This window comes from Pseudophryne corroboree, chromosome 3 (genome assembly GCF_028390025.1).
Source record: "Pseudophryne corroboree isolate aPseCor3 chromosome 3, aPseCor3.hap2, whole genome shotgun sequence".
NCBI lineage: Eukaryota > Metazoa > Chordata > Amphibia > Anura > Myobatrachidae > Pseudophryne > Pseudophryne corroboree.
This window is the reverse complement of record NC_086446.1, coordinates 153,135,800-153,207,888: the sequence shown is the minus strand read 5'-3', so window position 1 is coordinate 153,207,888 and position 72,089 is coordinate 153,135,800. Positions and strand designations below refer to the sequence as shown.

The 72,089-nt window shown below is 44.6% G+C and overlaps 1 protein-coding gene across 1 annotated transcript; it reads left to right on the top strand.

The window, feature by feature from the left end:
* The first annotated feature begins 17,797 nt into the window (after nt 1-17,797).
* Nucleotides 17,798-60,257, top strand: LOC135054975 (E3 ubiquitin-protein ligase DTX1-like). The gene is made up of 9 exons (XM_063958492.1): nt 17,798-18,893; nt 38,675-40,448; nt 40,545-40,606; nt 46,744-46,896; nt 48,222-48,283; nt 51,372-51,473; nt 52,640-52,801; nt 55,093-55,182; nt 59,409-60,257. Exons 1-9 carry the CDS (start codon nt 18,683-18,685, stop codon nt 59,619-59,621), a joined length of 2,829 nt encoding a protein of 942 aa, XP_063814562.1. The 5' UTR covers nt 17,798-18,682; the 3' UTR covers nt 59,622-60,257.
* Nucleotides 60,258-72,089: the final 11,832 nt, after the last annotated feature.

The window sequence follows — 72,089 nt, the reverse complement described above, 5'->3', positions numbered from 1 at the left end:
CGCCAACTCGTTCCTAGTCAGGCTACGCTATGTATCACCACTTTCCATAAGAGGCACACAGCTGACAACCTCTTACGGAAACTGAGGAACATCATTGCAGATTGGCTTACCCCAATTGGACTCTCCTGGGGATTTGTGACATCGGACAACGCCACCAATATTGTGCGTGCATTACATGTGGGCAAATTCCAGCACGTCTCATGTTTTGCACATCCAATGAATTTGGTGGTGCAGAATTTTTTAAAAACGACAGGGGTGTGCAAGAGATGCTGTCAGTGGCCCGAAGAATTGCGTGCCACTTCCAGCATTCAGCCACCGCGTGCCGAAGACTGGAGCACCAGCAAACACTCCTGAACATGCCCTGCCATCAGCTGAAGCAAGAGGTTGTAACGAGGTGGAATTCAACCCTCTATATGCTTCAGAGGATGGAGGAGCAGCAAAAGACCATTCAAGCCTATACATCTGCCAACGACATAGGCAAAGGATAGGCAAATGCACCTGACTCAAGCGCAGTGGAGAATGATTTCAACGGTCTGAGTCAGCCTGAGTCAGGTCATTCCCCTCATCAGGCTTTTGCAGAAGCAGCTGGGGAGATTGAAGTAGGAGCTAAAACTGAGCGATTCCACTAGGCAAGTGGGACTTGTGGATGGAGCCCTTCATTCGCTTAACCAGGATTCACAGGTGGTCAATCTGTTGAAATCAGAGCACTACATTTTTGCCACCGTGCTCCATCTTAGGTTTAAAGCCTACATTGTATCTCTCTTTCTGGCAGACACAAGTCTGCAGATGTTCAAAGACCTACTGGTGAGACAATTGTCAAGTCAAGCGGTACGTGACCCGCCAACAGCTCCTCCTTCATTTTCGACCGCTACTGCCAGGAAAAGGATAACATTTCCAAAACCACCCGCTGGCGGTGATGCAAGGCAGTCAGGAGCGATAGTTGACATCTGGTCCGGACTGAAGGACCTGCCAATGATTACTGACATTTCGTCTACTGTCACTGCATATGATTCTGTCACCATTGAAAGAATGGTGGAGGATTATATGAGTGACCGCATCCAAGTAGGCATGTCAGACAGTCCGTACGTATACTGGCAGGAAAAAGAGTCAATTTGGAGGCCCTTGCACAAACTGGCTTTATTTTACCTAAGTTGCCCCCCCTCCAGTGTGTACTCCGAAAGTGTGTTTAGTGCAGCCAGTAACCTTGTCCGCGATCGGCGTACGAGGTTACTTCCAGAAAATGTGGAGAAGATGGGGTTCATCAAAATGAATTATTATCAATTCCTCTGTGGAGACATTTACCAGCAATTGCCACCAGAAAGTACACATGGACCTGTGATGGTGGATTCCAGTGGGGACGAATTAATACTCTGTGAGGAGGTGGATATACACAGTGAAAGGGGTGAGGAATCAGACGATGAGGAGGAGGTGGACATCTTGCCTCTGTAGAGCCAATTTGTGCAAGGAGAGATTGATTGCTTCTTTTTTGGTGGGGGCCCAAACCAACCAGTCATTTCAGCAACAGTTGTGTGGCAGACCCTGTGGCTGAAATGATGGGTTTGTTAAAGTGTGCATGTCCTGTTTAAACAACATAAGGGTGGGTGGGAGGGCCGGGTGGGAGGGCCCAAGGATAATTCCATCTTGCACCTTTTTTTTTTTTTATTTATCTTTGCATCATGTGCAGTTTGGGGACTATTTTTTAAGTGCCATCCTGTCTGGCACTGCAGTGCCACTCCTAGATGGACCAGGTGTTTGTGCCGCCCACTTGGGTCGCTTTAGCTTAGTTATCCAGCGACCTCGGTGCAAATTTTTACGACTAAAAATAATATTGTGAGGTGTTCAGAATAGACTGGAAATGAGTGGAAATTATGGTTATTGAGGTTAATAATACTATAGGATCAAAATTACCCCCAAATTCTATGATTTAAGCTGTTTTTGAGGGGTTTTTGAGAAAAAAACACCCAATCCAAAACACACCCGAATCAGACAAAAAATCTTAAGGGAGGTTTTGCCAAAACACGTCCGAATCCAAAACACGACCGCGGCGGAACCGAATCCAAAGCCAAAACACAAAACCCGTAAAATGTCCGGTGCACATCTCTAAAAATATCCCACCCAAATCTAACTCTCTCTGCACATGTTGTATCTGCCACACCTGCAGTGCACATGGTTTTGCTCAACTGCTAACAAATTTGCTGCTATGATCAGGTCTGAATTACCCCCCAACACTTTAGATTAGCTTAGTTGTTTTGATGGCTAAACCCATTGCTATTTAGAGATGAGCGGGTTCGTTTCACTGAGAACCGACCCCCCCCCCGAACTTCACTACCTGAGCCCGGATCCAAGCCTGGCTTCGGTTTTCCCACCTGACACGGAAACCAGAACGAGGCAAAATGTCATCATTCCGCTGTTGGATTCTCGCGGGTTTTGGATTCAATATAAGGAGCCGCGTGTCGCCGCCATTTTCACTCTGGTATTGGAGAGTGTAGCGAGAGGACATGTCTCCGTCCTCAGTGTCTGTGCAGAAGGGAAAGTGGGGTGGCAATTCCAGTGCTGTCTTGTGCTGCTCAGTCCAGTGTAGTGTCTTATGTTGCATCAGTCCAGTTACAGTGGTGGTGTCCTCTGCTGCCATATGTCCAGTGCTGCTGTATAAGTCCAGTCCAGTGGTGCTGTGTTGTGCTTCATCAGTCCAGTGGTAGTGTCTTGTGCTGCATCCGTCCAGTCACAGTGGTGGTGTCCTCTGCTGCCATATGTCCAGTGCTGTTGTATAAGTCCAGTCCAGTGGTGCTGTGTTGTCCTGCATCAGTCCACTAGTGGTGTCTTGTGCTGCATCAGTCCAGTCACAGTGCTGCTATATGTCTTTTCTGCTGCATAAGTCCTGCCCATTGCAGCGGTACTGTGTTGTCCTGCATCAGTCCAGTGGTGGTGTCCCCGTGTTGCTGTATAAGTCCAGTAGTACTGCCGTATATGTCCAGTGATACTGCCGTATAATTTCAGTGATACAGCCATATAATTCCAGTGGTACTGGCGTATAAATCCAGTGGTACTGGCGTATAAATCCAGTCCAGTGGTACTGACATATAAATCCAGTGATACTGCCGTATAAATCCAGTCCAGTAGTACTGCCATATAATTCCAGTTATATTGCTGTATAATTCCAGTGATACTGCAGTATAATTCCAGTGATACTGCCGTATATGTCCAGTGGTACTGCCGTATAAATCCAGTGGTACTGGCATATAAATCCAGTCCAGTGATACTGCTGTATAAATCCAGTGATGCTGCTGTATAATTCCAGTGGTACTGGCGTATAAATCCAGTCCAGTGGTACTGCCGTATAAGTCCAGTGGTACTACCGCATAAGTCTAGTGATACTGCCGTATAAATCCAGTCCAGTGGTACTGCCGCATAATTCCAGTGATACTGCCGCATAATTCCAGTGATACTGCCATATAATTCCAGTGATACTGCTGTATAATTCCAGTGGTACTGCTGTATAAATCCAGTGGTACTGCCGTATAATATTTCCAGTGGTACTGGCATATAAATCTGGTGGTACTGCCGTGTAAATCCAGTCCAGTGGTACTGCCGTATAAGTCCAGTGGTACTGCCATATAAGTCCAGTGATACTGCCGTATAAATCCAGTTCAGTGGTACTGCCGTATAAGACGAGTGGTACTGCCATATAATTCCAGCGATACTGCCGTATAATTCCAATGATACTGGCGTATAATTCCAGTGATATTGCCGTATAATTCCAGTGGTACTGCTGTAAAATCCAAAAACATTAAGATCAGTATAAAGACCCCAACATTTTTTTTAAATGGTCTGAGGAGAAACGTAAATTTGCCAATATGCCATTTAAGACATGGAGTGGCAAGGAACGGCTAAGGCCATGGCCTACGTTCATGACTAGGTTCAGCTTCACATGACGATGGAAGCCCTCATCCTCCCACTAGAAAAATGATAAAGTTAAGCTGGCAAAAGCACAGCAAAGAACTGTGCGTTCTAAGATGGTATCACAAATCCCCAAGGAGAGTCCAAGTGTGTCGGCAGTTGTGATGCCTGACCTTCCCAACACTGTACGGGAAGAGGTGACTCCTTCCACCATTTGCACACCCCCTGCAAGTGCTGGAAGTAGCACCCACAGTCCAGTTTCTGATATTCAAATTGAAGATGTCACTGTTGAAGTACACCAGGATGAGGATATGGGTGTTGCTGGCACTGAGGAGGAAGTTGACGATGAGGATCCTGATGGTGATGTGGTTTGTTTAAATCAGGCACTGGGGGAGACAGTTGTTGTCCATGGGATGAATAAGTCCATTGTGATGCCTGGGCAAAATACCAAAAAAAGCCACCTCTTCAGTGTGGAATTATTTCTTCACAAATCCGGACAACAGATGTCAAGCCGTGTGTTGCCTCTGTCAATCCATAATAAGTAGGAGTAAGGACGTTAACTGCCTAGGAACATCCCCCCTTATATGTCACCTGCTGCACACTTATCAGAAGTCATTGTCAAGTTCAGAGACTTTGGGTAAGAGCGTAAGCAGTCCACTGACACCTAAATCTCTTCTTCCTCTTGTACCCAAGCTCCTGCAAGCCACACCATCAACTCCCTCAATGTCAATTTCCTCCTCAGTCAGGAACGTCAGTAGTCCTGCAGGCCATGTCACTGGCAAGACTGAGGAATGCTCTCCTAACCGGGATTCCTTCGGAGGATCCTTCAGTGGTACGCCTGCTGTTGATGCTGCTGCTGTTGTTGCTGCTGGGAGTCGATCGTCATCCCAGAGGGGAAGTCGTAAAACCACTTGTACTACTTCAACTAAGCAACTGACTGTCCAACAGTCCTTTGCGAGGAAGATGAAATATGACAACAGTCATCCTGTTGCAAAGCGGATAACTCAGGCCTTAACAGCTATGTTGGTGTTAGACATGCATCTGGTATCTGCCTTTAGTTCAGTGGGACTTAGAGAATTTATGGAGGTACTGTGTCCCCAGTACCAAATCCCATCTAGATTCCACTTCATTAGGCAGCTGATACCGAGAATGAACACAAACGTCAGAAAAAGTGTCCTCAGTGTCCTAAAAAATGCAGTTGTACCCACTGTCTACTTAACCACGGACATGTGGACAAGAGGAACAGGGCAGACTAAGGACTATGTGACTGACAGCCCACTGGATAGATGTATTGCCTCCCGCAATAACAACAGCAGCGGCACCAGTAGCAGCATCTCGCAAATGCCAACACGTTCCTAAGCAGGCTACGGTATGTATCACCGCTTTCCATAAGAGGAACACCACTGACAACCTCTTACGGGGACATCATCGCAGAATGGCTTACCCCACTTAGACTCTCCTGGGGATTTGTGATATCGGACAATGCCACCAATATTGTGCATGCAATACATGTGGGGAAAATCCAGCACGTCCCATGTTTAGAACATACAATTAATTTGGTGGTGTATAATTTTTTTTTAAATGACAGGGGCGTGCAGGAGATGCTTTCGGTGGCCAGAAAAATTGCGGGCCACTTTCAACATTCAGCCACCTAGTGCCGAAAACTGGAGCGCCAGCAAAAACTCCTGAACCTGCCCTGCCATCACCTGAAGCAAGAGGTTGTAACGAGGTGGAATTCAACACTCTATATGCTTCAGGGGATGATGGAGCAGCAAAAGGCCATTCAAGCCTATACATCCACCTACAATATAGGCAAAGGAGGGGGAATGCATCTGACTCAAGCACAGTGGAGAATGATTTCTGTCTTGTGCAATGTTCTCTAACCCTTCGAAATTGCCACACGTGAAGTCAGTTGAGACACTGCCAGCTTGAGTCAGGTCATTCCCCTCATCAGGCTTTTGCAGAAGCAGCTGGAGAAATTGAAGGAGGAACTAAGATGAAGCGATTCTGCTAAGTATGATGGACTTGTGGATGGAGCCCTTCATTCACTTTGCCAGGATTCAAGGGTCGTCAATCTGTTGAAATCAGAGCACTACATTTTGGCCACCATGCTCGATCTTAGGTTTAAAGCCTACGCTGTATCTCTCTTTTTGGCAGACACAAGTTTGCAGAAGTTCAATGACCTGTTGGTGAGAAAATTGTCAACTCAAGCGGAACCTGACCCGTCAACAGCTCCTCCTTCATTTTCTCCTGCAACTGTAGCTGCAAGGAAAAGGATAATATTTTCTAGCCCACCCGCTGGCAGTGATGCAGGGCAGTCAGGAGCAAGTGCTGACATCTGGTCCGGTCTAAAGGACCTGCCAACGATTACTGACATATCTACTGTCACTGCATATGATTCTGTCACCATTGAAAGAATGGTGGAGTATTATATGAGTGACAGCATCCAAGTAGGCATGTCAGACAGTCCGTATGTATACTGGCAGAAAAAAGAGGCAATTTGGAGGCCCTTGCACAAGCTGGCTTTATTTTACCTAAGTAGTCCCCCCTCCAGTGTATACTCCGAAAGAGTGTTTAGTGCAGCCGGTAACCTTGTCAACGATCGGCGTAGGAGGTTACTTCCAGAAAATGTGGAGAAGATAATGTTCATCCAAATGACTTATAAATTTCTCCTGGAAGACCTATACCAGCAATTGCCTCCAGAAAGTACACAGGGACCTGTGATGGTGGATTCCAGTGGGGACAAATTAATACTCTGTGAGGAGGATGTACACAGTGAAAGGGGTGAGGAATCGGAGGATGACGATGAGGTCGACATCTTGCCTCTGTAGAGCCAGTTTGTGCAAGGAGAGATTGATTGCTTCTGTTTTGGCGGGGGCCCAAACAAACCAATCATTTCAGCCACAGACGTGTGGCAGACCCTGTCGCTGAAATGATTGGTTTGTTAAAGTGTGCATGTCCTGTTTATACAACATAAGGGTGGGTGGGAGGGCCCAAGGACAATTCCATCTTACACCTCTTTTTCTTCTTTGCATCATGTGCTGTTTGGGGACTAGTTTTTTAAAGTGCCATCCTGTCTGACACTGCCATACAAGTCCAGGGGTACTTCCATATAAGTCCAGTCCAGTGGTGCTGTCTTGTGCTGCATCAGTCCAGTGGTGGTGTCCTGTGCTGTATATTATTTACTCCAAATAAAAGGCTTATATACATTACTTATATTATTATCCAAATAATTTTTACAGGGTTTGCCCTGTGTGGTGTAGGGGTACACTCGCCTGTGCTGCATATTATTATAATAGCTCCAAATAAAGCGTTATTATTATCCAAATTAATTTTACAGGCTTTACCGTGTGTGTGTGGTTTAGGGTTACGCTCTCTTGTGCCACCTATACTGTGCGTGTATTACATCTGGGCAAATTCCAGCACATCCCGTGTTGTTTGTGCCGCACACTTTTGTCGCTTAGCTTAGTCATACAGCTACCTCATTGCACCTCTTTTTCTTCTTTGCATGATGTGCTGTTTGGGGCCTAGTTTTTTTAAGTGCCATCCTGTCTGCCACTGCATTGCCACTCCTAGATGGGCCAGGTGTTTGTGCTGCACACTTTTGTCGTTTAGCTTAGTCGTACAGCTACCTAATTGCACCTCTTTTTCTTCTTTGCATGATGTGCTGTTTGACAGTGGCAGTTCTTGCCACGGGCAAGCGGTACTTTAACCCGGGGCGCCGCCTTCCGGAGGGCACCGGCGCCATCCGGAGGGCGCCGCACCAGGGCAAGATCCGCCACTGTGCCCCCCGCAATGCCCTGCTGTGCCCCCCGCTTTGAAGGGAACCAGACACGTAGCGTCTAGTTTCCCTTCATTGAGAGGACCTTAGTTGTGCGGTGCGCGATGATGTCACAGCAAAGGTCCTCTCCATGAAGGGAAACTAGATGCTACTAGTTTCCCTTCATGTAGAGGACCTTTGCTGTGCAATGCGCGATGACGTCATCGCGCACCGCACAGCATAGTTTCCCTTCATGTAGAGGACCTTTGCTGTGCAATGCGCGATGACGTCATCGCGCACCGCACAGCATAGTTTCCCTTCATGTAGAGGACCTTTGCTGTGCAATGCGCGATGACGTCATCGCGCACCGCACAGCATAGTTTCCCTTCATGTAGAGGACCTTTGCTGTGCGATGCGCGATGACGTCATCGCGCACCGCACAGCATAGTTTCCCTTCATGTAGAGGACCTTTGCTGTGCGATGCGCGATGACGTCATCGCGCACCGCACAGCATAGTGGCACAGACACTAGGGGTCATAATTGACCTCTAGTGTCTATGCTGTTCTATGGGAGAGACGTAATAACGTCTCTCCCATAGATCGAAGAGAGGAGAGGAGAAGAGCGGCGCCGCCGGCGGAGGGGGTCTGCAGCGGTCTGGATCAGGAACGGGGATGGTAAGTATACTTTTTTTTTATTTCATTTTTTCTTTCAGCGTCGTGACCACGCCCCCATTTGAAGCCACGCCCCTATATTTTGCCCGGGGCACCACAAGGCCAAGAACCGGCCCTGCTGTTTGAGGCCTAGTTTTTTTAAGCACCATCCTGCTTGCCACTGCAGTGCCACTCCTGGATTGACCAGGTGTTTGTGCTGCACACTTGTGTCGCTTAGCTTAGCCATCCAGCGACCTTGGTGCACCTCTTTTTTGCTTTGCATTATGTGCTGTTTGGGGCCTATTTTTTTAAACCTGCCATCCTGTCTAACACTGTAGTGCCACTCCTAGATGTGCCAGGTGTTTGAGCCGCACACTTGTGTTACTTAGCTTAGTCATACAGCCACCTTGGTGCAAACTTTTGGCCTAGAATCAATATTGTGTGGTGTTCAGAATAGACTGGAAATGAGTGGAAATGAATGTTATTGAGATCTATAATACCGTAGGATCAAAATTACCCCCAAATTCTGTGATTTTAGCTGTTTTTATGTGTTTTTTTTCCAAAAAATCATCCAGATCCAAAACCAAAACACGAAAGGGTGGTTTTGAGAAAAATCAATCCAGATCCAAAACACGAGCATTGAACCAGAACCAAAATGAAAACACGAAAAGTGCCCGCCGCACATCTCTAGTGCTAATGGGTACGGACATGTGGCATGAGCGGACAAGGGGGAGAACAAGTGAATAGCTTCGGTGGGCACCCACAAAACAACTGAATTCCACCTTTAACAAACCAAAGTTATTATTCTATGATATCGTTTATTTTACATCTTTCAATAAAAACATTTTTTTACAGCTTACTATTATTCCTATTACATCTGAATATACAATTGAAAATAAGAATAACAAGTTAATGTTAAGCATTAGTCCTACTTATCACTTTAATATCATTAAATCAGAAGAGTAAAACAAAATGCAAAAGCACTTTTCATTGAAACACGCACACACAAAAAAGGAGATAAGCCATAGTACTGGGCATGTCACTGGTATTAAACATTTTTAAAATAAAAACATTATATTTTTAGTATAGGTATAGGCTTATTAAAGCAGTTATGGTGCTGTATCTGTAGTCATGGCATACTAAAAGAACTAGTTAAAAAAAAAACAAAAAAAACAAAGTGGTTTAAACCAGTCAACCCTGCTCCACTGTGTCTTTTTATGAAGTATGAATACAGAGGATATGTATAGTATGCGTAACAATGGGTGACTGTTATGTTATAAACCAACTAGAGATGTTCATCATTAATCAATGGTTTGCCACCGATGAGTGATGGTTTTACCATCATTGGCAGAGATCCGATGGTTCTTCGCCAGTTTTTTTTTGTTGGTGTGTAAGCCAGTACAGGGGGCACAGATCTTAGCCTACCCCAAATGCACCAGTAAGCCCCAACCTTTTTCTTGTTGAAGTACAGTGTAGTGCTAGCAGGGATGTCCATCGATGGTGAAAACAATGCTAAGTACCGATGGCACCATCAGTGGTTACCCGTCTAATGACAATCCCTACTACCAACGCAAGCAAAATCGCGCTGACACCGGAATCCCAAATGCTCAAAATGCTGGCCGACGGAATGCCAACACACAGGGTCTGTTCCCACTCGTGGGTGTTGATAATGTCGATATTATCTTAAACCATAAAGCTATACCTTTAAACACACTTTTATCATGGAGCCGCTACGGCCGCTAAACTTAATATTCGCTCTATATACCTTTTACGCTATTTGCGTAATGAGTCCCGTATCGTGTACGGACTCTGCGTACAAACGCCGCGCTGAAGGTACAAAGTACACGCAGCGCGTACACACTCAATTGATACACCTTAAACCTTCGTAGTAATGCAATGCAATTATATTATACTTTACACCTTATACAGCGCTGACGGTACAAAGTACCCGCAGCGCGTACACACCTTATTAATACACTTTTGAACCTTATACAGTTAGGTAATGCAATACACTTTAAACCCTAGCAGGGAAAAGAGGACACAACACCGATTTGTAGTTAAACACTGGGTTCCGACACCACAGAGCAATATATCTGAAAGGGGGTTAACAATACAATTTATACACTACAATACAACAGAGTAAATGGCTACAGTCAATGGCCCTCATTCCGAGTTGATCGCTCGTTATTTTTCATCGCATCGCAGTGAAATTTCGCTTAGTGCGCATGCGCAATAGTCGCACTGCGACTGCACCAAGTAACTTTGCTATGAAGATAGGATTTTTACTCACGGCTTTTTCTTCGCTCCGGCGATCGTAGTGTGATTGACAGGAAATGGGTGTTACTGGGCGGAAACACGGCGTTTTAGGGGCGTGTGGATGAAAACGCTACCGTTTCCGGAAAAAACGCAGGAGTGGCCGGAGAAACGGGGGAGTGTCTGAGCGAACGCTGGGTGTGTTTGTGACGTCAATCCAGGAACGACAAGCACTGAACTGATCGCACAGGCAGAGTAAGTGTGGAGCTACTCTAAAACTGCTAAGTAGTTTTTGATCGCAATAATGCGAATACATCGGTCGCAATTTTAGGATGCTAAGATACACTCCCAGTAGGCGTAGGCTTAGCGTGTGTAACTCTGCTAAATTCGCCTTGCGACCGATCAACTCGGAATGAGGGCCAATGTACATACGTGAGAATATTCGCATGCGCTTCCTGGTCCAGTCCTCCGCTAATCAGGTAGATAGCGTTAAGAGTCTTCCTGGTCCAGTCCTCTGCTAATCAGGTAGATAGCGTTAAGAGTCTTCTGACTGGCTAGGCAGCAACAGGCTTTTTATACAATACTTCCAAAAGCAATACAATGGATACTGTAATCCCTTTGTCCATTGGACACAGGGATGCATCTTTACAGTACAGGGGAGGTCATAGGTTGATTTGAAAAGGTGGGGATGTCTTTCTCAACTGCTCTTGTGGGTGGTCTCCTCTGGATTCCCGCCGCATACATAATATACAGTAAATACAGTTTATATCTATATTCTGCTTCTGCACATAACTATCCACAGGAAAATGCGATCTTCCGCAAACCAACACCGGAATGTTTCCCTTAAAATACCCTACAGCTGGATACCAGATACCACCTTATAACCTTAGTCTGTCCCCTCCTATCATGCAAAGGCGAATCCCTTAGTCCTGGAATCATTTAAACTGTCGATACTTGCTGATGTGGTGCAGGGGGACTATGTGTACAATGTGCACTATTTGGATTAAATATGTAATGTTTTGATGGCCCTCCATGCGTTCACAAACTCCGCTGTAAATACCCATACCACGCGCAGGACCGCGGGAGCGACCATACACAAATTGCGGATATGTGCACGCACGGCGGAACAAGTGCACGCGCAGTGGGCATGTGTGTGTATTTTATACGTGCTGTGTGTTCTGGAATATTTTGCGACTTTGACAGTCCTAGCAGCCGGCAATGCGTTCCCAACCCCAGCTGATATAGGAAACAATGGCCCTCATTCCGAGTCGTTCGCTCGGTATTTTTCATCGCATCGCAGTGAAATTCCGCTTAGTACGCATGCGCAATATTCGCACTGCGACTGCGCCAAGTAATTTTACAATGGAGATAGTATTTTTACTCACGGCTTTTTCATCGCTCCGGCGATCGTAGTGTGATTGACAGGAAATGGGTGTTACTGGGCGGAAACAGGCCGTTTTATGGGCGTACGGGAAAAAACGCTACCGTTTCCGGAAAAAACGCAGGAGTGGCCGGGGAAACGGGGGAGTGTCTGGGCGAACGCTGGGTGTGTTTGTGACGTCAAACCAGGAACGACAAGCACTGAACTGATCGCAGATGCCGAGTAAGTGTGGAGCTACTCTGAAACTGCTAAGTAGTTTGTAATCGCAATATTGCGAATACATCGTTCGCAATTTTAAGATGCTAAGATACACTCCCAGCGGCTTAGCGTGAGCAACTCTGCTAAAATCGCCTTGCGAGCGATCAACTCGGAATGAGGGCCAACATACACTGCAAGGCAAGACAAAAGCAAGAATACATACAAAATAATAAAGAGATGAGTGAATTGTAGTAAAGAAACGGGAGGCATTTGATATGCCGGTTGTCGGGATCCCGGCGCTCAGTATACCGATGTCGGAATCCTGACAGCCGGCATTTTGACAACTATTCTCCCTCTTGGGGGGGTCCACGACCCCCCTGGAGGGAGAATAAATAGCGTAGCGTGCCACTGTGCACGCAGCATAGCAAGCGCAGCCAGCCCGCAAGGGGCTTTTTTGCGCTGGCCTCGCTGCCGGCATGCCAGTGTTCGGGATCCCAACCCCGGTATGCTGGGTGCCGGTATCCCAACAGCTGTCATAACATACTACACACAAAGCAACAAACTATACTGTAAAGGTGCATACACATTATGCGAATAACACACAATATCGCTCATTTTCCCCCTTCTCAGTGATATGTGTAATATCGCTCAGTGTGTACAGTACAAAACGATGGCCTATATGCGGTCCCGGGGGTCGTTAATGACCCCCTACTTTGGCCATACATGCAGCTCAATTCTTATTATTATCCTTCATATGGCGCCACATGGAATCTGCAGCGCCCAATTACAGAGTAAACAAATAAGCAAAACATGAAGACAGTGACTTAGAATTCAATACAATATAGGACAAATACAGGGTATATAAACATAGCTGTGTTAGTAAACAGCACTGACATAAGTAAGTATCAGGGGTGGCAGAAAATCGAGGGATTTGGTGCCATCAAAGGGAGTATTGAAAAGAAGATAGGTTAAGTAAGAGACGTAAAAGCGCATGAGGGAAGAGGGCCCTGCTCGTGAAAGCTTACATTCTAAAGGGGAGGGGCACACAGACCAGGGTGATCTGACTATGGGCCTAATTCAGTAAGGATAGCAAATTCTGCTAATCAGCACGAATGCTGGTAGTCACCCAGCATGCTGACCGGCGCCTCCCCTCCTGCTACAAGCAGAAATTGCGATCGCCTCGCAATTTCTGTTTGTCGGCAGAAACTAAGGTTGACTCCTGCCGGCGCAGCTTAACTGCAACCGCAGGAGTGCCAGCGCCATCTTACCTGTCACGGTGGCTGCGTGTAATTGACAGGCAGAGGCGGACACATGTGCAGTAGGGCCTGCTGCGCATGCGCCCGCAGCACCCCCGCAAAAATTCTGGGCGGATCGCGATTTGCGATCCAACCTGAATTAGCCCCTATATCATCAGAAGCTGCATGTTCGGGCTGGCTGCAGCATGACGTCACTGTACGATATCGTACAGCATCTATGCACTAGGTCGGCGGGCCGGGAGGGTAGGGGAAACACTATGTAATATCACTCATGGGGGGTAATTCAGACCTGATCGTTAGGGTGCGTTTTTTTGCATCATGCGATCAGGTAGTCACTGCCTACAGGGGGAGGGGGAATTCGCTGTGCAGGTGCGCGATCACATGTGCAGGAGAGCTGCACAAACAGCAGTTTGTGCAGTCTGTGCACAGCCCAGGACTTACTCAGTAGCTGCGATGATCGAGACCGGAGCTGACGTCACCTCCCTCAAAACGCCAGTTTCCTCCTGCATTTTTCAGAACACCTCCTAGAAATGGTCAGTTACCACCCACAAACGGCCTCTTCCTGTCAATCTTCTTGCGTTCGCCGGTGCGCTCGCATTTTTTGCACAATCCCGTTGCTGCCCGGTGCTCTCTGTCACTGCGGATCGTCCGTGCACATGCATGCGCAGTTCAGACCTGATCGCCCACTGTGCGAAAACGCACCGCAACGATCAGGTCTGAATTAGCCCTATGGAGCGTATTGCAGTGTGTATGCACCTTAAGGCAAAACAGTAGCAAGAATACATAAAAAATACTAAATAAACAGATGATGAATGGAATGTAGTAAAGGAACAATAGCCCTCATTCCGAGTTGTTCGCTCGCAAGGCGATTTTAGCAGAGTTACACACGCTAAGCCGCCGCCTACTGGGAGTGAATCTTAGCTTCTTAAAATTGCGAACGATGTATTCGCAATATTGCGATTACAAACTACTTAGCAGTTTCAGAGTAGCTTCAGACTTACTCGGCATCTGCAATCAGTTCAGTGCTTGTCGTTCCTGCTTTGACGTCACAAACACACCCAGCGTTCGCCCAGACACTCCTCCGTTCCTCCAGCCACTCCCGCGTTCTTTCCGGAAACGGTAGCGTTTTTATCCACACGCCCATAAAACGCCGTGTTTCCGCACAGTAACACCCATTTCCTGTCAATCACACTACGATCGCCGAAGCGAAGAAAAAGCCGTGAGTAAAAATACTATCTTCATAGCAAAATTACTTGGCGCAGTCGCAGTGCGAACATTGCGCATGCGTACTAAGCAGAAAAACGCTGCGATGCGAAGAAAATTACCGAGCGAACGACTCGGAATGAGGGCCAGTATACATTGTTAGGCAAAACAAAAGCAAGAATACATAAAAATAATAATTAATAAATAAATAAATAAATAAATGATGAGTGGAATGTAATAAAGAAAGGTTGAGGGGTAAAAAATGTTTTATTGAAAGTAAAAATACAAAGATGAGCAGATAGACGAGCAATAACATACTATAGAATATGATGGTGCAATATAAGGAATTGCTAATAAATAAATAAAATAGCAGTAGGACAAAGCGGTATCCTATTAGCGGTCTCAAGTTATCGGCGATAAGACTCTAATGGGTCCTACACATTGGCCAATCCGCCGCCGAGCTGCCCGACGGCGGATACGGGGGGGCAGTGACGGGGGGAGTGAAGCTTCTTCACTCCCCCCGTCACACGGCACCATAGCAGTGCAGGCAAATATGGATGAGATCGTCCATATTGGCCTGCATGCACAGCCGACGGGGCACCAGCGATGAACGAGCGCGGGGCCGCGCATCGTTCATCGCTGGTGACTCCACACTCAAAGATATGAACGGTATCTCGTTCATTAATGAATTAGATCGTTTATATCTTTGAGTGATGTCGGCCAGTGTGTAGGGCCTATAACATTTATCGTGGATTTCTCTTCATCACAGAGCTTGTGCTAAGTAGTACAAAATCCCTATTTTAAGGTACAAATGTCGGGATTTGGTTCAGAACCCCTAAATGACTAATTAGGCACTCAGAAGTTTTTTATTATTTTTAATTAGCCAATAATGACATGTCATTTTTGAGGTAAAAAAAATGCAAAGTAATGGAGATTGGGGTCCAAGGTATGGGACAGGTATATTGGGGAGCTTTGTGAGTGGGACAAGTGTTTTTAGGCTTGCAGGTGGGAGTAATCAGTCTGTTTCCACTATTTTTTAATAGTCCCCTACAATGACCAAAATACATACTTATACCTATTTTTATGTTTCCCACATTTAATGAGAGCACTTATCTTGCAGAAAAAAGCTTTCCATAATAAAAAAATATATGCATATAACAGCTATTTGACCGGATTTAATGACACTAATTAGTTATATTATGGCCACTAATAGACTTCTATAATGTTTTCCGATATTAGCTTTGCATTTTTGGGGGTACAGGCCCTCATTCCGAGTTGTTTGCTCGCTAGCTGCTTTTAGTAGCATTGCACACGCTAGGCCGCCGTCCTCTGGGAGTGTATCTTAGTTTAGCAGAATTGCGAACAAAAGATTTGCAGAATTGCGAATTGAAATTTCTTAGCAGTTTCTGAGTAGCTCCAGACTTACTCCTACATTGCGATCAGTTCAGTCAGTTTTGTTCCTGGTTTGACGTCACAAACACACCCAGCGTTCGCCCAGACACTCCCCCGTTTCTTCAGACACTCCCGCGTTTTTCCCAGAAAAGCCAGCGTATTTTCGCACACTCCCAGAAAACTGCCAGTTTCCGCCCAGAAACACCCACTTCCTGTCAATCACACTACGATCACCAGAACGATGAAAAATCCTCGTTAGGCCGTGAGTAAAATACCTAACTTTTGTGTAAAATAACTAAGCGCATGCGCTCTGCTAACCTTGCGCATACGCAGTAAGCGACTAATCGCAGTATAGCGAAAGTCGGCAACTAGCGAACAACTCGGAATGACCGCCACAGTTAGATTTTCCCACTTTTTCCTATGCTTTTGCCGGCTAGAATTATTGCGCGATTGCTGTTATCGTTGATTTGGAATAGGATAGGTGCGATAAATGGGAGTGCACAAGCTCTGATAACCTGATAGGTATAGTAGTCGCGAACATGGATCACGTAATCGTGGCTATACCCCTTTCAGACTGCCTAAGGTGGGTCGCACACGGGATCCTGACACGGGAGTTCCCAGGGTGCGAACCGCCTCAGACGCCCCGCCGCCACTGTCTGCAACCTGGCATATTGCCGGGTTAGTGACGTCAGTGGTGACGCAGTGGGGGCGGCGCTTAGAGATCACATGATCTCTAAGCGCAGCCCATCCTCACAGTGTGAATGGAAAATGGCTCCCATCAACCCGGATCCCATTCACACCGCACAGCGAGCCGGGTTGAACACAAGTTCAACCCTGCTCGCTACTAGGCTCAGGAACGCGGTTATGCACGCTCATGTGCCAATAACCTGTGTTCAAATCTGGCGGTCTGAAAGGGGAATTATTGGATACCCCTCAAAGTTATAAGACAAGACAACGTAAAATATTCATATTATGCAAGTTTCAAAATAAAACAATGCAATTTGCCTGCATAAGGGGATGGTGTGTGTTTACCTTCAGACAGTTATACATTTCATTGTGGAACGATAACAACAATAGTCCATACTTTCCTACCTGACCCTCTCCATGAGGGAGAAAATGCTCTGTTCCTGGACTTTCCTGGTAATGTATGATTGCCATCACCTGTGGTGAAACACCTTTCTTATCAATTAACTAACTCACCACAGGTGATGGCAATCATACATTACCAGGAAAGTCCAGGAACAGAGCATTTTCTCACTCATGGAGTGGGTCAGGTAGGGAAGTATGCAATAGTCTTGAAATAAAAGTTATCATTTATATGAGATACATCACACTATTCAATTGAAAAGACATCACTACTAACCATTTAATACAATGATACCATTCATATTGTGTGTTTGTCTGTTTATGTGTGATTGTACAGCATACCCCTACTCCGTTTTGGTCTGATACCTACAGACACTATGATATGTGTCCCTTCAGCAATGAAAGCATTTCTCCATTAAATGAAACTTCCATCCAGATCATTGTTGTTCCACAAGAAAGACACCCTACTTGATCTGTGCTTTTTTCCCAAGGTTTCTGTACTGAGGAATGGATTTGTCGATGCAGACTCTGAATAATCACAATAACCGAAATGAGGCAAGAGACGTGAGGGGGGCTACAGGCCATTGTAGTGCTGGCCTGGGATCTCTGCTGAGAATAGGTCAGACAACCCACTAGCTCATTAAGGATTTGCAGCTCTCTCTTGAATGCTTCTAAAAATTGAATGGAGAGGGGGAAGGGTGAGTAAAGAAAGGAGAGTGCATGGGGACAGGAGGCAAAGTACAAGGGAGGCAAACAGAGGAGCTGGGAGTGTGTGTGCGTGTGTATACAGTATGTGTGTGTGTGTATACATGTGATTGTGTGTGTACAGTGTAAATGTAGCAAACTGAGAGCAGGACTTTGTGACTGCTAGACAGCAGAAGAGCCTTAAGGGAAACTGGAGTCAGACTTGGCAGGCATAAAGAAGACTTGCTTCTAGATACAGATAAGAGTAAGGTGAAAGGGGCAGGATTTGGGAGGGGTGATTGATCATTAATAGTATACAAAGGGACCCATAGGTTTGAGAGATTTGTCCCTGGGGAGGAGGAGGAGCACTTAGGGAAGTAGTTGCCAGAAGAAACAGGGAACCCCCACCTCCTTCTCTCTCCCACTCCTCCTCCCCCCTTCCTTGGAGAGGCCTCCCAGTCCCAACACAACACCCAGCTGCAAGGGACACAGAAGGCAAGGGAGTGGGACTGTTACTACTATTACTACCACTAGGAACTGAGGCAGAAGGAGGACGAGGAGGGTGTGACTAGAAAGGGAGGGTGAGTTGAAGGTGAGAGAACGTCTTGCAGAAAGAGAAAGAAATTGGTGAGAGAGAGAGAGCGAGAAAAGTAAGTGATATTAGAGAGTAACACATAGGGCACACAGGAGGCTGACACAGGGCTGATAATAAGAAGCAGGCTACAGAGACATCTGGAGGTCTGAAGATCACCCATCACTGGACTGGCAGCAATGTGCCCCTCGCCTGGGCAGTCATCTGGAAAGAGACCCTGGAGGTGCTGTTAGTGAGAACCTCAGCTGAGACTTTCAAGCCATTGTGGAATTCCCCCCTCACCCTACCACCCAGCAGCACCCCCAAGCTCCGCTGAGGGGCTCCTCGCAGATGATGCTGGACAGGGGCAAGGTGCTGGTTTGGGAGTGGCAGGATGAGGGCTCCCTCTGGAAGCCGTACAGCCCGCAGCTGGCTCATTACATCGAGCAGGTGCTCCGGGAGAACCCCCGTGCCAGCTCCGTCAGCCTGGGTGAGGCAGATACCAGCCTGACCCCGTATATCTTGGACCTGATCTCCATGAACCAGTTCCGGCTGGACACAGGTGAGTGATGGTAAATGCCCCGGCGGCCGCATGTATGCAGCGGATCGGCAGGTGCAGGTGGCGCTGCGGCGGCAGCTGTGCCGTGTGTCCGGCAGGTGCGATTGTACTAGCGACATTCTACTTATGTACATTGGTATAAGCGATCAGGATGCTGTTCCGAGGACTCTGGTTTATTAGTGGGATATAGGAGGATAAGTGGAAAGGCTAAAGGCAGCTAAAAGGTAATTGCTTAATAAAGTTATTAAATCATGGGCAGCTGTACATTAAAGAAGTAGTGATGCAAGAGAAAAAATATCTATATATAACTATCTATCTATCTATCTATCTATCTATCTATCTCAAATGGTGCATTTTTTTGAAATGTTGCTGTCCACATATTTTGGCAGAAGCTTTGCAGGCAATGCGATATAATTGTACACTATACAAGTCAGCCTAGTAGAAATATCTGATGTGACTGAGAAATTGTGTCTTTTGTTTGAGGAAACGCTGTGGGGTGATTGCTAAATGTCCGGTGAGTAGATTTTGGTAATAATAAGTTAATGCACCGAAATCACATGTGCAATATATTATAGAACAGTATCTAGTGAACACATCATGTGTTGGATGTTTTACTGGACACCCATAGCATGAAATCCCTTTCGTGATCATTTTTCAGATATTGATTGGTCTCTATAGCAATAGAATTGTGCAATGCATGGACCGTGATTTAAACTACTGTAGGACAGTGATGTGCTGGGTTTCCAATCTGCATTTTCAATGTGGCATCATTGTCTCTCACTCCTCAAATTGTACCACATGTAAATCAAAAAAGTGTGATGAAGCTCTAAATGAAGACATGAGATTAGGAACTGCTTCAGGCATCCTGAACACAAAGACCTAATTTGTTTATGTGATTGAGACTATTTCTGCAAGTAGAAGAGAGATGATGACATTAGAGCTGGTTAGCCTGTAAATCACTAACATTGCTTCAGTAAACAAAGATCTACTCTGAAAAGCTGGATATTTCACAGCTGTGTGTTAGTAGATTTGTTCTGTACCTCCCCCAATAATAAACTGCAGCAGCAGCAGATGGACAAACGTGAGAAAAAAAAGGAAAGTTCAGAAATTTCTGTACTTCCCGTTATTCAGGATCTGGCCTGTCAGATGAATTTTGCACTGTTCCCAATTAGACACGCAGACATGAATCGGAAGCAGTGATAATGGTGAAATTGTTCAGTCTAACTTATTTTTGGAGGGGTGGAAAATCTTCTCATCATGATAGAAACAATGTGACAGTGTGTACTGCTGGTTACTGGAGAAAGATTTATGCAGCCATGGGAAAAAAAAGCCGCCCTTTAAAAATACTTTTTTTGTTTTTCTGTGATTACCATAAAGTTAGCATTAGAGGTATACTACAACAACAACAACACCCTTCAGACGGGACAATAACACTAATTCATTAAGCAGACAATGGTCTTCTTTGTTTCTCATTATCTGTTGCTGTAACCTCAACTAGAGCTTAGTATTGCGCTTTCTGTGAAATGGGCCTTTTCCGTCACTAAGTGAATGTACTGTACATATGTTGCAGAAAGGGACCTCATTCTATGCTCTAGGCATGGGTCTTCAACCTGCGGCCCCCCAGCTGCTGTGGAAATATACATCCCAGCATGTCCTGCCACAGTATTGCTATTAAGGCATGCTAACACTGAGCAGAGCATGATGGGATGCAGGGCCGGTGCTAGAGTGTTTGGCGCCCCCCTGCAAATAATACATTTGCGCCCTCCCATCCGTAAAAAAAAGGGATAGTGCGCACTGCAAAAAGGGGTGTGGTCACAAAAGGAAGGAGCGTGACCACAATGATACTCACAATTCAAATTACGCAACACAGTATTACAATCTTATGCACATTAACCCAAACAAAGTGTCCCTGATTCATATTATGCCACATAATAGTGCCCCTTATTCACATTTAAAATCGATGACAGGGCCAGTTCTAGATCTTGAAGAGCTCAGGGCAACAGTTTCCTCTGGCCATGCTCAGAATACGGACAGTGTGCGCCAAAAATATAGGGCCACAGAATAGTACCAGTTCACATAACACCACATAGTAGTGTCCGTTAGTCACATTACACCACACAGTAGTGTCCGTTAGTCACATTACACTGTGTACAGTAGTACCCTTATACACCTTATGCCATACAGGAGAGCCGCTGTTACATGTTACGCCAGAGTAAAGCCCATTATACACATTATGCCAGATACAGCCCATTATACACATTATGAAGGTCATTGAGACCCCGTTGTAATAGCGGACCTCAGCGCAGTTTGCTAGTGGCAACAAACTGTGCATGCACAGTGGGCATGAGGCCACACACATTGCGGTCGCTTCCCCAATGGATGCGACCACAATATGATTCATAGACAACTGCGTAGCGGAGTTAAGGTGTTGCGGGGGTGACGCCGGTAAAAAAGGGGGCAGGCCGGGACGTCACACACAGCCGCTCCCATAAAAAATGGCTGCTGTCCAGGCTGCACTGCCAGGGCTCAACCTTAGATCAGATGCGTCCTCAATCAAATTGCGGATGCATCGAAAGGCTGCGCCACACATGCTGGGCGGCCTTGCCTTGTGCTGGGCAGCCCCCAGCATGTCCAGAGATGAACGCAGATCTAGCTGCATATGCAGCCATCTGCGTTCATCTTTGAATAACCCCTTATGCCAGATACAGCCCTCATTCCCTCCACAGTGCGGCCCAAGTACCTGCAGGAGGTCCTGGGACTGGCGCTGCTCCTCCCCTCTGCGGCACATCGCTGGGTGTGTAGGGCCCTTTAGAAACCCGGGTCCAAACAGGAAGTAAAGTGTAAGCTATTGCTTTATTGTTTTGCCTTTATGAGAACAAGTTCCACTTAATACATTCCCTCAAATCATTTCTTATTTAAAATATAGGGGCTCATTATCAATGAGTGATCAAACTCGTTGTGAAAGATAAAACTCGTTGCATATGATAAATGGTGCCTCAGCCAATCGACTCCTGTCATGTGTTCAGCTCCTGTCATGTGTTTGAAAAATGACAGTTGGGAGCTAATTGGCTGGAGCAGTGGTTCCCAAACTTTTTTTAATCACGGCACGGTATCAGAATTTTTTAAGTTAATAATTAATGCCCTCATTTATCAAGCAGTTTTTGCTCTTACATTTAGTTTATAGTGATATTTAGGAGTTTTCTTTCTTTATTATTAACCCCGTGCGCTGTTTTTCGTTGTTGTTTTTTTTTCACCCTCTGACAGAGGGTGCATGCAATCACCATTTATCATTTACTGCACGGCTTGTTTTAGCGCTCACAACGCTATTTGTACTTCACCTTCTGATGTCTTCTGTTAATTGCGCTGGCCAGCGCTATGCCCTGGGTTGCGGTCCTGAAGATTACAGCTATGCTCCCAGATTGCCCCGCGGCTGCTGGGTCTCCATAGCAACATCCTAGGAGGGGGTCAGTGAAGGGTGGAGAAAAGGTAGCGCAGCGTCCGTAAGGCAGTACTGCGCATGCGCCGGCAAAGACGCCGTGGCAAATCTTCATTCGTCAGTGCTTAAGGAGTATAAACTGCAGCACTGACAGGACATTTACCGTTAACACTTGTTGTGGAAATAGTTCATCTTAAATAGATGAGCATAAAACCATTATACCACGGCGAGTGAAAATGGTAATTAACACTACACTGCAAGACTTTTGATAAATGAGGGCAGTAGTTTCTTAATGAGGGATTTAGAAAAAATATTAAATTAAGTAATTTGTGTTTTATAGGTCATCCTTAGGTTCAGTTATGTGGTAAGGGACAGATCATTCCTGTCTATCCACATATTTCATGTTTGACAGCCACCATCAGTGGTTTTACCCATTACATTGACCATAAATAATTTGAATTGGTCCTGGATCACTAACCCGTGCCACCTCTGTAGGTGTCCTGAGGCACCTCAGGGTGCCATGGCACACAGTGAGAAACACTGCCTTACAGTATCGTACTACTGCCATGCCCAGAGGGACACTTGTATCCTGTCCCAAGACTGTAAGGGCTGTAACACACACTCCGGTTTTTCCCGGATGGCAAAAAGCCGGACAAAGTTTGTCCGGCTTTTTGCCATCCGGGAGAAACCGGCAGTGTCTGTCACACAGGACGGCTTTGAGCCGTGTGTGATGCTGTGCGCATGCGCAGCATCAGACACGGCTTCAGAAAAAACCGTTGTGTGTGAAAGCTCCCCTTCACACACATGGTTTACTTGCTCCAAAGACGGCCCGGCGGCCGCCCGGCCGCCGGGCCGGGGCCGTGCAGTGTGAAGGGACCCTAGCCCTCACACTGTTAACTACAATGCCGGCACGGGAAAAAGCCGTCCGGCTTTTTCCCGGCCGGCAAAAGCCGGGTAGTGTGTTTCAGCCCTAACATTTCATCTTATAACCTGTAAATGTCGCACTTTGGTCTTGCAGGCCCTTACTGTTGGAATCTAAACTTGTTCTATCTAGCGGATGGGTCGGGGATAGATTGTACTGTTTGGTTGTTGGTAAGTATTGGGAAAAGGCAAAAGAAAACAAAATTGCGCGAAAAAGGCTAAAAGTGCAAACACTTAAAAATGTACTGTACAGCAGAACTATGTGGATGGGTGGTATCAAATAAATATAATAAAATGTATATAGGCATTCGTCTGAGCTCAGTGCTATAAAAAGTCTGCAAAGCTGCCTTCTGTATTTTCTGCACTGGTTACAATGTAAAGGACAAATGCCTATGGCCCATTGGTAAGAATACTGTCTGTATATATTGAAATAATATCACCGACTGCCTTATTAGTAACTGTGCTCTCTCCTAGATTAACCTAACTAGCAAACCCCCCACGCCCATTAAAAATCATCTGTTTAAAGCATTAGAGAGGTTAATCTTCATCCCCATGGAGGATCTCTGATTTCACCCAAGTTGCAGATACTTTCACACACCAGGACCCCCAGTCTGGTGTTAGAACACAAACCACTCAGAGTCACTGGTGTGGAAAAATGTCCTGCAGGAGTTCTTATCTGTTGGGTGTAATATCGTATTATCCAGACTTTCTGCTGGGATTTTATATTCAGGCTCAGAGAGGATGTGTGTGTACTATGCTGCTCATTGTTACTGGAGTAAGGCTGGTGGGAGAGTGGGAGTGAGTTGCAAGATGCGCTGCCAGAGACCCCAGCAGGAAGTCCTTGTCTCTGAAGTTATCTGTCTCTCTATGTCTGGGGTCAGGTTAGGGGTCTCAGACAGAACAGCTGTGTCTTTGTTATTCACTATCCCTCATGTTCTAAGCTCCCACAGCTAAGAGCCAGCTGTGTATCGAATATATAGACCATGCTACACTACTCTACACAGGAACCTCTATTTTATACTCCGCTGCAGACCATCTATGTCACACAGGAACTCCTCTATATACATCGGACACTGGGTATGTATAACATGGCATTTGCCCTGTCCTTATTAACACCCTTTTTAAGTAGCATCATACCACACAAATCACCCTTCAGTTTAAGCCGTGGAGAGAGAGAAAGTACCTACCAACCAGCTCTTAGTTTTCATTTCTCAAACCCTCCCTTTAACTTTGCAGTTATGCTGATTGGCTCTCACATGCAAAGGCTTAATACATCTCCCCTTTAAGGGTCTGTTCATGAAGTAGTGGAAAACAGTGGAGAAGTGAGCCACTGGAGAAGTTGCCCATGGCAACCAATCAGTGTTGAGGTAACATCTATAAAATTATACGTAGCAGCTGATTGGTTGCCATGGGCAACTTCTACACTGTCTCCCTTCTCTACATTTTTCACTGCTTCATAAATAGACCCTTTAGTGAGAAATAAACCCGAGGACTTGGTGCTGCGAGGCACTAGCCACGGTACTAACTGTGATGTTGACTGTCACTGTTACCTATATTTATAGGAGGTTCTCACTTATGTAATACTGAAGAGAGTGGAAGTCTGAGAAGGTTCCATATGAAAGACAGTGTGGGTTACTCCACAAGGCCCTATTGGGGTTATGAATTTTCCATGACCTTTTGCATATTGGGTGACCGTGTCTGCATCATTGGTACAGAGGGATTCTGTGTATGGAGTCTTGACATGGGCATTGGGATACACTCAAAATAGGCATTTGTCCCACTGTAAGGATGTCCAGTGATAAGACCTGTATTTAAATAGGTAAGCAAGGACACAATGGGAACAGAGATTAAATATACCTACGTTCTTCACTTGATTTCTTTGACAATACATCACTTTCATCGTTAATTTGCTATATATATATATATATATATATATGTATATATATATATGTGTATATATATATATATATATATATATATATATATATATATATATATATATATATATATATATATATATATATGTGTGTGTATAACCATATATCAACATGGGTAGCGGTCGATTTACAGACGAACACAATACCGGAGGTCAAAATGCCGACATTCATTATGCCATGTTCAAAATGCCGACATGGTCAGAATACTGTCCTTTTAAATGTCGTCATGTCAAAATGCCGACATGCGTTTTTTTAAGGAATATTTGCCCCAAAACAGACTTGTTCATACTTTACCATCCCAGTGGACCTGGAGGGGCAATACAATAGTGTGTGGAGCGCAGCGAGGCACCGTGCCCAAAGCATGGCGAGGGGATGCAGTACACTTAGATGGTGTCCATGTCGACCTATGTTGGCATTGACACACAAAAACCACCAGAAAAACTCATGTCAGTATTTTGACATGTCGACATTTGAAATGTCGGTATTCTGACTATGTCAGCATTTTGAACAAGTCGACATAATGCATGTCAGTATTTTGACATGTCAGCATTTTGACTGTCGGTCAATGACTGTCGGTAAATCATACTGATCCCAACAACACTAGTGTGGGCTGCCGTAGTGCTTAATGCAATGCCTGTGTACACTCAAATGACACAATGTGCAGAGTGACCAAACTGAACTGGATACCTGCAGAACGCAGCTGCCCTATCAGTTAACGATTTAAGACTAGAACATTTCTCAGACATAGGCTTACATCACATTTACAAGCACACAAGAACTGTATGCAACCTACCACAGTACTTCTTTACTCTTTTGCATAATCCCAGTGAATATAATCTCCCCCCCGTGCGACAATTGGTTTTTCTCTACACATCCCCTACTCTTGGGTTCTACCGGTCACGCTGTGATTTGCACATTGTTACAGCAACGACTCTGCAGCTCAGTGATTAGAGTTAGGAATGTATGGACCCATGTTCAAGTTTTTTGCTACTTTTGTCCTCCCTGAAGTATATATCACATAGCAAAGACACTGGCATATATTTCAAGTGCAGTATGTGGTTCAAGAAGTGGCACAGCGTAATCTGCCTTGAAGTTTTTAGAGGCTCTCGGTGGTCAGTTATTGTACTGGGATGCCACACTGTTAACTGTGCGCTTCTTAGATACATGTTCTGTTTCTATAAATTATTGTTTTGCATTGCACCTGCCCCATGGGTTTTTTGGTCCCTTACAAATAAATGATGGTGATGGGGCACAGTGCCATAACTAAACATTTTGGTGCCCTGTGCCAGAAAGAGAATTGGTGCCCCCCATATTCGAAACCGGGATAATGCACACCTGCCAAAAATAAAGGGCCATGATTTAATAGGGAGATGTACTAAGCAGTGAAAAGAGTGGAGAAGTTGCCCATGGCAACCAATCAACATTGAAGTAACAATTATAATTTGCATACTATAAAATTACACAGAGCAGCTGATTGGTTGCCATGGGCAACTTCTCTACTGGCTCACTTCTACATTCTTTTCACTGCTTAATACATCTCCCCCTTAGTTGGGAAGGGGTGGGGCCACAGATTAGTACCAATTCACATTACACTGCACATTAGTGTCCGTTATTCACATTATGGGCAGGATGTACTAAAGGAAAAATGCGGTAAAACCCCCGTTTTAGGGTTTTACCGCATTTTCATGTGTACTAAGACTCGCCCACCAGGTTTTCGACGCTGAGGGTATCGCAATCTTTTTATGACAATACCCTATCTTATGGGCTTTTTTTCACACCCGCCGACCAGTGCCGCACCATACAACCCACCTCCCCCTCTCCTGTGTCCAGGCAGCCACCGATGCCGCTCCACGATTCCCCCAGCTCCTTCTCCCCTGCAGCACAGCCATTTCTGCTTCCGGCTGCAGGGGGGAGGAGGAGGAGCCCAGGGACTCCCAGCACATGTCACCTCCCAGAGCTGGGAGGTGACAGACCCCACAGAGACCCCCCCGCACATCTTCTGACAGGTATCGCGGGAGGGCCTCTGTCACCGCATTGCAATGTTTATTGCATATATTAGTATAAATGCGATTAGCATCGCTGCGGTGGGCGGTTATGTATTTTAATACATCCCGCCCTATAGCACACACCAGACAGCAGAGCCCCTTACACACATTGTGCAACAGTAGAGCCCCTTATAACAAACATTACGCCACAGTAATGCCCCTCCTCCTCAACATCTTTCCTCTGTTAATACTGTTTCTTCAAACTTTTTGTAAATTCACACTGGCGCAGTGAGTTAGTATTGGCACTTTAAAGACTGTCAATATTTGATGAGTAATGGTGCATAGTGTCTATTAAGCCAATTTGTTTCAGCATGCACGTGTTCTCTGCATAGCCAACCAGGCTTGTTCCAGCTGTTAGCAGAAGCAGGGTTGTACGCTTTAGGCTGTGGAGAAAAATGGTGTTGCGTCACATGACTTCCTGGTCTATTCATGAAGCAGTGAAAAAAGTGGAGAAGTGAGACCATGGACAAGTTGCCCATGGCAACCAATCAGCTGCTCCGTACAATTGTGTAGTGTGCAAATTATAAATGTTACTTCAATACTGATTGGTTGCCATGGACAACTTCTCCACTGGCTCACTTCTCCACACTTTTCACTGATTCATGAATAGACCCCTCGTCACTTGTACAACGCAAAGGTGTCGCATTTAGTTTGCTCCGATGAGGGCTGGAGTTGGAAAGTCTGCTGTTCGACCTTTGCATGGCTGCGCTCGGCACACTTATATTCCAGGTCCACTGGGATGGTAAAATATGAACAAGTCGGTTTCAATGAAAAACTAATGTCCAATTTTTGACCTGATGACATTTTAAATGTTGGTATTTTGACCATGTCTGGATTTTGAACTATGGGGCCCATATATCAATGAAATTAAAACTCATTGTATATGATAAATGGTGCTCCAGCCAATCAGCTGTTAACTGCCATGTGTTTGAAAAATGACGAGCTGATTGGCTGGAGCACCATTTATCATACACAACGAGTTTTAATTTGCTAAAACTCATTGATAAATGGGCCCCAATGGCAGGCATAGTGTGTGTATCACAGCTTGCATTCATTCGCTCTGCAGATGGACAGAAAAGTGGGAGCATACATATGTGCCCATGTATGTTTGCATGGTTCTGCCACTTACCCCTGGATTGGCAGTCAGGGTGGGCCTAAGGGGCCTGCTAACATTGTACAAAAACAGCTGTGGTCTGTTCACGCAATTTAATATGCAGTTAAGAAGAAGGACTCGTATACGCCTGAGAATTCCATATTAGCGAGTGTTCATTGGCACGTTTGCCGACAATAGTATACGGATTGTGATTGGCCATGTGAATGCATATGTTATGCTTTTGTTTGCATTTTCTAGCATATTTTCAGCAGGAGATGGAGCGGTCTCTGCTGTATTAGACATGTTTTTAACTCCGCCTCATAAGGGGAGATGAGTGGACAAGTTTAGAAGTTGCCCGTTGGAACCAGTCTCTAGCTAGCATTTATCAAGTACATTTTTTAAAATCATATGTTGCTATTGGAAATCTCTCCACTTGTCCACATATGCCGACTTGTTCCTTTTATATATGATCCCAGACTTTTCTGTGGCTTAGCTTCCAATATTATTCGTACACTTTACAGTACAGTTTATATACACCATATATATCTATACATCTACTATATAAAAGTGAAAATTTGTCCTTCTGTCTTTCTATACAAATCCACAGTTTTCAAGCGAAGATCGTGAAATTTTACATACAAGCGTATTAAAACACGAAGGAGGCAATTAAAACAATTTGAAATCCCTAGCACCCCCTAGGGGGAAAGACAGCAGCACAGAGTATACCAGGAGACAGCATAACTCCGGAATTACTGGAGCAATGTACTCAAAAATTGGTACACATCTGCCTTACAATCTGGCAACAAACACTGAGGGGGGAAGACACCCCTAGAACCCTTAGGGGTGAGGCAGCAGCACTGAGTATTTCAGCAGACAGCATAACTCTGGAATGCCTGCAGCAATTTGCAACAAACTTGGTACACATGACTTATAGGCTCTACACACTGGGCGATAATACTCAAAGATATGAACAATCTCATTTATTAATGAACGAGATACCGTTCATATACTTGAGTGTGTAGGCACCAGCGATGAATGATGCGCGGCCCCGCTGGTGCCCTTTCGCCTGTGCATGCAGGGCAATATGGACTATCTCGTCCATATTTGCCTGCACTTCTGTGGAGCCGGGTAACGGGGGGAGAGAAGAAACTTCACTCCCCCGTCACTAACCCCCCCCCCCCCCCCCGCCACAGCCGTGTCGGCAGTATCCGCCGTCGGGTAACTCGGCGGCGGATCGCTCAATGTGTAGGGCTCCTAACGCCCTGGAAACAAACACCGTGGGGGTTAGACACCCCTAGCACCCCTAGGAGTGGGACAGCGGCACAGAGTATTTCAGGAGACAGCATCACTCCCGAATGGCTAGGCCAATTTACAACAAACTTGGTACATATATGATGTACACTCTGGAAACAAACACTGTGGGGGTCAGACACCCCTAGCACCCCTAGGGGTGGGACACCAGCACAGAGTATGTCAGCAGACAGCATAACTGTGGAAGGCCTGGAGCAATTTTCACCAAGCTTGGTACACATCTGACTTACAATCTGGGAACAAACTCTGTGGCGGTAAGACACCCCTAGCACCCCTAGGGGTGGGACAGAAGCACAGAGTATTTCAGGAGACAGCATAACTCCAGAATGCCTAGACCAATTTACAACAAACTTGGTACACATATGTCTTACAAGCTGGGAACAAACACTGTGGGGGTAACACACCACTAGCACCCCTAGGGGTGGGCCAGCAGCACAGACTATATCAGGACATGCATTATATGTCAGTGATGACAGGTCTGCATGTGACAGGGCCAGTGACATGATGTGAGGAGGGGAATGGAGGTGGCACAAACCCACACACTGACAGTTAAATAGTGGAAGTAGCACGGTCACCCAGCAGCACAGAGTATATCAGGAGATACATAATGTGCTGTGCTATATAAGAAACTGTGGAGTGTTTGGGGGGGAGGATCTATCTAGGTACTTATCTAACATATATAACAGCGAAAATTTGTACTTCTGTCCTTCTGTCTTTCTATACAAATCCACAGTTTATTAAAACACGGCCGAGACAACTAAAAAATGTTTTAAATGTATAGTGGGAAGAGCTGGGTCCCTTGGGGGACCAAAAAGATATATATATATATATATATATATATATATATATATATATATATGGGGCATCGCAGGAGGGAGGTTGGCAGGGGACACTGCAGTGAAGGGGTTTATAGTCCTCGGGTTTGTGCTCACCGGGAAAGGGGGAGAAATATGGTGCCGGGGCATATAGTTATCACGGGGACGTTGGAAGGGGAATATTCTCCACTTGCCCTAATCTTCCTCCCGGCTCCCGCTCACCCTCCACCGCTGACGGGGGTCCCGGTGTGACAGGGGCAGCAGTGATGGACTGCCGCAGCTGCCCCTGAACCTCATCACTGCTCCAATGCCGCCGCTGACGAGTCCTGATGTCCCGGGGCAGGAGTGAAGTACTCCCGCAGCCCGTCCCTGCTTCTCCTCCCGCCGCCGCGATGACAGGGGCAGCACGGCAGCATTGATGGACTGCCGCAGCTGCCCCTGAACCTCATCACTACTCCTGCTCCAATGCCGCCGCTGGGATCCTGGGCTGGCCAGCAGTGATGGTGACAAAAGTAGGTGGACACTGTCAGCCTGTGTCCACCTACTTATTGTTCAGTTGGGGGGAGAGTTTCCCCTACACCTGAACGATTAGTTGGGAAAAATCAAACAGGTTTGATTTTCCCAACTAGTTGGACAGACCGTTTCTGGCCGTTTTTTAGCGTGTGGGAGCAAACGGCTGATAATTGTTTCCTCCCACACACTGCCAGATTATCTTTCCAACCAGCCAACTAGTTGGCTGGTTGGAAAGATATCGTCCTGATGTATGGCCAGCATAAGGCTTAGTAAATAGACCCCTTAGTTAGGTGAAGCAACACCTTGAGGGTGAAAGACAATCATGCCTCTGAGAAGCGCATCCACCTATAATGTGTTATTTGTATCCAGTAAAAAGTGTCATTGCACACTAGACCCCAGTGCTAAAGCTCATTGTATGAAAGGCATGGGTGCTCTCTGTGTTACTCCGAGCAATAAAACCATTTTCAGTTGTTAGCTACACAAATATCTGTCACTGTAGTATTCACCTCTCTCTGTCAGAGCACAGCACCCAGGTCTTTTGCTCATTAAACATTAATTAGGAGGTGGGGAAGATTGACCCCCAGGCTCTGGTCGCTGGGGGGATACAATGGAATTTAGATGGGGGGAGGGACCAGCTGGGCTGTGAATAAGAGAGAGACAGATGCCCAGAAAGAGAGAGGCTGGTTGAGGAGGGGGTTGGTTTGGTTTGTGAGTGCACAGGGGAGCAGGAGATTTATTCACAGACAATAAGAATGAGAATTAATAATGTCCTGGGAAAAGGGACTTTTCTCACAGTCCTGAAGTGCCCCTAACTGTTGCCCCCTGTCCGAGTGACACTCTCCTTTTGTGGGCGAGACGTGACATGACGTGTTCAGCTAGGCACTGTCAGATGACCGTCATATTGCCTTATATTGGGAAGAGCTAATGTACCCTTTCCTATCACCTTCACCACAATAGCTGCTTTATACTCGTATTCAACATCTGTTGTGATTAACAATTACCACGGAGAGTACATTGTATAACATTCAGTATTGTACAATTAATCGTTCTCCTCTCCTGATGAAAATGTACACATCCTCTTTTCAGCTTGGTGCCTTTCTCTTCCCCATACTATATTTTAACCCTAAAAAGTGCTTAGTGAGTGCAAGCATTACTTCCCTTTGAATAAAAACACCCAAGTATTTAAAAACATTGTCTTATTGAACAAAGCAGTCATTCCAAAATGTTCTAGATGTCATTTGAGAAATGAATATGGCAGCTCACATTGGCCCTCATTCCGAGTTGTTCGCTCATTGCCAAGTTTCGCTATAATGCGATTAGTCGCTTACTGCACATGCGCAAGATTCGCAGAGCGCATACGCTTAGTTATTTTACTCAAAAGTTAGGAATTTTACTCACGGCATAACGAGGATTTTTCATCGTTCTGGTGATCGGAGTGTGATTTGACAGGAAGTGGGTGTTTCTGGGCGGAAACTGACCGTTTTATGGGAGTGTGCGAAAAAACGCTGGCGTTTCTGGGAAAAACGCGGGAGTGTCTGAAGAAACGAGGGAGTGTCTGGGCGAACGCTGGGTGTGTTTGTGACGTCAAACCAGGAACGAAACTGACTGAACTGATTGCAATGGCTGAGTAAGTCTGGAGCTACTCAGAAACTGCTAAGAAACTTCTATTCGCAAATCTGCTAATCTTTCTTTCGCAATTCTGCTATGCTAAGATACACTCCCAGAGGGCGGCGGCATAGCGTGTGCAATGCTGCTAAAAGCAGCTAGCGAGCGAACAACTCGGAATGAGGGCCAATGTTGTTAATATTACTATGGGGTCTATTTATTAAGACTTGGATGGAGATAAAGTGGACGGAAATAAAACACCAGCCAATCGGCTCCTGTCATTTTTCAAACAGCCTGGAGCTGATTGTCTGGTACAGGTTGAGTATCCCATATCCAAATATTCCGAAATACGGAATATTCCGAAATATGGACTTTTTTGAGTGAGAGTGAGATAGTGAAACCTTTGTTTTTTGATGGCTCAATGTACACAAACTTTGTTTAATACACAAAGTTATTAAAAATATTGTATTAAATGACCTTCAGGCTGTGTGTATAAGGTGTATATGAAACATAAATGAATTCTGTGAATGTACACACACTTTGTTTAATGCACAAAGTCACAAAAAATATTGGCTAAAATGACCTTCAGGCTGTGTGTATAAGGTGTATATGAAACATAAATGCATTCTGTGCTTAGACTTGGGTCTCATCGCCATGATATCTCATTATGGTATGCAATTATTCCAAAATACGGAAAAATCCGATATCCAAAATACCTCTGGTCCCAAGCATTTTGGATAATGGATACTCAACCTGTATTTTATCTCCGTCGACTTTATCTCCATCCAAAGCTTTGTAAATAGACCCCTAAGCCAGTTAACTTTCCATAGGCTTTACCGCAGTTCTTTTATCACAGTCTTTCAGCAGTTGTAAAGTTTGGGAAAATCCGTATGTTACGCAAACATTTTTAGGACTTTGTTCAGAACCCCTGGGACATAACCCCCCCCAATAATTAGGCGGTGATTTGGCTAATAATGGCATGTCAGTTGTGGAGTGATATTCTGCAAAATGCAGAATAATGTGTTAATTGATGTGGGACAGTTATATGGGGGTACTGTACTGATTGGACAGGTGTGTTTAGGTTTTCAGATGGGCGTTACAGGGTTTTTTAGGTTTTTTCTTTTTTTAAACAAATTTTTAAAGTGGCTTAAATTTACAAAAAAAAAATTGATGGATCATTGTATGTTCCCCTAATTAATCTAGAGCATTAATTGGCTGGAAAACACTTGCTTTCTATAATTGTGGTGCACACAGGTCCCTGGTTCCAGGGGTCCCACAAAACATTCCCTGCGCCCATTTCTTCTACACTTACTTCTCCAAAGTCACCATTTATGGTGTTAGCCATTTACCTGGCTTTTTGCACATGCCCAGAAGAAACATTGCTGGGAATATGGCCACCATGCCGTTTCCCCGGAGACCTGCACATGCGCAGAAGAAACATTGCTGGGAATATGGCCACCATGCCGTTTCCCCGGAGACCTGCACATGTGCAGAAGACTCTAGTACAGAGCCAGAGCCTATTGCTTGCTAACTGCTGTTGGTTAGAATGAGAAGGGAGCTCAGGTGGATACTGCACACTGGCCCTTTCCTCTCTTAAAACGCCCCTGCCACTAACATGCACTCTTTTAGGGTACAAACGGACGTCCCCATTTTCCATTTTTAGATTTGGACTGAATGTTACTCGGGAGCACGCAGAGCCACACTAAGTGAAATGACCACGTGGTAGCTACGCTAATTCAAGCTGTAGGAAATAAAACTCTTGCTGAGGCGAATTGAATTCCCCCCCCCCCCCCTCAAAATAAAAATCCACTTGCTTTGAAAACATACTGTGTCACTTCTAACGGCACACTGTATTATGATTGGTTGGTGATGTCAGGCAAGCATTCTGCCATGCTGTAATTGGTCTTCACTGTTCTTTTGTGTCCTGTCAGCAGTTTTTTTTATTTTTTATTACATATTGGAAGGTACAGTGGAATGTGGCATAATTAACACTAGTGGATGTGTGAGCTTTCATTCTAGGGGCTTTGACGGGATGTAGTATCGAGACCAGCGGTCGTGATTCCGGCAGTCAGTATGCAGATGCCGGGATCCCGACTGCCAGAATGCAGGCAGGGGCCCAAGGTTGTCATGGTTGTCCACTACACCCATAGAGTGGGAATAGAACCTGTGTGCTCGCCTCCCTGTCTGCATTCTGGGATCCTGGCGTCTGTATGCTGGGTGGTCTTCAGTATGCCGGGTGTCGGGATCCCGGCGCACAGTATACCGGCGCCGGAATCCCGACAGCTGGCATACCAATACTTATTCTCCCTCGTGGTGGTCCACGACCCCCCTGGAGGGAGAATAAAATAGCGTGGTGCGCGCAGCGCGCCCGCAAGGGGCTCATTTCCACTCGCCACACTGTCGGTATGCCGGCGGTCGGTTTCCCGGCGCCGGTATGCTGGTCGCCGGGAGCCCGACCGCCGGCATACCATACTAAACCCGGTATGCTGACCACCAGGATTCCGACTGCCGGTCTCGCATGCCCAACCCGCTTTGACTGTAAGCAGGTGCTGACATGATTTATACAGTATATATGCTCTGTGTACAGTGCCGCGTAAATTAGTGGTACTATATAAAATAATCATAATAATAATGTTTAATAAATATGACAGCAGACATACCAAAATAACCCATCCTGTGCAAAAACCCAGCTGTTTCTTACAAAACAAATGAAATGAATAATCCTACTTTTGTGACTGTATGTCAGGTAATTGTAGCCCTGATCTTTGAATAACAATAGAGGGTTTTTTTCTTGGTCTTGGGAGAATGTCATTTTGTCTCTTCTGTCCCCTTGAAAGGAAAACCCCATAACTTCTAGAGGAAATTATGCGAGTGGCTCATTTAGTACTGCACCCACGCTAAACAAAGAGCTGCCATTTCTTTTCATAGAGGAGGTTGTCGGCTACAGTTCTCAGGCTCATTCAGAAGTTCAGTTTTTTAAAGGCAACAATACTGATTGAAGTTAGGACAGCTGTCAGTGAGCGAGTTATACGCATATCCTCCAAAAGGTTAAATGTTCACAAGACAAACTTCATTACACCCTAATTGTAAGTAACACAAGTACAGTATGTATAAAGTTGCATTTATTTAAAAAAAAAAAACATCCCAGAAACACGTAAAAAATAATATAAGTAGAAATTAGTAAAACAGACAAATGTACTAGTATTGAGCCAAATACGAACATATAGTCACACACTCACATAGAGGGGCTAATTTTGTTTGCGAATTAGAACCATAGAAAATCACAAACACACATTCAGAAAAGATAGTCCACAACAGACGCTAAGGGATAAACTTGCAAAAGCTTCTAAAACAAAGAATTGGCGTTGTTGCCCATAGCAACCAATCAGATGCTGTCTATAATTTTTTAAAAGACTATAGAGAAATGATAGACAGCATCTGATTGTTTGCTATGGGTAAGAACACCAATTTTCTGTTTTAGAAGCTTTAGTAAATTTATCCCACAGACTACCGAGAGAGTGGGATGTAGTCAGGTGACCGGCTGTTGGGATCCCGGCGGTCAGCATACCGATGCCGGGATCCCGGCCACCAGGATGCCGGCAGGGAGCCCAGAGCTATTCCCACTCTTGGGTGTCCACGACACCCATAGAGTGGGAATAGAACCTGTGGTGAGCTGAGCGCAGCGAGCCACTGAGCCCGCAGCGTGGCTTTGTTGCGCTTATCTCCCTGCCGTCACCCTCGTGGCCAGGATCGCCAGGGTGACGGCAGGGAGACAAGTGCAGTATGCTGACCAGTATGCGCAGTATGCTGACTGCCAGCATCCCAACCGACGGTCACCCAACCCCAACCCGAGAGTCACAGAGAGATCCACACATTAAAGAACAATGGGCAGATGTATTAACCTGGAGAAGGCATAAGGAAGTGATAAACCAGTGATATGTGCAAGGTGATAAACGCACCAGTCAATCAGCTCCTAACTGTTGATTTACATATTGGAGATGATTGGCTGGTTCGTTTATCACCTTGCACATATCACTGGTTTATCACTTCCTTATGCCTTCTCCAGGTTAATACATCTGCCCCAATATTAACAACGTATATTTGAAAAACCAATAATCCTAGTCTGTTATATACAGAAGGGAGTGAGATGTATGCCTATTTAAGAAAAAAAAAATACTATGATTATTCTATAAACCACAACCAACTAGAAGTCGTATGGGTCAGGAAAGAGGAGTTGTAGCATGTATTTACACAGGTACACAGTAAAAAGTGACTGATATACAGGATTTTGTGTGAAATTCAACTGAAAAATTTCACAAATTTTCCAAACAATGGGTCTGATTCAGGTCCCGATGGTATTGTGGCGCATAGTGCAAAGTACTGATGCTCGCTACTTTGCACACATGCCGGACCCTTCTGCACATGTGCAGTACGGATCTTTCATCATTAGTGATTGACAGTCTGCTGCTGTTCGGGGCGGCGACTGTTTTTCTGTCAGATGGATATTTCCTGGCCTCCTTGCAGGAACTGCGGCTGCCAGCTTGTGCGAATCCATGGGTTACGCAGCCAGCTGATGGTGTCACAGGTGATCTGATGCTATATATCCTAGGACCTAGGATGCAGCACAGATTACTAATGCTAGCAGGAGGCATCTACTTATACCAGACGCCTCCTGCTGCATTACTGTGCTAGCAGCGATGCACTCTCCAAACACGTCTGGGTTAGGCCAAGTTTACAAAAACCAAACCATTTTTTTTTAATTCACTATATTGTCAAAATTTTGGAGGAAATAAACAAGATGAAAGATAGTGTCACATGGACAGCATAAACATGCCAGACATGGATGTGGAACAGCAGGGTGTGGAATCCAGTCCAGGTATTCAGTTTGATCAAGTCTGAGCAACAGCAAATATGATTGCAGACACCTGTGAGCCTGCTGTTAAGATAGTTTCAGTCACGAGACAGTGCTCCTGATGGTGAACTAGTCATGCAGGTGATAGGCCAGGGGGGTGGCTACTGTATGGTCTCTGGAGAATTTTGCACTCTGTGTGCTAAGAACTGCTGGTAACTGCTTATGTTTAGTTGTGAATTGCCTACCTGTGGAAAATAAACCTGCATTGTGGAACTTTTACCCACTATATGTGATCCGTGTCACAATGTGTTATAAAGCATAGTATAAAAGTGTACTGTCTTGCCTTTTCTTGCATGTCAAAAGTTAGTAAATACAATATACCATATTTCTGAAAAAGTCGATCCCACATGCTGATTCTCTGACTTGAATAACTGCCTAAAACCAAACTGTTTTCCACAGCAAATTTTTTATTTTTTTGCCTTCTTGTCAACATACCACAAATATATAATAAAGACGCAGAGTTTCCATATTTACAGAGTTTATTGATGCCACAGTACTACTTTTAAAAAAAACATCTTGATTATAGCGGCTTCCTTTCTCATATCTCAAAACGGATGTAAAGAACTGTAAAATATGATTTAAATCTTGCTTGAAGTTGTAAGATTGAGAAATATGTGTCCTTGTCTACGTGCAGAATATTTGCTGCATTTTTTAATTGTGGATGCCTATTCCTTATTTCAGTCTGTAACATTAAAATTTGTAAAGGGATTTTCATTTACCACTTATACCCCTTTCACACCGCCTGAGGCATGTTGCACCTGGGAGCCTGACATGGGATCTCCGAGGGTGTGACCCGCCACATGATCTCCAAGCACCCCCCCGTACACACACAGTGAAGGGAAACTGGTTGCATCGACACGGCTACTGTTCACACCGCACAGCGAGTTCAGTTGAACATGAGTTCCATCCTGCTCGCTTCCAAGGATGAAATACTGGGTCGCTCGACCCGGTATTTTACCCCTGGCACCTTTCAGACCGTACATAAAAAAATTATGCGTGCTCATGTGTCAATGAACCGTGTTCATAGCTGGTGGTCTGAAAGGGGTTTTAAATAACAAACAGGAATATGTAAGAACTATTATGTGTTTGTCTTTATACTGTTCTGTGAATAACACCAGTTTTGTACACCACTTAATTATATAAGGCGTCATGGAACAATGAAATGCGTTGTGACCATTTCTTCTGTTTCTCCATAGGAACACTATATCCAGTCAGGAGAGTGAGCTTTCCTCTTTCCACTGCCCCTGGGCAATGTATTGCGTGGGAATGGGAAGAGCTTCCAGGGCACTGGGTCCCTTTTGAAACCCGATTATCAGTCTTGATCCAGGAGGCCTTGGAAAGACAGCAGTTGGGTGTTCGTCTTGGAGAGTCTTGCAGTGGGTCCCATGTATGCTTTCAGACTATGACCCAAATACTATTCCCCTCGCAGAAAAGGATTAGAATCCGGGCTCGGGCCCAGAAACCCTATCCCACTGTTGGCATCAAACGTCCTCCAACTGAGTTCCAGACTGCATTGGCCCAACATCTGAGTGGGAATATAAATTCCAGACATGGGTCACTTAATGCTTATGGAAGTCCTGTGACCTTCAGCCAAGGTCTAGCAGATTACAACCAGGGACTAGTGAATGCTAACCATGGACTTGTGAGATCTGACCGAGGTGTTCCTAACTACAACCAAGAATTTGTGAACTTTAACCGAGGACTAGTAAACATAAACCAAGGGCTGGTGAACCCCAACCAGGGAATAATTAACTCAAGCCATTTATTAGTGAACTCCAACCCACTAACTAGGAACTCTCAACAGAGGACAATGAACGCTAGACTTGACCCAATGAATTCCAATTATGGCTTGGCTGATGCTAGCCCCACCTTGGGAAATTCAAATAATGAAATAATGAACTCCAATCAGATATTAATGAACTTTAACTCTGGTGTTGTAAATTTCAGTACTGAACCATTGCACTCTAATGATGGACTTGTGGATTCTAATGACCTACTAGTAAATTACAACCAAGACGTAGACAATACCAGCAATGAACTAATTAACTTTGATGCAAATGTAATAAGTCCAAGTTATACCCCGTCTTACGGCAAAACCACTGCACTGAACTACAGTCCTGAGCCAGGAAATCCAAACCCAATGATTTTTGACTCCAATATTGGATTACCAAGTACTAGTCCTCAATGGGCACACATGGATTCTGACTGTAGGCTTGATAATGCTAGCCCTACATTTGTGCGTTCTATTTCTAGACAAGCAGATTCAAGAACTGGGCTGGTTAGGTCAGACTCGAATTACAAAGCCTTTAGACCTGATGTAGTAAGGTCAGAATCGAGGACTGCAGGCTGCACAACTGTTTTCAAAAGGTCCAATTCTAGATGTGAAGAATGCAGATCTGAAATATATATGTCAGATGCTAGATCTCCAGAGATTAGACCTGAAATGCTAAGATCTGATTCTAGACCTATTGAATATAAGCCTGAATTTGTCAGATCTAATTCTAGGCCTGCTGACTTCCAGCCTGGCTTGGTCAGGACTAACTCTAAACTTGGATTTGCCAGATCAGATTCTAGGTCTGCTGAATTTAGACCAGCACTGCTTAGATCTGCCTCCCGGCATGATGAAATTCAATCTGTGGTAATGAGATCCGACTGTAGAAATGTAATCTCTAGACCTGGGTTTGTTAGATCGTATTCTAGGCCTGCAGATCCTAAGCCGGAACTAGTTAGGTCTCCATCAAGATCTACTGACTCACACAATCACTTCAGGGCTGGCATAGCCGGCAGAAGTCTATCTCGTTCAGCATCACTCAGGGGAAGTAGAAGCCCCCCACCTTGCACCTGTCCACAATGCCTCCTGGTGCAGAGTGTGAAATCAGCCAGCTGGCCTGGGCGACCGTCACTGAAGACGCCAGTTAAGGGACAGTGGCATGACAGTCACCGACGTGAAAGGGGCAGAAGCATCACTAGGTAAACATTGATGTATGCTTTGGATTTTTAGTGTATGTCTGCAACATTCTACACTTATCACATGGTAATTGTTTGTAATTGTTTTGCAATTTCTAGGGTGCCTCCAGTGCCTCTCAGTAATATAGAAGGCTCAGGAATGATCTCGCCAGCTCTGGCAGGTAATAAATGTAATATTAAACACAAGTACATATGTGGGCTCATACCATCTGACGTTAATAGAAGTGTGTTTTTGTTTAAAAATTTTTTTTTAACTATAAATGAATCTGACCTTAAAATCCATTGTTTTCGATGAGTCTTAGGCTGCCCATACACCTAAAGATTTATTGTCCGATCTGGCTTGTTGAAACGAAATCTGGGAATGTATGGGAGCAATTGACAATTGACCATTTGCTCCGAAATGCAGAAAACATTACAAAATCGGTCGTTCAGACAAAATGGTTAAATCAAATGGATTTAACCAATTTGTCTGACCATCTTTGTCTGTTTTCCAGTGTTTGGGGGCAACATTACCAGATTTTTGTTCCAACCAGCCAGATCGGACAATAAATCTTTAGGTGTATGGGCAGCCTAACACTCATCGAAAACAATGGATTTTTATGTCAGATTCATTTATAGTTTAAAAAAAATAATATCCATTGGCTCTTTCTTTCACATATCTGTGTTTTCTCTGACGTCCTAGTGGATGCTGGGTACTCCGTAAGGACCATGGGGAATAGACGGGCTCCGCAGGAGACTGGGCACTCTTAAAAGAAAGATTAGGTACTATATCTGGTGTGCACTGGCTCCTCCCTCTATGCCCCTCCTCCAGACCACAGTTAGAATCTGTGCCCGGCCAGAGCTGGATGCACCTAGTGGGCTCTCCTGAGCTTACTAGAAAAGAAAGTATTTCTTAGGTTTTTTATTTTCAGTGAGATCTGCTGGCAACAGACTCACTGCTATGAGGGACTGAGGGGAGAGAAGCAAACCTACCTGCTTGCAGCTAGCTTGTGCGTCTAAGGCTACTGGACACCATTAGCTCCAGAGGGTTCGAACACAGGGCCCGACCTCGATCGTCCGTTCTCGGAGCCGCGCCGCCGTCCCCCTTGCAGAGCCAGAAGACAGAAGAAAAAGACGAAAAACGTCGGCTGAAGACTCCTGTCTTCATTAAGGTAGCGCACAGCACTGCAGCTGTGCGCCATTGCTCCCACAGCACACCACACACTCCGTCACTGGTGGGAGCAGGGCGCTGGGGGGGGCGCCCTGGGCAGCAATTAGATTACCTTTGGCAATAAAAACACACATAATACAGTCTAGCACTGTATATGTGTAAAAAACCCCGCCATTAAGTTACACAAAAGGACAGAAGCCCGCCGCTGAGTGGGCCGGGCCTTCTTCCTCAGCACACCGGCGCCATTTTCTCTTCACAGCTCAGCTGGAAGGAAGCTCCCCAGGCTCTCCCCTGCAGTATCCTGGTACAAAAAGGGTGAAAAGAGAGGGGGGGGGGGGGTACATAAATTTAGGCGCAAATTTGTATATACAGCAGCTACTGGGTAAACACTGAGTTGTAGTGTAATCCCTGGGTTATATAGCGCTGTGGTGTATGCTGGCATACTCTCTCTCTGTCTCTCCAAAGGGCCTGGTGGGGGAACTGTCTTCAAATAGAGCATCCCCTGTGTGTGTGTGGTGTGTCGGTACGCATGTGTCGACATGTCTGAGGTAAAAGGCTCCTCTAAGGAGGTGATAGAGCAGATGTGTGTGGGAGGGTGTCTCCGTCCACAACGCCGACACCTGTTTGGATATGTGTAAGTGCTACGGTAAATTTATTGCACAAAAGGTTAGGGAACAGAAAGGAAATATACCCTGGTCTGTCCCTATGTCACAGAGACCTTCAGAGTCTCCCTATGCTCACTATCTAAAATAACAAACACTGGTATCGACACGGAGTTTAACTCCACTGTCGACTACGATAATGCAAAGTTACAGCCAAGAGGGCTAAAAGATATTCAATATATGATTATTGGAATAAAAGATGATTTGCATATCACTGATGACTCATCTGTCCCTGACACGAGAGTACACATGTTAAGGGGAAGAATGCTGAGGTAAATTTCCCTCCTCTCATGAGGAAAAAGAGCGGGAATCTCCAGACAAGAGACGGCAGCTTCCCACAAGAGAATTCTCAGGCTGTATCCTTTCCCCACTAGGGCCAGGATGTGTTGAGAATCTTCCCCTAGGGTGTCCTGTTTGCACAGAAGCACTAGCTATTCTCAGGGATCCTGCAGATAGTGTGCACATTCTAGTATACTACCCAGACCGGTGATTGTGTCGGCATGGGTTTATAGCGCTGTAGCAGCGTGGACAGGTACCTTATCAGCAGAGATTGAGACCCTAGTATGCATATAAATATATTAAGATGCTGTCTTAAGTGATAGATATATAATTATAAAGCATGCCCAAGGGGACATGAGTATACTGGGTCCTAGAGTCAAAGCTATGTCGATTTCTGCTTGACGTGTCCTGTAGAATATACATTGGACAGATGATGCCGACTTAAGAGGCATATGGAAGGCTGAGGATTGTGTGGAGAGAGGTTTTCGAGCCTGGTCTCCACAGCTATAGCTGGTAATTCTGCTAGTTTGCCCTATATTCCTGCACAGCCTAGGAAAGCACGACATTATTAAATGCAGCTTTTCGAATAAAGAAACAAGGAAGTCTGAGGTGCGTCCTTTCTTGTCAGAGCCGGGGGCAGAGGAAAGAAGCTGCACAACACAGCTAGTCCCCAGGAACAGAAGTCCTCCCCGGCCTCTGCAAAAATCCACCGCATGTCGCTGGGGCTCCGCTGGCGGAGCTAGGCCCGGTGGGGACACGCCTTTGTAAGTTCAGCCACAAGTGGGGTCACTCCCTGTTAGATCCCTGGGCAATAGAAATTGTGTCGCAGGGATACAGGCTTGACTATGAGAAAATGCCCCCTCACCGACGGCCCGGTGGGCTTCCCCCCAAGAGAGGGAGCCAGTGTTAACTGCAATTCGCAAATTGTATCTTCAACAGGTGGTGGTCAAGGGTCCCCTCCTTCAACAAGAGGGTGTTATTATTCGACCATGTTGTAATCCCGAAACCAGACGGTCTGTCAGACCCATATTGAATTAAAATCCCTGAACATATACCTGAAAAGGTTCAAGTTCAAGATGGAATCGCTAAGAGTGGTCATTGCAAGCCTGAAAAGGGGGAGACTTTTTCGTGAATCGGAACATGAGGGATGCATACCTTCATGTCCCCATTTATCCACCTCATCAGGCGTACCTCAGAATTGCGGTACGGGATTGTCATTACCAATTTCAGACGTTGCCGTTTGGTCTCTCCATGGCCCCGAGAATATTCACCAAGGTAATGGCGAATATGATGGTGCTCCTGCGGAAGCAAGGTGTCACTATGATCACGTACTTGGATGATCTTCTCATAAAAGCGAGATCAAGAGAGCAGTTGCTGGACAGCGTATCACTTTCTCTGGAAGTGTAACGGCAACACGACTGGATTCTATATATTCCGAAGTCGCAGTTGGTTCCTACAGCTCATCTGCCTCGCCTAGGCATGATCCTAGACACAGACCAGAAAAGGGTTTATCTCCCGATAGAGAGAGCTCAGGAGCTCATGACACTGGTCAGGAATCTATTGAAAACCAAAACAGGTGTCAGTGCATCACTGCACTCGAGTCCTGGGAAGGATGGTGGCATCATACGAGGCCATCCCCTTCGGCTGGTTCCATGCAAGGACAATGGAACTTACTGGACAAGTGGTCCGGATCACATCTTCAGATGCATCGGTTAATCACCCAGGGTGTCTTTCCTGTGGTGGCTGCGGAGTGCTCACCTTCTCGAGGGCCGCAGATTCGGCATTCAGGACTGGGTCCTGGTGACCACGGATGCAAGCCTCCGAGGGTGGGGGGCTGTTACACAGGGAAGAAATTTCCAAGGTTTGTGGTCAAGTCAACAGACTTGCCTTCAGATCAATATCCTGGAACTAAGGGCCATATACAACGCCCTAAGTCAAGCGGAGTTCCTGCTTCGCGACCAACCGGTTCTGATCCAGTCAGACCGCAGGGGCTCATGTAAACCGCCAGGGCGGCACAAGGAGCAGGGTGGCGAGGGTAGATGCCACCAGAATTCTTCGCTGGGCGGAGAATCAAGTAAGCGCACTGTCAGCAGTGTTCATTCCGGGAGTGGACAACTAGGAAGCAGACTTCCTCAGCAGGCACGACCTCCACCCGGGAAAGTGGTGACTTCATCAGGAAGTCTTCACGCAGTTTTGCAAATTGATGGGAACTGCCTCAGGTGCACTAGATGGCGTCACACCTCAATAAAAAGTTAAAGGTTTTACGCCGGGTCAAGGGACCCTCAGGCGATAGCTGTGGTCGCACTAGTAACACCGTGGGTGTTCCAGTCGGTCTATGTATTCCCTCCTCTTCCTCTCAGACACAAGGGCTGAGAATTGTAATAAAAGGAGAAGTGTGAACAATATTCTTTGTTCCGGATTGGCCAAGAAGGACTCGGTACCCGGAACTGCAAGAAATGCTCTCAGAGGACCCATGGCCTCTGCCTCTCAGACAGGACATGTTGCAACAGGGGCCCTGTCTGTTCAAAGACTTACCGCGGCTGCGTTTGACGGCATGGCGGTTGAACGCCGGATCCTAGCGGAAAAGGGCATTCCGGATGCAGTTATTCCTACGCTGATAAAGGCTAGGAAAGACGTGACAGCAAGACTTTTTCACTGTATATGGCGAAAATAGGTTGCTTGGTGTGTGGCCGGCAAGGCCCTACAGAGGAATTCCAGCGGGGTCGATTCCTGCACTTCCTACAGTCAGGAGTGACTATGGGCCTAAAATTAGGATCCATAAAGGTCAAGATTTCGGCCCTATCCTTTTTCTCTCAAAAAGAACTGGCTTCACTGCCTGAAGTTCAGACGTTGTTACAGGGCTGCTGCATATTCAGCCTCCTTTTGTGCCACCAGTGGCACCTTGGGATCTTAATGTTGTGTTGGATTCCTAAAATCCCACTGTTTTGAGCCACTTAAGACCGTGGAGCTAAAATATCTCACGTGGAAAGTGGTCATGCTTTTGGCCTTAGCTTGGGCTAGGCGTGTGTCAGAATTGGCGGCTTTGTCATGTAAAAGCCCCTATCTGATCTTCCATATGGAAAGGGCAGAATTGAGGACTCGTCCCCCATTTCTCCCTAAGGTGGTATCATCGTTTCATTTGAACCAACCTATTGTGGTGCCTGCGGCTACTAGGGACTTGGAGGACTCCAAGTTGCTGGACGTGGTCCGGGCCCTGAAAATTTATGTTTCCAGGATGGCTAAAGTCAGAAAAACTGACTCGCTATTTATCCTGCATGCACCCAACAAGCTGGGTGCTCCTGCTTCAAAGCAGACTATTGCTCGCTGGATCTGTAGCACGATTCAGCTGGCACATTCTGCGGCTGGACTGCCGCATCCTAAATCGATGAAAGCCCATTCCACAAGGAAGGTGGGTTTTTCTTGGGCGGCTGCCCGAGGGGTCTCGGCATTACAGCTTTGCCGAGCTGCTACTTGGTCGGGTTCAAACACATTTGCAAAATTCTATACGTTTGATACCCTGGCTGAGGAGGACCTTGAGTTTGCTCATTCGGTGCTGCAGAGTCATCCGCACTCTCCCGCCCGTTTGGGAGCTTTGGTATAATCCCCATGGTCCTTACGGAGTACCCAGCATCCACTAGTCTAGGACGTCAGAGAAAATACGAATTTACTCACCGGTAATTCTATTTCTCGTAGTCCGTAGTGGATGCTGGGAGCCCGTCCCAAGTGCGGACTCTCTGCAATACATGTATATTGTTATTGCTTAACTAAAGGGTTTTGTTATGAGCCATCTGTTGAATGAGGCTCTGTTGTTGTTCATACTGTTAACTGGGTATAGTTATCACAAGTTGTACGGTGTGATTGGTGTGGCTGGTATGAGTCTTACCCTGGATTCCAAACCCTTTCCTAGTAATGTCAGCTCTTCCGGGCACTGAGGTCTGGAGGAGGGGCATAGAGGGAGGAGCCAGTGCACACCAGATAGGACCTAATCTTTCTTTTAAGAGTGCCCAGTCTCCTGCGGAGCCCGTCTATTCCCCATGGTCCTTATGGAGTACCCAGCATCCACTACGGACTACGAGAAATAGAATTACCGGTGAGTAAATTCTTATTTTTTTCTTTCATTTAACCTATATCCAGTACATACTGAGTTGCTATGAAGCCTGGTATAAATGTGTTACAATACATGTGGCAACTGTTTGTCTTCCATTAGGAATTAGTGGCCTCCTAATGAGTGCTGCAGGGCTTCCAGTCTGTCTGTCCATCTCCACTTCCCCTGTTTTCTGTCCACCACCTGTAAAGAAGAAGGACCTTCGACCAGTGCCTGGCGTCCAAGGAAGCAGTCGAAAAATCGGTAATCAGAAAGGTACTTCCACATTGTGATTTCATATGATCAGCTCCATATCTTCCTCCCCATTCTTACTGCCTCATTTCTCCATTTATTTCTTCCTCTTTTTAATTTTAACATTTAACATGTCACTCAAAGAAGAGGACTCTGGAAAATCAGAATACAGCTTGAGTCTCCCATAACCAAAATATTCCAAAATCCGTAATTTTTTGAGCGGGACTGAGATAGAAACACCTTTTGCTTTCTGATGGTTCAGTGTATACAAACTTTGCTTCGTGCACAAATCTAATTAAAATATTTGAAAAAAATGACCTTCGGGTTGTGTGTATAAGGTGACACATTAATTATGTGTTCAGACTTGGGTCCTATCCCCAGGATATCTCCATTATGGTATGCAAATATTCCAAAATATGAGAAAATCCGATATTCAAAATACTTCTGGTCCCAAGCATTTTGGATATGGGAGAGTTAACCTTCATCTGTTTATTTTAAGCAGATAATTAGACAGAATTATAGGCTCAGAAACACAAAATAAGGTATATAGCGGTAATACACTGATTCTACCTAAGATCTGTCCTGTGTAGTAACCGTTCTATCAAGAGACAGTATACGAGAGTTCATAGGAAATGAATGATAATGCAGAATATTTTTTTTTACCTCTTTAGAACAGGTAGAGAGTAGCTCAAACCATAAATTTTAGTGCAGGAAACAAATTACGAGACAAAACTTTAGCATAAAAGTTGAATTTATCGTTCTGCCTGTAATCATATGGTTTTTTTTAATGGGATTTTTATTTTATTTTTTAATCATTTAATCTTCATTTTCATTTTATTTTCTAAATTAATATTTGTAACTTAATTTAATATCAAAATAAAGCATTAGTAATATTTCAATAACCATTCCTAGACCACCATTAGAGTTAGCCTTTACTAATGTGGTGGCCAAGTCAAGATTTTAACCAGTGCCCCTTAAATTGCAGCCACTCCCATCACCAGGCCTGCTGGGCACCCCACTAGAGCAATGGGGCCCTAGGCATTTATCTGAATGGGCTACACTCTGGGCCGTCTCTAACTGTGTTCGTGCTTTCAGGCTGACTTTTGCATTGTGCATATTATTTGTCAGATCAGCAAATAAAAAATAAATGAATAAAGCAATAGTCTGTATCGCCACCTGCTGACCACTGGATGTACTGCTCAGCAGAATGTTTATTTTCCTAGGCAGTATTTTGTACTATTCACATTACCCCTTTTCAGTTGTCTGAGCTTTTATTTTTTTAACGCTGTATTTTTTTATTTTTACATTAGCTATTCTCATAGATCATTTGTTTTCATTCCTTATGATAGGTAAAAAGCCAGCGGAGATGATAAAACAATTCTTGCAAAGAGTGAAGACCCTGCCATCAGAGGTATGATTGTACCACCGCTTACTCCTAGCATGTGTGCTGCTCAGTCCTGGGTGTAGATTACAGATGCTCTTTAAGACAGAAATAGTTGCAATATTTTAATTATAAATCAGAAGCACTATTTGATTAGAGAGTTATGCAAAGTGGAGAATTCCTTTGACTTTGCATTATGGCGTATTCTTTTATATGTACTATTATAAGAATGTTGTGTTTGACGGTTTGATCCAAGTTGGTGCAAAAAAACTACTGAATCAATTTTCTCAAAAACTGCATCATTTTGTAGGGGAAACACCTTGAAATAACCTGAACTTTGTTTCCTCTTGATCCGTCAAATAAAGCGGAGCAGTAATAAAGACAAAATGTATTGGCATCATTAATGCATGCTATAGGTGCTGCACCATGTGCATGGCCAGTAAAGGGGTGGGGGCGCTTTGGTCCCACGTTCATTTGAATAGGATCGGCTACATAGCAGTCTGTGCACGGGGCACATAGTGGTATTGGTGTGAGTGGAGGATGAAGGCACTGCTGCCACCAGTCTGTATAGCACAGCTGGTCAAGTGAGCCACTCCCGCAACAGGGCCGCTACGTAAAGCCATATAACTATAACATCTCAAATGAAAAATGTTGGCAGAAGTGATTTCATCATGGGCAAGGACGCGGGCAACAGCTAGTTAATAATAAATGCAGAAAACCCCTCTTTAAAAAATGTTATTTAATTTTTGTTCGGACTATGGGGCTCATTTATCAAGAGTGATAAAATTTGTTGTGAATGATAAAACTAATTGCATATGATAAATGTGGATCCAGCCAATCCTCTCCCAACTGTCATGTGTTTGAAAAAGGACAGTTGGGAGCTGATTGGTCAGTTATCATACGCAACAAGTTTTGTCTTTCACAATTAGCTTTATCACTCGTTGAGAAATGGGCCCCTTAGAATGATAATTTATACACTGCCTTGCTGCAAGTTTCTAAATGATAACAAGAATGGATGCCAAACTTTCCCTGCAATTTACTGTACTACACGCTGTAAGCAAGATGTAGTAAATAACGTGGATACCTCATACCTCCCCTTTTTTTTTTTTTCCAGTGGGGAATACAATTTACGAAACTCTAAAAACACTAGCCTTTCGGAGATTTAGCCCAAGCTCACGCCACAGTAGCCTACAGGCCCAAGCTCACGCCACCATAGCCTACAGGCCCAAGCTCACGCCACAGTAGCCTACAGGCCCAAGCTCACGCCACCGTAGCCTACAGGCCCAAGCTCACGCCACCGTAGCCTACAGGCCCAAGCTCACGCCACCGTAGCCTACAGGCCCAAGCTCACGCCACCGTAGCCCACAGGCCCAAGCTCACGCCACCGTTACACCGCTACAGGCTGTTTAAAAAAAAAAAAAAAAAAAATTCTATGGGATACATTTATGTGACCGGCGGTCTCCTAACTGGCGGTCACAATACCAGTGCAGGCATCTTAAAATCCCGCTGGTCGGCATGCCAACCATCAGGGACTATTGGGACTATGCCCACTCGTGGATGTCCACGACACCCATAGAGTGGGAATAGAACCTGTAGCGAGTGCAGCGAACCGGCAAGGGGCTTTGTTGTGCTCACCCCTTCCCCTGCTGGCCATCTAGCAGCCGGGATCTCGCCGGCGGTATTTTGACCGGCGGTCATCTGTCTACCGGTCACACATACCCAACCCTTTCAAGACAGAGAGGGACCTTAGGATACCTCCTTGTAATCTACACATGCACATCTGCAGTGGTAGTAAAGTGATTGAATAAGCTATCCTTACTCTTCACCAGGACAGGCTCCTATCAGAGCCACTGTCCCAGCCAAAGAAGAGTGAGAAACAGCCCCAGTTGTGCATTTCCTATTAGCGAGATATGCAGCAATGATAAATTGGCCACATAGTCCTTTTCCATTAATAAATTGTATGTCTTTTAAGACTTGGTGTATATGTTTCGAGTTGTTACATTGAGGTATTTTTGCATTGTGATGTATGTTTTATGGATTATATCAGAAATGTGTATTCGGATGACATTAATCATGATATATATGTCTCAAATATTAATGTGAGCCAGTTATGACAAGCCCTATCATCTAGGTGGTGCTGCCAACATATATCACTCTTTGACCTCCCAACATTGTCCATGAGATAATCAGGACAGTACTGGAGGAGATGTATTAAAGCTAGCAGTTGATATAACCGTAATAACTAATAAATGCTTTTGATGAAAATGTATTATTTTTGTCTATATACTTAATGCCACAATATTACGTAGTGCAGTACAGAATGTAGCTGTCAGTCAGTCTCTCATATGCTATTAGAGGTTACTGGATAAGTCCCTAAGGGGTCTATTTACTAAGCCTTGGATGGAGATAAAGTCGCTGGAGATAAAGTACCAGCCAATTGGCTCCTAACTGTCATTTTTCAAACAGAGCCTGTGGCATGTCAGGAGCAGATTGGCTGGTACTTTGGGGTACATTTACTAAGCAGTAATAAAAGCGGAGAAGTGAGCCAGTGGAGAATTTGTCCATGGCAACCAATCAGCACTGAATTAACATCTATAATTTGCATACTATAAAATGATACAGAGCTGCTGATTGGTTGATGGCGAAATATCTCCACTGGCTCACTTCTCCGCTCTTATCACTGCTTAGTAAATGTACCCCTTTATCTCAAGCGACTTTATCTCCATCCAAGGCTTAGTAAATAGACCCCTAACACACAGACACACACAAAGGGTCTATTTAGTCAACAGCCACTTAACCTACCAGTGTGTGTTTGGAGTGTGGAAGGAAAATGGGTGTGGGGATTTAGCTTTCATGCAGTACTATGGACTGAAGGGGTAGGTGTACTAAGCAGTAATAAAAGTGGAGAAGTGAGCCAGTGGAGAAGTTGCCCATGGCAACCAATTAGCAATGACGTAACATTTATAATTTGTCTAGCATAAAAGTATACAGAGCAGCTGATTGGTTGCCATGGGCAACTTCTCCACTGGTCCGCTTCTCCACTATAATCACTATTATCCCTGAATTTGACTTTACTTTGCATTAACATACTGTAAATTTTTAAATCTCTTGCCTGCAGGACTGCACTTTGTGCAAGCGGACTCTGGCAGAGGGTGAAATTGGCAGGTTATACCGGTGCTCTCATACCTACCATGTTCGATGCCTGGCACCTTTGTACAAGGTATGGCCTTTTTAAACATTCATACAAACTTCCAAAATTCTCTTATCAGAGGTTGGTAAATTGCTTGCATGTTTTGGATTACAATTAGGAAGCTGACTATGATAAAACAAACTGAGGCAGTAGGTGTTGACAAGTCAGCAGAAATAGGGAATCCGTTTACAAATGCTGAAAAACTTGTACAGCATTTGGTTCTGCCTAATAGATTTAGGGGTCTATTCATGAAGCAGTGATAAGAGTGGAGAAGTGAGCCAGTGGAGAAGTTGCCCATGGCAACCAATCGGCTTTGAAGTAACATTTATAATTTGCATAATATACAATTGTACAGAGCAGGTGATTGGTTGCCATGGGCAACTTCTCCACAGGCTCACTTCTCCACTTTTTACACTGCTTCGTGAATAGACCCCTTAATGATTACAGTGAGAATATCAGTACTTTTATATTATATGATGCTTGTACTGTATACCAATTCATATGGTTGTTTGTGTGTAAGGTCTAATTCTGTTTCCTCCTCTAACTATTGAGTAATGTGTCACAAGTGTTTGTCAACATTGAGTGTAATGAGAGATAATAGGTTTGGGAAATTATTTCCACCTGTTTGTTGCCACCTATAAGTGTTTTTATTAGGAGCAAGTTATGTATATAATTAAGCATACATCATATAGTCTTAGCTGTTGTTCTACAAATCAGTATCCCTATTTCAAAATCTCGCTGGAGGGCAAACAAATGTGGCTGTCACACACATAGACTGTCAGAGTTTCAAACGAAGGAGGAGGATATAAAAGGAAGGGGACATTTTACAGTGCAGACAGAGCTAAGAGGGGGTTTCCAAAGCCCCTGTGTTCACTGTATCATGCACCATGTTACTGTGGGTTGTCAGGTAGCCAGGTGACACCAAAGAAACGGCATAGTTCTAATCATTAATAGCAAGAAGAAACAAATCAAGGAAAACCGTTACAACAAGGTTCCTCTTATGACTCACGACAGTGATGTGCAAACACACAATTTTTTTTTTTCATGTTTTCTTGGTCTGAACCTAAATACATCAAGAGGTATCAAATGTTATCAATTTTTAGAATGCTCAGCAAGAAACATTATGAGATTTATTCTGAGAGTATGTAAATAAATCTTGTATTTTAAAGCATGAATCTCGTCCACTTACTTTCTAGGATGGTACTTTGCGCTGCCCTACCTGCCAAACTTTGTTTGGGGCGAAGATAGGGTCGCAACCTCCTGGGAAGATGTCGTTTCACATCATTCCTCATTCCCTGCCTGGGTACCCAGACTGTGAAACCATACGCATTATTTATCACATCAGTCCTGGAGTGCAGGTGAGACGGTGAAACACAGAAAGCTTACGGTTTGGACCAAGTAGGTCAGTTGAAGTAGAAGCAAATCCAGATTGGTGTGTTAATTTGCTCCTGGGCAAAACCATGTTGTTGTGCAGCCAGTGGGGAGTTAAATGTATGGACAAATTTAGAGGGTGAGTGGGCATGTTCTTGATTAACTCTACATTATAGTATAAAAATAATCAGTATTTTCTCTATCTGCAAATAAAATAACACTTGCACCCTTTCATCAGAACATGGTTTGTCCAGGTGCAAGTGCGTAATAAGTCTGAGAGAGACCCTGAGGTATATGTAACAGGGTCTGAGGTGCGGGATGTCGGCCGAGGATGGAGGTATTTTTAAAGCGGCGATCGTTTACAGGGCAAAACCAACCTGGCCTTGTAAATGATTGCCGCTTTAAATCACACACCTCCGGCAAACTCAGACCCTATTCTATTTACCCCCTGTGTCTTTTTGGCGTGGAGCATAGGGGGAAAATGTACCCTTTTTAAAGAGTGCATAAGTTGACCATAGCAACCAGTAACCTTCTGCCTGTCAATTTATAGAAAGTACTTGATAAATGCGAACTAGAATTTGATCGGTTGCCATGGGCTACTTCTCCACATCTCCATTCTTTAGAGAGTTTTAATACATTTACCACATAAAGAGGTTGAGAACAAACACATCGGGGTAAATGTAATAGCCTTCGAGCTGCCGGAGCTGCAGGACTTTGTGCATGTCTGCCAGTATTTTTAAAGTGGCAATCCTTTACATGGCAAGCCAGGTTAGTTTTGTCTTGTAAATGATTGGCGATATTAAAATTACAGCCAAACGCTTACAAAGCTGGGGAATGGGGGTGGGGGGAGCGCAACAAGCCCCTTGCGGGCTCAGTGGCGAGCTGCATTCGCCACAGGTTCTATTCCCACTCTATGGGTGTCATGGACACCCACCAGTGGCAATAGTCCCTGTTGGTCGGGATAGTGAGGGGGCGGGATATAGGTGGAAGTATTGTGACCGGAGGTCTCCTGACCACTGGTCACGTAACTACATCCCCACAGAGGGAATTACATCTTCAGATCACTTTCCTTCTTCCCCTAAAACAATGTAAGGAAATGTAGTTGTGCGACTGAAAATCAGTAGCGTAGTCACTGATATTGGACAATATGAGGATTCAGTGTAAGTAAATCACTCCGCTCTTTTGAGTCATGAGAGTTAAATGTGAAGTGAAGGGGGGGGTGATGTATCAAACCTTAGAGAGAGATAAAGTGGAGGTGTTGCCCATAGTAACAAATCAGATTTTAGCTATAATTTATCTAATACTGTCTATAAAATAACAATTAGCTCTCTCTAAGGTCTGATACATCTCCCCTAGGGTCCCCTAACCAATCTTTCCTCTGGGGCTGACATTGCACTGTTCCTCCACTAGACCAAGAGGTAATATGGCGGCATCTCTTCATAGGAGGGATATGCCAGGCACTGTCCACATTCACCTCCACCGAAATAGCAAACTATTACTCTCATATGGGTCTATTCATGAAGCAGTGAAAAGAGTGGAGAAGTGAGCCTGTGGAGAAGTTGCCCATGGCAACTAATCAGCTGCTCCGTACAATTGTTTAGTATGCAAGTTATAAATGTTACTTCAATGCTGATTGGTTGTCATGGGCATCTTTTCCGCTGGCTCACTTCTCCACACTTTTCACATCTTCTTGAGTAGACCCATAATCCAGCTACATGTGGGTAATGATTGGGTCTACTTTGCTAGTCTGATTTACATTAATACACTGTTTTATAACCACTTTGTCATCACCTCATCCACCAATACATTCTTTGGTTCCTGGCTGCATTATTAATCGGCTTTTATATCAGGCCTTTTATTAGGGAGGTTTAATGTGAGACAAGAGTTTTGGACAAATGTTTGCAACCAACCCATGGAAACTGGAGCTGTAGAGTAATTTCTGTAATGACATATATGTATATCTATAGCTAAGAATATGAAAACAACTGAGGGGAAAAGTGGATGGTGGGCAAAAAACATGCCATCTAGAACGCCAGAATTAATGGTCCTGCTTTAGCCTGTGTTGCCTTTCATCTGTGTGAGCCTTGTGTGCCTGCGCTGTAATGTAGAAGCCCAATACTTGATATTATAGATAAGGAGAGACAGGGGTGAGGCATCTTACCTAGTCCCATTGCTCGGTGCTAAGTAGCTCTGATGTCCCTTACCCCACATGTATCATCACTTGCCAGGATGCTATGGTGGACTGTGTCGCTTACCTTATTCTCTTCACCCTCCTTAGGGTCCAGGACAGCCCCACCCAGGAATGAAGTACACCGCTCCTGACTTCCCTCTCCACTGTTACCTCCCTAACACAAAGAAAGGCAGAGAGGTAAGTTTGCTTCCTTCTGTTTGGCTCCCATCCTGGTTTTGGAAAATGAGCACACCCAAAATAATGTAGGGTTGCTAACCTCCCAGTAATATGCAGTTCCAGACTAGACTTGAGGTACACTTACAGGTAGGTACTAGTCTCCCATACTGTACTAGTAATAATTTACACAACAAGGGGAGATATATCAAATCTTGTACAGGACAACTGGAGAAGTTAACTATTACAACTAGATTAGTTTCTACTACAAAATATGTAGAACGTGATTTGTTGCTATGCGTTACTTCTCCACTTGTTTTCTTTTTGTTACATCACCCCTTGTGAAAATTATTACTAGTATGGGAGAAATGTTTGCACATACTTTTGTAGAATAAAGCGTCACATAACTGTCAGCACATATAGGCACAGCTCATTGGCATATATTTGAGTGCAGGGTGTGCAGTCCAGGGGAACTCACACTACACACCCTGCCCCCATATAATTACATTTAACCCTCCAGAGTTCTGCAGTGGCCGGAGCTGGTGATCTAAATCACTAGGTAAAATGGCGCAGCGGGCATTATCACGGCGTTTCGCGTAGGTGTAGTAGATATGTCTCGGGAAAATGACGCAGTGGCCATTTTCCTGCTGAATCGCTCATGCACAGTAGATAAGTCCTGGGAATAAGAAGCGGTGGCCATTTTCCCAGAGACCTGCACAAGTGCAGTGGTCTCTGGCACAAAGCCAGAGTCTACAGCTCTGTGGATGCAGACAGAAAGGAGGGGGCCAGCCAGGCGTCTGCACACGGACCTCATTCTCTCTTAGGGGGTCATTCTGAGTTGATCGTAGCTGTGCTAAATCTAGCACAGCTGCGATCAATCACACTGACATGCAGGGGGACGTCCAGCACAGGGCTAGTCCACCCCGCATGTCAGTGCCCCCCCCCCCCCCCCCCCACTAGCAGAAGTGCAAAGGCAACGCACAGCGGCGATGCCTTTGCACTTCAAGGGTAGCTCCCGGCCAGCGCAGCTTTAGCGTGCTGGTCAGAAGTTACTCATCGCTCCCCAGCCCGCAGCGGCTGCGTGTGACGTCACGCAGCCGCTGCGGCCCGCCCTCCGTTTGGCAGCCAAACGCCGCCGTACCGCCCCCACCCGCCCAGCGACCGCCTCTGCCTGATTGACAGGCCTTCGGTCATCTGGCATACGCTGGCGCACTATGGCGCTGGCACATGCGCAGTAGGGACCCGTTCGCTCGGCTGTGATAAAAAGCAGCGAACGGACGGTTCAGAATGACCCCCTTAATCCATCCCTGGCAAAGCTATCATATAAAACAGTTGTACTTTTTTTTTTTTTTGAGCATCCGTTTAAACATTCACAAATCATGTACATCTCCATACATTCAGTCCTCACCTAAACCCTCCCATCTATCTTTTGGATACCGGCCATACAAATGCTGGGTGCTAGTACTACCTGAATACACCATTCACTAGTGTAGTCTTAGGGACAGGGACATATTGAGTGGAGGGGGCCCGTGTGCAGTCTCCATCGGCGCCCCCTCCGCTCTAGCACTGTGCCAGAGTCTAGTACGGGTGTTCAGGTCTCCGGGAAAATGGTGCAGTGGAGATTTCCCCGGTGATGTTCTTACTGTGCATGCGCAAAATGCACATCCCTTTTGTTTTTATTCAGCTTTCATTGCATCACAATACAAGGCAAAACTGTAGCCCATAAATTTACCTAAAAATTGAACTAAAATAATAAAACAATTGCTCTTAGTGATGGGCAACAGGCTGCCCTCCAAGCCTTCAGTAGCAGCCTCCAGCGTTTTCCTCCTTTTGTTTTCTTATTTAATTGTTATAACTCGTAATGCTTGTTTCAAAGGCCTACTGATATGTAATTACAGATAGGCGTCTCTTTTATTGATTAAATGTATCGGTTTTATCAAGCTTTGGAGAGTGATAAATTGCATGGTGATAAAGTACTAACTTTTTTTTTTTTAAATAAACTTTATTTAATGTTATCAAATGAAAACAGGGGTGAGGAGGGACAACAGGGAAGAAGGTAGTATAGCTAGCATTTCCACAAAATAAAATACATTATTGTCACATTCCGTCTAACATGGGGATGGGCAAAATACGGCCCGCGGGCCGGATACGGCTCAAAAAGCGATCCTGCCAGGCCCGCTGCCCCCCACAAGTGCACAATGTCAAGTGGCCTGACTAGCTGAGCTGCTCATCATTGTGCTACAGCAGCTCTAACTTCCAAGCCGCATTGGGTGCTGCTGAGTCTGAGGAAAGCCCGGGTCATGCGTGCAGCGCGCCGGGATTTCTTGTGAACTCAGGCACCAGCACTGGCGAATTTAGGGGGAAGGGGGGGGGGGGGGGGGGGGGCGATGAGTGCGAACTCCACCCCTCCCCCCGCCTTAACACACTGTGACAGCTACGCCTACTTACCAATGCTGCCACTCCGGCCAGTCATCACTGTAAGGCTGCTGCGATCTCTGATTGGCTGTGAACAGCCTCCGTCTGAGTTGTGTCAGGCTGCTTCCTATTTGCGTTCCAGGCCTCTGTGTGGGCCAGGTGCAGTGTGAGTGGCTGCAGCATGGTGGAAGCATGAGCTGTGCTTGGAGACAATAGCAGAGACCAGCTGCTCTCCCTGGCTAGGCTGTCCCTAAGTATCGGGTGATGAACAAATCAAAAGACGCTGTGGGTGCCAGGTGAGTTATTTCCTGGTATTGGCACTGACCCGCTTCTTTACTGTGCAGCGATGCTCTTAGTTGCTCACACCCCCAGTAATATGCGCACGTAACATATATATGTATATGTGTGCCATTTGTTCTTGTTCAGGAGTCCTGTTAAAATCAGACTCGTCCTGGAGGTGACATCGGGAAGCTGGAGTAACCGGGGTAACACGGGGCTTTCTGTTATGTGTTTTATTTTATTTTTTTATTAAAGTACTCTCCTACTGTCTACAGCCAACGGTTTTATACTGTTATATATATATATATATATATATATATATATATATATATATATATATATATATATATATATACATACATACATACATACATACATACATACATACATACATACATACACACACACACACACACACACACACACACACACACACACACACACACACACACACACCTAAAGAAAAATGGGAGGTGGCAGTGGGACCTGCCTGGCGAGGGGGGGTGGGGCAGGGTGCACAGTATGGGGTGGGTAGGGAGCTGACAACTGTGCCAACGGAGAAAGGAATAGGGGGAAATAGCTACTGTACCCAGGGAGAGGGAGGGAGGGGAACTGGTAACACTGGGGCAGATGTATTAACCTGGAGAAGGCATAAGGAAGTGATAAACCAGTGATATGTGCAAGGTGATAAAGGCACCAGCCAATCAGCTCCAATATGTAAATTAACTGTTAGGATCTGATTGGCTGGTGTGTTTATCACCTTGCACATATCACTGGTTTATCACTTCCTTATGCTTTCTCCAGGTTAATACATTTGTCCCTATGTCCAGGGGAAATCGGGGGAACTTGTAACTGTGTCCAGGGAAGGTATTGTTAACAGCATTATACTGGATGCTGTTTGTTTGTTTTCAGCACTGTTTTATTATTATTATTACTGGCTTATAGAGGTTTCTGTACCTGAATAAAGGCACTTTGTTTGTTTGTTTATTTTAGACATTTGTATTTTTGCCTGTCCCCATTATTATATGAATAATTAAAAATGTATTGTATATTGGGGGAGGGGACAAATACAAAGGGAGGGGGGTACATATTCAAAGTAGGGTGGGGCGACCCTCGAATATTTAACGGAGAGTGTTAGGTGGCCCCCCAGCTGAAATAATTGCCCACCCCTGATCTAGCATATAGTTATGTTACCATTACGAAGTGGTCTCTTAGCATATTATTAACAGTTTTCTTTAAATATAAGGATACACTATTTCTATATTGTCCCAAGAAAACCCATAGATTTGTTTACCGGATTAACCTGATGCAGTGTAACTTCTAAAGGATATACACCCTCCAACCCATGGTTACACTTCTTAGCCAGTGTTTTAATATTGTAATTATTCTTAGTCATGCCAGGGTATAAAGTGGTTCAATATTCTTATGTAATATGAAGTCATACTCAAAAACAAACATAAGTGCACTGACCGTAGAATTTTTGTTAATAGTTCCCCGAAATGGAAACCTAAAATACAATACATAATTCTAAAGAGAATTGTTTTGTTTCCTCTTAGGCTCTTCTTCTCCTAATTAAAGCCTGGGAACGTCGCTTACTCTTTCCTGTCCACCCCTCACGTGCTCCTGGTGTTCCAGATTCTGTCTCCATATCCCGGATCCCACACAAGACAGAATTTGGTTCCAACGTTACTGGAAAAGGATTCCCGGATTCCCGCTATCTGGACAGTGTCTTGCGGCAGTTACGAGACTGGGGCTTGACTGGGGACTGATCTACTGGATCCAATGCCAGTGACAAACCAGCATAGTTTGCTAAAATTTTTCACCATGGTTACATTAACCAGACATTCCTCAAGTATACCGTTCTCTGCTTTTAGTGCAGAAAAGAGTATTTACATTTTGTATATATATATATTTCTGTGTTTGTACATGTTTTTTTTCCTCTTAGAGTGTGGGTTCTTTGCAGGTTCTGCTCTATTTAATAATTCAGTTTGCTATGGGCAATTGCCTTTTAGTCCGTTTTTTTTCTTCCATTTAATTTTTTTTTTTGCTCTTTAAAGTTTCTATTCCTGAAAGGTGATCACTTTACTTATTTTAAAGTTGAGGCCTCTTAGTGCCTCTTTTTGGGGCAGATGTACTGAGCCTTGGAGAGTGATAAATTGAAGAGCGATAAACAACCAACCAATCTGCTCCTGTCATATTTCAAATGCATCCTGTAACATGGCAGTTAGGAGCTGATTGGCTGGTACTTTCTCTCTCCATCACTCTCCAAGGTTTCAGCGCCTTCGGTTGGGATTGTTATATCTTCAATAAAACAGTGGGTACGTTGCAGTATGGCTGGACACAGATGTATCTAACAATAGATACAAATACAAATGAAAATTAAAGATATTGCCGGGACAACCGAATTCTCTGACTTCCCCTTTTCATTTTAAATGTTATAATGAAAGTGTATCTCATGCATGGTGGTGTTTTTGCCCATGTAAACCTATTTGTACAAATCCTACTTAAATAAGAAAGATTGATTTAACTTAACACTGTTCAAACGTGATGTAGTGCCTACATTGGCCATCCTTGCGGTCAAGATGCCGGTGCCTGGTATCCCGACCACTGGGATGCTTAACGTATGTATGCCAGGGAGGGTTAAGGTTAGGCTGCAGAAGCAGGGTTAGGGTTGGGCTGCATGAGGAACGTATGGTTTAGGCTTGAGGAAGGGTTGGGTTTAGGCTTGAGGAAGGGTTAGGTTTAGGCTGTGAGGAGGGAGGATTAGGGTTAAGAGGAGGGCTAGGATTAGGGTTCCATTCCATTTATGGTTTGTTTCAAGTGCTGTGTCCAATATTGTTTGTGCTCCAGATGGCACCATATAGCTGTGTATATAGCATTCCATATGATGGCTATGTACCTCTATGTGGTAACAGAATTTGGAGTTGCTATGGACAGCTGGATACTTTCTGTCTAATCCCATTATTATGGGGTGGTCGTTGAAGACCCAGCTCTACCATGGAGCTCTTCATTAATCACTGCTAAAATAAATCCATTACTAATAATGGTGATCTGCAACAAAATGGCAACAACACATGTGATCTACTTTTGCAGAGGTACAGTGTGTATTGGCATGGCACAAGTCCCCCTATCAGACAGTAACTCCTAAAATATAAAAGTGTGTTTTTGTTTGTTACAAAATAATAACACCGGTCATTAAGTGGTTAAATGAGCAAGGCTTAAAGGGAAAGTGTCAAACAAGAGTTCGGCAAACATTGAAATGCATAGTTGAAAAGTTGTGTGCAAACTTTTTTTTTTTTTTTTTTTATATCGTGTATTTTTCTCTGCGAGGCATTTTGTTTGCAGGGAGCTTAAAGCGCACCACTGCTAGCCATCAGTGACATCACAGATGAGGCAGCCATTTTAATGGAGTTGCATACTTGTGAACACTGGTTTAAGTTCACAAAATGGCATGTGGGTGACATGCACTTTAGGTAATGAACCTGTATAAATACCATGTGACATGTGCCTGCTGTAAATTATACCGGTTTTCTAACTTGCTAAAACGTTTTCTTAATCTAATCGTTTCATTATTATTTATTTTACAAAAATGATAGATATTATGCATTGAATAGTCAGAACCTGCAATGAAGTTATGCCTGTCTGTCAACTGCTTGACATTTGTCCGTCTCTAGGAGATGTGTGCTACGTTTAATGTACTATGATCAGTTTATTTGATTAGAACCAAAAAATAAATAAAAAAATAAAATAAATGTTAATACATTATAGTATACCAGTAAAGCCTTTTATAAGCATGTTTCCAGTTTCAGTTTAAAAGAGTAGATTGTTCTCTTGACTAAAGTTTAGCCAGAAGTACGTAAAGGAACAGTGTGTGATGTGATCGCCTTACTAGTAATACAGGCTTAGGTGTCCCATAATCATATTCCATACAATCAACAGAACACAAATGTGCTTTAAACTGTAGCTACCAATCCTGTATTGTCGCTTGTTAGTGTAAACATGCACTAGACCAGGGTTGTCTGTCTTGCAGCCCTAATATTGCAGAGTGGCATTTGCAGTATATATTTTCTAACCATATATTAACATTAAATGTGAAATAATTATTTTTACAGAACTGCTGACTGAACAGTTTTAATAATATGTTCAATTGAACATCTTTTGCATGATGCAAATATAGATTTTGCACTTGCATAGAAACTATAATATTAGTAAAAGAAATAAATAAATTCTGTGCTTCTGTGATCTTTATGTACTTTCTTAGAACGGTATGCATAAAAAGAGATAGTAGCTGTTAAATTAAGTGCAAAGCAGATTGTTTCAATGCTTTATTCACATCGTTTTCAGGGCATGATGAATAAAGCATTGAAACCTTGGATCTACCTAATTGATAAGCTTATTACCCGAGTGCCGTTGTTCCTGATATACAGTATATATAGTTCCATTTTCCCAGGATGTTATATGTTAATAACACAACACATTATGCAACCTCGGCTGACCAGCATACAGTAGGGAAGATCCCCGGTGGGCCGATGTGGATGGGTGGGGCCTGTTTTGTTTTTTGACATGTGAGGGGTGCTGCTGCTGCCATGGTTACACGGTATACCTCTGGTGCTGCCATTGTGAGGCCACTTCTACAAATTTTTTCAGTGCCAATTTAGGTTCCCAATCCCCCCCGAGTACAAGTAGCATAATTCAGCTATAACTCGGGTTACTGCCACTTAGACTAAAAGGGCTGATTCTGTAAGTAACTGCACACTGGCAAAACCATGTTGCACTGCAGGTGGGGCAGATGCAAAATGTGCACATAAATTTAGATGAGAAGAGTGGGTTTGTCCAAATTCAGATTTAAATTGCAGTCTAAAAAATGTACTTTTCCAACATGTGTGTGCTGCATGCAGAAGCAGCCAGTATTTACCCTACATCCAAAAAGAATAAATGTATTTGCACCCCTTGCAATGTTTTGGTTCTCTAGTGATCTACTCAAATGAATGAGAAAGTGTGTCCAAACTTTTAATTGGTACTGGGGCAGATGTATTAAGTCTGGAGAAGTGATAAAGCAGTGATAAATGCAATGTGATAACGTACCAGCCAATCAGCTCCAATATGTAAATTGGCAGGAGATGATTGGCTGGTGCATTATCACCTTACACTTATCACTGGTTTATCCCCTCTCCAGGCTTAATACATCTGCCCCACTGTTCCATCCGTTCACACGTGACTGTGGGGCATCAGAGTTCTATGCGTCTTATAGTTATTCTCCAATCTTGTCTCCTAGACTTTACCGTTCACTTTTTTTTTATATCTTGAGAATTGTTAGTGCTGTCAAAAAGCAATGCTGCATCTGTAGTAATACCTCTCTTACTTGCGCTGATTTATTGCTCTTTATACTACATTTGTGTATTTTGTGTAGCTACTCCTTATGTGATAAGGAGGTTTATGTATGAATCCTTTGGTTCAAAGGCTAATTCAAGAAGTCATGTTAGACGACTTGCAAAGGTTACCAGCAATGTATACTTTTTAGATTTGTCTTTGTTACAGTGTGTGCATTTTGTATTTTTCTGTATGTTTTTAAGAAATATTTTTTTTTTTTACATTATAACAACAAAAAACATCTCTAAAAGTGAAAGACTGAATATGGAAAGATAATGCTAAAAATGACTGCTGGTTAATCCAAAGCAGGTCATGAAAGTATAGATCTGGTTGTTTGGCCTGATTGCTAAATGATTAGAGATGGGCAGTATGGGAGAGCTAAAGTGGAGAGAGATAAAGTACCAACCAATCAACTCCTAATTGTCATTCTTCAAACAAACACAACCTGTAATATGACAGGAGCTGATAGGTTTGTACTTTATCTCTTTCCAGGATGTGATTAACTTATCCCTAGATTTCCTGGTCTTCAGAATGACTCACACACTGTGATAGTGATCAATGGCTGACCAGAGATTCCATTTGGCCAATCCAATCTATTTTGATCTGTTATTGTGAATGGCCAATTTAGTAAAAAATGTCCAAATGATGTGACCAGATCTCTGCTTTCATCACTGGCTAGAGGTCCTGTGAGTGTTCTGAAAATGACAGTAAACTGTGACTTTTAGATGGGTAAACGTATCTGATATTAAAGAAGAAAAAAAAAAGGTGTGTGGCATTGTTTCATTTATCTCTATACAAGTCTATGCGTTAAACATCACTCCAAATTTGGGAATTGCAGAGCTGTCAAGCTCCTCAAGCTATCTATGATTTCCACTTTAAACCAAGGCACATAGGGTTCTATTTACTAAGCCTTCGATGGAAATAACTTTGGCTGGTACTTTATCTCCGTCCATCAACTCCGAACTGCCATTTCACAGGCTGTGTTTGAAAAATGACAGGAGCTGATTGGCTGGTACTGTATCTCGGTTCACTTTATCCACCCAAGGCTTAGTAAATAGACTCCATAGTCACTGATGCTGGTTGGTTGGAAATACAAAGTTATTTGCCTTTTACTTATTGTATCTGGAACAAACCATGTTGCAATTAAAGGGGTGGAAATATATCTTTTTTTGCATGCATGGTAAATACTTGCTTCTTTTACATGCAGCCAACAAATGATGAACAGATTTATTTTGACACTGCATTTTAGGTTTGAGTTTGGAAACACCCCTCCCAAACCTCAATCTTTCTGCAGATGTTAAATCTGGCCTCCTGCAGTGTAACATGGTTTTGACTAGGTGCAAAGTTACTCAAATGTTTTTCCGCTTAGCTCCTAACTACGAATCAGCCCTATAAGAATCCTAATTATAATTCAACAGAGCATAAATGCTAAATGCTAACTTTACTGATTACACAAAACCATTCATCCAGTCAATACTTTTATCTGAACTGCAGAGTAATTGGGAGATAATATGTGTCAATATAACAGATGCAGCACCCTCTACTAGTGCATGCAGCATTGTGCAAAAAATTTTTTTGCCAAATTGAGCAATAAGATTGGGCATGCAGCCACAGTATGTACAAAAAAAAGTGTGTCTCCCCACAACACTTGAAATACTTGTATACAGATCCGAGCGCTTGCCAATTACCACATTCAATAATATAACACACTACAATGCTTGTTGCATGATAACATGATAAAGTCAATCACCATAGAAAGGGAGACAGCATCCTCAATTATGGAACAGGTGAGTAGGCTGAATAATCCTTTTTCAAAGTATTCTCAACGGTCTTAACAGGGTATAGTAAGGTTTGCCGGAATCCCGACCGCCGCCATACCAACAGCTGGGCGAGCGCAAATGAGCCCCTTGCGGGCTTGCTGTGCTCGCCACGCTGCGTGCATGGTGGCTACGCATGCCACGCTATCTATTCTCCCTCGAGGAGGGGGGTAGTGGACCCCCAAGAGGGAGAAAAGATGTCGGGATTCCGGCGCTGGTATGGTGGTCGCCGGCAACCTGAAGACCACCCGTCTTAACAGGGTCTGGATTTGTATAAATGTGAAGCACTTGAGAGAACCTGTAAGATATGTGTCTCTATTCCCCAAATAAATGAGGATATTTAGAGACACTGAAACACAACGACCATAGTTGTAGCAATCTTTTGAAATGGAAAGCATTTAATGATACAGATTGCACTTACAAACACATAATTAAAAACAGCATATCACAAACACTCCATTGGACAATGCAGCGTATATCACCCAGGGGGATTCCTGTGTCCACAGATGGTCACCAGTGGATGGTTCCTAAGCTCTCTGGATGCCTGGTTTCATACAGGATAGCAGCAGCCTCCACAGAGTGACAGTCCAGTCCCGGAGTCCACAACAGTAAACGTGAGCCACGCGTAACGCGTTTCAGACATATAGTCCTTCGTCAGAAGTGTGGTTCAATGGCTCAGAATAGTGGTTTATAAACCCTAGTGGCAATGGTTTTCAGGTGAAGTCCATCGCCGAAAATCCGCGTTCTTCTGATGCTGCGCATGCGCAGATAAATCAGAAGCCGATGTCCGTTTTGCGGTCTAGATGTGTTCCATACACCTGGAAATCACGGTCCTTGCATTCTACAGTAGAGAAATACATCCTCATGCATTTTATACTTGTGTTAGACAGGTATCGAGTCCTTGTGAAACGTCCCAAGCATCAATAGAGTCCAGTTTTATAAAACTATCACGGTATTTAGTTCATGCAAAATCAAAAATATATATAAATTACCATATTAACCATTGACCGATCACGTTAAAATGCATGTCCTATAGATATCGTGCAAAATGGGTCTCCTCAACGTGAAATATAGACAAAGGGGAAAACATACAAAAATCCATTAAAAGAAAGGAGAATCGTGTTAAAGAAACACTCCAGATCGAAATCACTGTTTAGTCCTTTGGGATCAAGGGTTTCCAAACGGTGAATCCACCTCATCTCTGCCTGAGATAGTCTCTTCTCAATGTCTCTTGTTCTCCAATTAGGTAATATAACCTGAATTCCCCAAAAACTTTTTTAAAAACATTCACTAGAATTGGGAATTTTATTAAAATGTGTGGAGACACAGAAAGGGTGGAATTCAATTGTTTGAAAAGTTGGTTGGGTGTCTATTTTTCCTGTATGTAATACCCCTATTCCACTAGCTAAAAAAACACAGGTAAATGCACGGAAATCCTATCCGGGTAGCTACCTGGGTAGGACACGGGAATAATCCGGGTAAGGTTGTAGTGTAAACAGAAGCCGTGTCGATGCGCCACGGCTCGCGTTTACACTGTATGGAAGGGCATTGCTGGGACATCATGTGATCTCCCAGCGCCGCCCCTGCCGTGTCACCAACCCGGCAATATGCTGGGTTGTGTGAGTGCAGTGGGAAAGGGGGCTCTGATGCGTGTCGCAGCCGAGTAGCTCCCGGCTGCGACCCGCATCAGTAGTGGAAAAGGGGTATTAGTTAGGAAAAAAACAGACTCCCAACTGACTTTTCAAACAATTGAATATCTCACAGATATTATAAACATGCTGGGCACATCTTATTTTGCACATCCTAGATGTCTTCCAGACATAAAAAAGGCTGCATACGCACTCCAACAAATAAACCACATTCTTCGTATGGTATGTGATGAAGTCTTTTATTGGATATGAGTGACCATTAACTGTAAATTCAGTAAACTTTCTTACTTGAGATTTTACGGATCTACACATATGACAGTCGCCACAGCGATAAAAACCCTTTGTTCTTATGCTTTGCCTAGGTTCATTCTCCAAACTACTTCTGACAAGTTGGTCTTTCAAGGATGGGGCCTTTCTATATATATATATATAAAAAAACAGGTTTATCGGGTAGTTCAGATCCTATCACAGAATCCTGTTTTAAGCTGTTCCAATTCTCCCTAAAAACGCAATCTATGGCCCTCATTCCAAGCAGCCGTGCAAATGCATAGTTGCCGCCCACGGGGGAGTGTATTTTTGCTTTGCAGAAGTGCGAACACCTGTGCGGCAGTAAACACATTTTGTGCAGAACAAGACCAGCCCTGTAGTTACTTATTCTGAGCGATGATTGCTGCGACGAGTGACACAGTAATGATGTAAGATACCTGCCCAGCAAATGCCCGGCCACGCCTGTGTGTTTCCAAACACTCCCAGAAAACGGTCAGTTGCCACCCAGAAACTCCCACTTCCTGTCAATCTCCTTGCGTTTGGCTGTGCGATTGGAATCGTCGCTAGAACCAGTGCAAAACCTGAATGGACTTCGTACCCATACGATGCGCGTGCGTATTGCGGTGCATATGCATGCGCAGATTAGTCGTTTTTTTCACTGATTGCTACTCGGCGAACAACGGCAGCTCGCGATTAACTCAGAATGACCCCCTATGTCCCTGAAAGAACTATTTTACTGGCTGATAAATACCCATTTGTACCTATCATCTGACGAAGTGGCTTTTTCCTTAATTTCCAACAATTTGTCTGTCTATATTCTCCACTTTTGTTTTTGCCTTATTTAATAGACTGGGTATATACCCCTTCTTTTCCAGCTATTTGATAGCTCCTCAAACTGCTGGTCACATACTTCCAGGTTGGAGCAATTTCTTTTAATTCTTGAGAACTGGCTGAAGGAAATCCCATCCAGCCAGTTAGTGTGGCGTTGGCTTGTTCTGCCTATAACGCTGTTGGAGTCTGTCTCCTTTCTGTAGGTCTTAGAATTTACATGCCCATTTGCAATATAAATACTTAAATCAAGGAATGCCACCTCTTTCTGATTGGTAGTGAATTTTAACTTAATGGACATATCATTGTCATTTTTTGGCTAGTGCATGCAGCATTGAAAGAGTCACAGTTGAGCCACAAGATGACTTTACAAGGATTACATACTTTTTTGTCATGATCCCGGCCACCAGTATACTGGCAGCAGGGCAAGGGCTAGAAAGCCCCTTGTGGGCTTGTTGTGCTCACCACGCTGCAGGCACGGTGACTTGATGCGCTCGCCACGGGATCTATTCTCCCTCTATGGGTGTCGTTGACGCCCATAGAGGAAGAAAAGCCTGTGGTGCCGGCATTCCTTCGGCAGTATTTCACCGCCTGTTGGAAATCCAGCGTCGGCATTGTGACCGCCGGTATCCCGACAGGCGGTCTGGTGATTACCTCCTCTTTACAAACATGGCAGTAAGACTTCCTCTCCAGAGATTTAAAATAACTACTTATCCAAATACTAAAGTCACAAAGCTATAGTGCAGACAATTACATTGTTTAATTATGTCATTAGCGCAACTTTACAAAATACAACAACATAACTCCCTCCCAATACATGTTTTTAATGAAGTTTATATATAAAATTTTATTGACGTATGCTTCTAGTCAGGAATGTATACACATTTGTGTTACATTGAAATACGTATGGCTATTAAATAATGAGACTATACTGCAGGACTGAGGGAACATTGATCTTGGACTATCCCAAAATGGATTTGCAAGTGTCAGCCCTTTCACACAGATAGTTTGCTGTTACACAACGTACAAAGAAGTTGTGTTTCTTTTTCATCCACTAGGGGTCACTGGAATACTCTTGGGATATGGACGGCTTCCGCAGGAACAGGGCACTGAATAAATTAAAATATTTAATACTCCTCCCCTCCATATCCCAGAGTACCTCAGTGTTTTTTCTGTGCTCGTCGGAGCAACAGGGCTGGTGTGGGGCTCCCACACTTAGTGAATATATATATATTTTTTTTACTTTTGTTTTTACAACTTAAGCACATCCCTTCCCAGTTTATACTAAAAACGTGGGTCCGGGATAGTGCCGCTGCGCGAAGGCAGTGCATGGCGTGTCGGTCCTCACAAAGAGCACCCTCACAGCCACACGCAGCTCACTGACTGCTGCAAGAGCTGGACAGAGCTTACAGAAAGAAGCCCCATCACAGCCCTCCCTACAGGAAACAAGGTAAGCTGGGGGGACGGGGCGGTCAGCGCAGGATGCCGCCCCGCTGTGTGGGGAAAATGTTCTAACATCGCGCTGTACGGGGCTCAGAACCGCCCGCACCCGCCGCTAACACAGGCCGCCTGCCCAGCTGCTACGTCCGCGCTGTACGGGGCTCAGAACCGCAGCACCCGCCACTAACACAGGTCGCCCGCCCAGCCGCTACGTCCGCACTGTATGGGGCTCAGCGTCTACTCACAAGCTCGCCCAGCTGCTGCGACTGCCGCAGCACAGCCGCTCACACTAGCGCCATTAAAAGCCGCTACATGCCGCTCCAGCCCGCCGCACCACGGCCACACTTCCAACACGGCCGCATATATCGCGTGTTCCACCTCCCTTCAATGTTCCAGGGGTCCTGCTTCCCGGCAACCGCTCCCCGCTGAGACACAGTGCTACACGGAGCTCAGGGGTAGAGGGAAGAAGGCTGATCACAGGCAGCGCTGCTGCAAAGGTAATTGGGCTGCCATATTATTTATACTGCATAAGTTATATTAATAGGCTATTAAGTCTATATTCAATCCACAGTCAGGTGCAGGTTATAATGTCATGTATTGTAACCTACATTGTGTTTATAACTGTAAACTTGGCATGGGGGCCTTTTTAACATGTTTCCTGTTTGTGATTTCAGAACGTTCCTGTCCTACATCTCTACTCCACCGGAAGGGGTGTTAGTGGGAATGTTTGGATCAGGTTTTCATATAGTGCTGGCCATGTGCATTGCACTTCGACCATATATATATTTTACACACCTTAAGTAACTATTTTACTGAGTCGTGCAGGTGTCTGTCTTTGTATATTGTATTGTCTGTCTGCATAGGGCACCAGAAAAAAAACTAAAAAGAAGTATGTTTTGTCGGTTTCCATTCCGGAAGCCGGTTTCATCCCCGGACACTCCATGGTCTATGTTAGCAAATGTAATGGCTGGGTTGAAATCAGAATTGGCTGCCGCTCGACACGAGCGGGAAGCGGCAAGATGGGAGTCTCGGGTAAGACCGCCAGAATTACCGAAGGGCTCTCAGCCTTTGCAGAGGTCCAAGTCCACTTTGGATACAAGGGATACATTTATTTTGTCTTATAATTTACCAGTTTCTGCTAGGTTGCAGTCTGAAGATTCTATGCCAGATCTCACTGCGCAAAATAAGGGTGAGGAGCGTGAATTAGACTAGCAGTCAGATACTGCAGATGTTTTACAGCACAAGTATTGATAAAGGCCAGTGTGTTAGTCTCTGAAGTTTACAGAGACTAAGGAACCTCTGATATATGATAAAGTCGTATTTACTAAAGATCTCCATTGGGTTTCCTGTTTCAAAATCTCTTAATAAGATGTTGGTAGAAACATGGAAGAACCGGATAACCGGTTCTTTACCTCGCCGATTTAAGTCTAGTTACCCATTTCCACAGTCGGTGACATCTACTTGTGAGAATCCGCCATTGGTGGATTTGTCTGTTTTAAAACTTATAAAGACCCTTCAGATCGTAAAATAGAAGGGCATTTGGTAACTAAGGCGCTAATTATGGATAACAGAACTCAAGATAACGATCACCTTATACTTCTCACTAATCAAATCTGAGAAGCTGCTAGGTATCTATGTACAGCTTCTCCTACCGGCTGTCAGCTCATTTTTCGCCTTTCTTCGTCTAGTTACAGCACGAGCACTCTGGCTGCGTTCTTAAAAAGCGGAGTCAGAGGTCAGAAGAATACGATGGCGAGAAGTTGTTTGGTCCTAAACTGAACAAATGGATTTCTGAGGCCATGGGGGTAAAGTCTGTTTTCTGACCATTGCCTCCAATGGTACCTAGACGGAAATACTCTGGCCCGGCGTTCAAATCCTTTAGACCTCAGCCCTTTCGAGGACATGGTAGAGGAACAGCCACGCCTGGTAGACGAGGCAAGGATGTGGTTTCCAACAAACCAACACCAGTCGTCAGGACGCTAGGGTCACCGACAAGCCACTGGCATGACGGGCTCTCAGCCCATCTCGGATTTCCAATTGTGGGAGCACGTCTTCAGACGTTCCATTTGGCAGAGTTCCAGACATCCACAGATCGGTGGATCCGCAATTATTCGTCATCTGGTACAATTGGCTGTCTCCCGCCACTGCGGGTTTTCAAGACAGGACTACCTCTGTCGGACGACAAGAGGCGGTTCGGCAAATTGCCATTCAGTCTCTATTGGATTCAGCAGTTTGATTCCGGTCCCTGTACACCAACAAGGTCACAGTTATTATTCCAGTCTGTTTGGGGGGATCTAAAGTCGGATGGCTCCGTCAGGCTAATATTGAACTTAAAGAGTCTCAATCAGTACGCCACTTACTACAATAAAGAGGGAATCTCTGTGGTCAGTAATTGCAAGTTTACAGCCACAGGAATTCATGATTGCGCTAGATCTCAAGGTTGCGTACTTACACATTCCGATCATCAGAAGTGCTTGTGTTTTGCAAAACGGCAGAATCATTACCAGTTTCAGGCTCTACCGGTGGGCCTCTCGTCAGCGTCTTCGGGTATTCACCAAAGTGATGTCTGTGATGATAGTTCATCTCAGATCCCTGAAAGTGATAATAGTTCTGTACTTGGACAAATCTGCTCATCAAAGCTCCATCTCAACAGATGTTCCTCCAAAATGCGTTGCTAACATACAAGGTACTAGTTCACCACGGTTGGTTTGTCAACTTCAAGAAATCGCATCTAATTTCGTCTCATCGACTTCAGTTATGATTCTCGGTACGGTAAATCAAAGAATTTACCTACCAGAACAGAAAGTACAGATTATTTGTCATCTGGTACAATACTGCTCAAGCCACGCACAGTCTCGGTACATTT

Bases quoted from the DNA above. Each gene is read 5' to 3' on its own strand.
- LOC135054975 (XM_063958492.1), top strand. From the start codon at position 18,683: ATGATGCTGGACAGGGGCAAGGTGCTGGTTTGGGAGTGGCAGGATGAG. The intron at 18,894-38,674 runs GTGAGTGATGGT...GTTTCTCCATAG, and splicing joins CCAGTTCCGGCTGGACACAG to GAACACTATATCCAGTCAGG. The intron at 48,284-51,371 runs GTATGATTGTAC...TCTTGCCTGCAG, and splicing joins TGAAGACCCTGCCATCAGAG to GACTGCACTTTGTGCAAGCG.